This window comes from Siniperca chuatsi, linkage group LG12 (assembly GCF_020085105.1).
Source record: "Siniperca chuatsi isolate FFG_IHB_CAS linkage group LG12, ASM2008510v1, whole genome shotgun sequence".
NCBI classification, from domain to species: domain Eukaryota; kingdom Metazoa; phylum Chordata; class Actinopteri; order Centrarchiformes; family Sinipercidae; genus Siniperca; species Siniperca chuatsi.
Window position 1 is genome coordinate 23352151 of NC_058053.1, and position 72089 is coordinate 23424239.

At 40.5% G+C, this 72089-nt stretch overlaps 1 protein-coding gene across 1 annotated transcript; it reads right to left on the minus strand.

The window, feature by feature from the left end:
* Positions 1-13430: 13430 nt before the first annotated feature.
* On the minus strand, positions 13431-46854 carry LOC122885739 (rho GTPase-activating protein 20-like). The gene is given in 16 exon segments (XM_044217282.1): positions 13431-15916; positions 15919-16736; positions 18272-18383; positions 24250-24439; positions 25043-25152; positions 25825-25989; positions 26554-26744; positions 30380-30589; positions 31266-31332; positions 31877-31954; positions 32135-32219; positions 32558-32599; positions 33527-33676; positions 35146-35322; positions 43261-43346; positions 46525-46854. Coding segments are annotated over 16 exon segments (3453 nt in total). The 5' UTR covers positions 46618-46854; the 3' UTR covers positions 13431-15037.
* Between the last annotated feature and the right edge of the window lie 25235 nt (positions 46855-72089).

Genomic DNA, 72089 nt, shown 5'->3' on the forward strand with positions numbered 1-72089 from the left:
TTATGCCTGCATGTATGCTGCCCCGGTAATGACAATGACACCTGCTGCCGATTCACTGGTACTACTGACTAACAATGACAACGGCAATAAATAAAACTATCCCTTAAATATTAATAATAAAAGAACACTTTCTTTACATATAAACATATTTAAACAAACATATAGGAAACTCAGGAAATTACTCACACAGCGCTACTTTCAGTTTGTTAACATTAGTCAACATTTTCTATATGCAAAATCAGGATTATTGAAGAGTCAGAGACAGAGATTAACTATGTTGTTTCACTCTGCTGAGACAACGCAGGTCCTCCTGGGGAAACTCAAGATCCCAGGCCACATGGGATGTACTGGATTATCCATCAAACTTATTCTTGGTCTGCCCTCCAGTATCCTCCCAGCTGGATTTGCCTAGAATATCTTCAGAAGGAGGCATCCAAGAGGCATCCTTATCAGATTCTTGAACCGTTTCATGAGCAATATCATTCTTTTGGTCAATACCCAGAGCTCATGACCATAGGTGATGTTGTACATTATAAAACTCAAAGCAGCCACTGTTGCACAAGAGCTGTAGAGCCCCAATATTGCTTTCAGACGGTGTGTTGTATCACCTGAAAGTCATCTCTGAGTCACCTCTTGGAAAGCAGTACAAAACGCATACTTATATTATGGCTGTATCAACAGTTTTGTATATATACATGCTAGGGAACTGTAAAAAGGCCTGAGTGTAGTAAACAAGGAAGCTTATGTAAGGGAGTTGGAGGTCATGAATATAATGGCCACCCATGACCAGGTAATAAGAAGGAAAATACACACACGCTACTCTAACACCCAGCCACAGTTTCAACTATACCTCACATGCCTGCCAATTCTTCCTGAGGTCATGTTGTTGATTTACATTCCTTGGACTCATGCACACACAAACATGTTATTATAGTCAACAGAGCATATTGCAAATATAAAGCTTTGGAGTCGATCCATCCATTTATCTATCTAGTTCTACTTAGCTAAAATTCTCAAATCGTAGCCTTTATTTACCTCAACTACAAGGGGGGCATCCATTTGAAACATGCTTATATTATTCTTAATTTTCCGTTTTAAAAGTCTGCACCTGTTTTCATTTGTTGTTGATGCTGTTTGCTGTTAATGCAAACTCTTGCTCACCCTCAAGTGTTGACATCATGTGTTCAGTGGTTTCACTGTAAAAGAAATTAGGTTTGGGTCGTTGGGTTTATGGTGCAGTATATAACATTGTATGTGCGTGTGTGTGTGCGCAGGAACGTCAAAAGGTTTAGTTGGTAATAAGGGGCAATAAGTGAGACGGATGGTTTTTGTGGTGTAAATTACATACTGACTGAACAGGGCAGTGACTCACTGACTCTCTCTGTGTTATCCCTCTCGTTGTTTTTGAAATGTCCAAAAATTTGTTTCATCTATTTATGAGAGAAAAATGTACCTGGGGCACTCTTGTAGAAACTGAATCCTGCTATACACAAACATACACAAACATGCTTGCACACACTTGTAAGCATTCATTCAGGAGTATATAGAAACAGATTTCCCAACAAATCCACCCCAGAAGTTTAAAACTGTAGAACTGCCATTTGTTTACAGAACGATCTATGGATGGTAAAACGCCTTATGCAGTACCTTTCAAAAGAGGAAATAGTCTGCAGTCTGTTGCATCATAACCAAAGTGGTCACATGATTCAAATGGAAAGATGGCCATTACATGCAGTGATCTATAAATAGGAACAAAACACTTTCTTCCTTCAACATGAATAACTTTGACCTGCCACCAAACATGACTCACAAATGTGTCAATCATCAGAGAGGACATGAGGTGTACTGTGTTGATGGGGGAGGACTATGTGCTTTTGAAGCCTTGATGTTGGGCAGGGGGGTCCAACATCAGTGGTTCTTGATGTCTTCAGTTTTACTCATAGGTCATGGCAGCACCTCACCTGCCATTTCCTCCCCCTCTCACGTTTCATTCCATGTTTCACTGTCTGTCGCAAACCGTAAACAAAGTGCATCCTAAATCTGGTTCTTTACTTTCCAGACTTTTCAAAGTTTTCAAGTTTTTTACAGTTTCACAGTTACAAATTGTGTGACTTGCTAAAATCTCTCAATGTCCTGTTGCTGTGTCATATTCCAGATGAGAGAAGCTCTGAGTTGATAAAAATTCAGATACACCCATTAATGTAGTCTTCAGTAGTTAGCAACATCATCCAGCAAGGCGCTTTGTTGACCAATCAGATACATGCTACTTTCTAACATGAATGCAGTGTTTCTATTGTTTAACTCACAATCTTTGCAATGAAAGATAAAATTACCATGATAACTTTGCTGATTTGTAAAATCCTGTCTCACAGTATTATAAACCGCTGTGCAGTGTTTTGGCATCTGATAAGCCTTTTGAGTCATAGAGCTGTTACTCAAACTGGACCTCCTGGATCATATTTCATCACGTCACCGGTACCTCAAACAACACACCCCTACCTTCATAGCCCTTTGCATTGTTTTAATGCAGGGCTGTTTTCAGTCTGGACACCCACTAACGGGCTGTCAGGCTACATACGGGCTTCCCTAACCATCAGATTGGTGCAGCACATTGGGCTAAAAAAAAAAATCTCCTCTTTGTGTTTCCAGGGAAAATAAATAAATTCAGATTATGATTTACAGGTATAATGTGTAATTAATATTCTCCCAAAAGATGCTAGAATGAAAAATATCAAAGCTAAGAGAGCAAAGGACAGTGCTATTGAGTGAAGATTTGATTTTTGGTGTCTGAGCGTATAGTCTGTATTTAAAATTTTTTTAATTCATTTTGTATGTAAAGATGCAAATATTACTTTTATTGTCACCTAATGTATCTATTGTTCAACTACCATTGTTGAGGAAGTCATATTGACAAATTTCATGTTAAAATGTAAATTTCTCGATTGATTTAAATGTATATGAATTTAGGATATTGCATTCAAAAATATTGTAAATATTCTGGCGTTCTCCTGTTGCCAATGGAAAAAAAGCATTTTCAAAGCATTTTGGCATTTATTTCATGAGGAACATTGATGAGATCGTTGGTGGCGATAACAAAGGGGTAGATGAAAGTTTGGCCTAATCCGTTTCTTTTAATGCCAGCAAAGGTCAGACTCATGTGCCCTCCCACCCACCTTCACCAGTACAGTACATACATGAAAGGGACACAAATACAAAAGCATACACACCAGCATGTGGAAAACAGCAGGGAAGCCATCCTGGGGCCTCCCCTTGTTGCAGATACTAAAGTGTAAATGTGGGTGCGTCCCTGTGTGTGCATGTCAGCGTATTTGCCTGTTAATATAATGATTTGATAGTTGTTGGAGGCAGAGATCTACTAAACCTATGTGCTTAAATGTTTGTTTGTCAGTGTGTCATTGTTTCTGTGGTTGAGAAATGTGCGTATTATCGGTGCGTGCATGGGTGTATGAGTGTTTGAGTGTGTAAGCTGCACAGAGAGGATGGGGAATAATTGTTCAAAAGGGAGCTGTAGGCAGGAATCCAATAGAGACTCCAGCCTTTGTAGATGAGAGGAAAAGTCTGCAGGGTCATTTCCAGCCACAGCGTCCATCTAATGTTGGAAGCTTTTATCCAGGGTGCCTCACAGCAGCATGTGTGTGTGCAGTTTAAGCATTGGCCAGCTCTGAGGGGAACAAACACCAAACTTTGGTGATAGTTGTTTCATACTTGGGCTTTACCCACAGCATTTTCAAGTCAAATTTGATGCAGTCGACCTAAGTAGTTATCAGCAGTAGAGTAACGTGCACAAACAAGGGTGAAAAAAGACAAACACTGGCTAACCGTTATTATCATCAACCGGTAAACCCACTTTGTACTTCACACTTATTTTAATTTTATACTTATACCCACTTGGTACTTAATTGATTTTCTGACCTGTATTATAGTGTAATATATTTTTTGCTTAGTACTTCTATTCCTGTGTGCACTGACCTGATAGTGAGCAGTTGTAACAAAAGAGTTTCCCCTCAGGGATCAATAAAGTATTTCTGATTCTGATTCTGATTCTAACGCTGACTGCATGAAATGGTAAGCTGCAGCTACCCCAGAAAGTGTGCAGTATTTGTTCAGCCACTTATTTGGAGAGTTTTAATTGGTTCTCTTATTGAAATGTGCATTCATTGCCCGTTGCCTCCGGCTTTCTGGACTCTTAATGAAGTGTTTCATCAGTTTTGGCAGAGCAATTAAGTCACGCAAAATGTCAGCTAATCAGCATCAGTTGACTGATAATCACCAGTCACATTCAAACAAGTCACCTATGGAGGGTGTGCACTGACGTCACTTTTTACATCACTACCGTCAGCACCACTGAGTAACCAAGCAAACTGAAAATGCACATCCTTTTGCCAATTTAGCCTTGCTTTTCATGTTTTTTGCCCATGTGAATGCACAGTGAAGTTCACACACAACTATGTATTTAATGGAGGAAACATGGAGTACACACACAGAAATGTGCATAGATGGACATACACATGCACAGGAATACACATTTTCCTGTATTCAAACAGACAGAAAACATAACACAAAGGGCACGTATATATATACTGTAAGCATGCACACAAATACACATGCTCACTCACAAACACACAGTCTTTCTTCTTAACTGTCTCTCTAACAGGTGTCTCTGTGCATCACATTTCCTTCAGTCCTCTGTCTTAACACATAAACCTTCTCTCCTGTTATGTAACTGAACTTTGTTGGAGGTCTTAAATACTTCTGAGTTGGGCCTGCAATTTGTGGTATTTAGAAAATTACTCTTGAAAAAAAAGTAAAAATGTCAAACAAAAAACTGACGAACTGTTTTTCTTCAAATGGCTCTGTACCGCTAGAGTCCCATAAACCACCACATAATCATATTTTGTGGGTTCCAGCTTGGAAGAAACAATGCTATGATACACTTGGATCTTTTATAGTAGCTACTTTCATCACATGGGATAGGATTGTAAAACAGGATGCAAGTTGGCACGGACATATTCCTCTGTCAATGCCATTATTTTGGGATATTTTGCACATACAAACTTAATTGACATCAGATGCAGGGTCCTGTGGGGCATAAAGGGGGAGTTTACTCAAGCCTGCTTTTCATTGAAACGCAAGTGAAAAACAGTTTGTGGGAATATATCACCAGGGTTCCTGTGCAGGGAGTTACATGCTTTTCGGAGTGGGTCAACAGTATAGCATAGGGAGGAAAACACAACTAATTGCTGTTTTGACTGAAATTCAAGTGGGATAGATCGAATCAGGTGTGACCTCATTGCACAGAGAACTGCAAGCTGGCAGAGGACTCTCACAGAGAAGCTGCCCTACAACTCCCTTATCATCAAAAAAACAAAAAACAAAAGCTAAGTTTTCTGTTGCAAGGAGAGCAGCTGAAGTTTAAGAGTGTGAACTGCACCTGTAAAGCCAGCAACAAGCCTTCAGACAGAAAAGGGCTAACAAGAAAACAAACATGAAGAAATACTCCACCAGTTGAGTATCAAACGCTGCCTAGAGCTTTGAAAGGGGGCTACTAAAAGTTTGAAGCTTGCTTCTTTGTGGAGCACAGCAGCTGTAGTCAGGTTTGTCTCAACATCCATCTATCCATCCATCCTGTAACGGCTGCAGAAAACCCACGCAGACATGGGGACAACATACTCCGAACAGAAAGGCCCCAGCAAGGCCCCAGTTGGCTGGCTGGTGGATTCGGACCCAGGACTTTCTTACTGTGAAGCTGCAATGGTTATATTGAAATCCAAAGGTGACCCAGTTTCCCAGTGAAAAAATGCCCTGTAGCAACTTCCCAAATCCCTCCTGTAGCATAATCTGCTTCTCTGTTGTCTGTCTGTATGCTCAGTATGTTCCAAACACTCATTGTCTAAATATGATATGGCAACTTTGCTGCTAACACAAACAGCTAACCATGAAGTAATTTAACAAGTCTGTCCATTTTGTTTTGCTTTGGAATTCTTTGTTACTGTTGTGAATCTGACTACAGCGGCTGGCCTCTGCAAAGGAGCAAGCTACAAACTTTTCAGAGCCAACTTTAGAATGTACACACGGTGACAGTTTGATACTCAAAACAGGATTTCGGTGTAGAAAAGAAGTAGAAAAGAGCTCAAAGTAGGCTGCTCTAGATCCCGCTGCTAGAGGTGCATTGTGGATCATTGTGATCAAGGTTCAGCTGCTGACCTACTCTACAAACTCAGCACATAATAAGACATGAGAATGTTTGTATCTCGCAGTTTATCAAGAGCACATGGTATTCATGTACAGCGCAGTTGTCTTTGGTTTGAGTTGCCCCAGCGGGAGCTGAACCCCTCACCCTGGTGTCATTTGTTCTGCTTTGTGCTGGACCAGCACAGAATGGGAACCAGAGTAGAAACCAGGCTGATACAGCTGTATGTGATCCCACAGCGGCTGCAGATGTGAATTGTCTCTGTGGCTTAGCGTGAAGTTGAAAGATTCAGAAGCTGATTGGCTCCACACACAGCTCAATACTGGATGTGGACAGGCTGTGCATACTTGCCATTTGGTTGATGTAAATGTCCTCAGATATGATTTTATTTTATTATAGACTTGCTTTTATGTTGTAATTTATCTCTATTGGAGTCATAAATCACGTATGAAGTGCTTTCTAGAGTTTACTTCTTTTATTTGAATTTATGACCATAATGCTTGTTTTTAGTTTGATAGTTTGGGGCTCTTTTGAAGCCTTTATCAAGCGTGTAAGGGCAAGGTAAAAAAAAAGTTTGCTGATGAAATATATATATATATATGTACACAATATTAACCTATGACATTACGAAAACCCAGTGACTGAGGGTGCTGGGTAATGTCCATTACAAGACATGTATGTGTAAAGACTATGAATTAAATATTTTCTGCATATTACATGAAACATATCACATCAACACCAACACCTTTTGTCTCATTATTTCTAAACTACTTCATATATATTTTGTCTTTGTCTGTATTTTTTATAAACTAAATTGTCCTTTGGGGATTATTTGTTGTACATAAAAAAAGACAGTTCCCCTCTCTGCTTACATCATCTTCCAGGTCCCAGAAGACACAATGAGAGTCTACTCTAACATTAGTGACTGTCAGCAGAAAACATTTCAGAAGACGTCTTAAAATTTCTGGTACAGTTTGTTCCTTTGAAAGAATTCCTGTTATTATCTGATGGCGGCTGTATCAATCCTGTTTTACAGCTGGTTGTTATATGATGCTATGTGATAGAACTATTCAATTAAAGACGAAAAAAGAAAGAAGAAAATAAAGTGTATCAAGGTGTCACTATATACACTAGTGGAACAACATCACACCGTCTCCGGGTGTGAACCGCACCACCGAGCCTTCATGTCAAAACCAACAATAAATTTCTTTTCTATAGACGGACATTTGCAGCCTGTATATGCAACTGATTATCAATTATAAATATACACAGATACAGTAATGCTAATCTTAACCCATAATGATATTATCCTTCATTTTATTGCATTGTTGTACTGTTCAGAAACTGCTTAGCCCAGCCCGGATGCGACTGCACCTCTCACACCCCCTGACAGTCGGCCAGCATTCAACATGTATCTGTTGCAGAGTGTCACCTCTCTGGACATGGAGCTCTCTGGAGCTCTGCCCTCCTGCAGCCGCAAACACACCAGCAGCTTCTTCTCTGCTGCAGCTTTTGTTCCTTTCGCTGACTTTTTCATGTGAATCTTTTATTCTGTAACTGAAGCAACTTGAAATGTAGCGGAGTACAATACTTGCGATAAAAAATATTTAAGTACAAGTAAAATTACTGATTTTTAAAATTATTTTAAATATATATTTGTGTGATTATTAAGCTGTTTCTTTCCACTGAAAAACAAAGACTGTTAAGACTTATTACTGATGCCTCGTTGACTGCTGTGTGTTGGGTTGTATTTAGGATCTGTAAATTCTCTCAGTCCGTATCACGTCCACTAATCAGAAGTAATGTATTACAGAAAATGAAAGTTGATCCAAGATATTTAACATCCTTACTCAAAACTTTTGGCTCCAAGTTAAATCAGATGCACTTGTATCAACATACATGAAACAGAAAGCTCAGGCTATCTTACTAGACTCCCTGCATTCTTTACAATCATAATAAGTTCCAGTTCCTGTCTATTTTAATCCTTCGAAGTGGTGGCATTAACATGTTTATGAGTTATTGTCCTTTAAATAACCTGTCTGCTCACACCATGAGACAAACTTCCCCACCACAGCCCTGTACTCTGTGGTGGGGAACTTTGTCTCATGGTGTGAGCAGAACCATCTGCAGCTCAGTGCAACAAAGTCTAAGGAGCTGGTTGTAGACCTACGAAGGGCCAAGGCACCAGTGACCCCGGTTTCCATCCAGGGGGTCAGTGTGGACATAGCAGAGGATTACAAGTACCTGGGAGTACACATGGACTATAAACTGGACTGGGCTAAGAACACTCAAGCTCTGTACAGGAAGGGCCAGAGCCGCCTCTGTTTTCTGAGGAGGCTGAGGTCCTTCAACATCTGCCGGACAATGCTGAAGATGTTTCATGAGTCTGTGGTGGCCAGTGCTATCCTGTATGCTGTTGCATGCTGGGGCAGCAGGCTGAGGGTAGCGGACGCTAACAGGCTCAACAAACTGATCCGTAAGGCCAGTGCCATTGTGGGGGTGGAGCTGGACTCTCTGTTGGTGGTGTCAGAGAGGAGGATGCTGGCCAAACTACATGCTATCTTGGACAGTGTCTCCCACCCTCTCCATGACGTGCTGGTCAAACAAAGGAGTACCTTCAGCGGAAGACTCATCCCCTCAAAAAGCACCACAGAGCGCCACAGGAAGTCATTCCTGCCTGTGGCCATCAAACTCTTTAACTCCTCCCTCTAAGTGATAGTCTGTATGACCCTAGGTCACTAAACTGGACATTGATCATTAACATCACTGCAATACTTGAACTAATGCAATATTCTGTGTTTAATACTCCGCTGCAATATACTCTTTTCAGTTTAAAATTCCCTATTTATTGATATTTATTCATACCTCTATTACTGCTGTGCAATATCCACCGTCTCATTATAATCTTAATAGCTACACTTAACTTGACGGTTCATGCACTATTACTTATTACTTATATTATTACATTGTATTATTATACCGTACATACTTATCATCAACCGGTAAACCCACTTTGTACTTTACACTTATTTTAATTTTATACTTATACCCACTTGGTACTTAATTTATCTGACCCGTATTATAGTGTATTATATTTTTTGCTTAGTACTTCTATTCCTGTGTGCATTGACGTGATAGTGAGCTGCTGTAACAAAAAAAAAAGTATTTCTGATTCTGATTCTGAATGTTGACAGTGGGGTGTTGGCTCGTTGCATATTTCTCTCAGATGATCATGGTGATGGTGATGATGACAATGGTGCAATACATGTATTATGTGTCTTTAATTGTTTATTTTTTAATTGTTGATAATTTCCTTAGTATTATTTTTGCTATTTATATTTGCCTATCTCACACCAAACATTTCCTACAGTACGCAACTGATAGCATCATGACAAATTAATTCATGTTTATATTAAGGCAATTGGCAATCAAAAGTGTAACATTTGTTGCTACTTAGCACAAACTGACCAGAATATATCTAGAGAAGGTTGATAAGGATAATCAGTAATACAGATAGCTTTACCAGCTGCTGAGATTTCAAGGCTCACTTTCTGAAGCCTCACCTTCCCCATCTATATTCATTTTGCTGTGATAAAGGTTGATGCTAGGAGCAAGAAACCAAGATCCATAAACATTTCAGTTGCAAAAGCTAAAGCCGCCCATTCTCAAGCAAAAACAGGAAATGACAGAGTTATTTTTCTAGTATATACAGAGGGGATACATTACATCATCATTACTAGATTTTTCTGCTCCAATATGCTGCCTCACTCTTTTCTCTGGTGAAATATTGTTTGCGTCACTTAGAGGGCCATGTAACTCAAGGGAGACAGGAGGTGTTGGGGTGTCTCTGAGTTGTCTAGGAAGTGACAAATATTGCTAGTGGTAGACTGCTCCCCAGCTATTTAACAACTCTTTAAAACATATGAGAAAAGTTTAAGGAAAATAAAACTCCTGCCTGCAGCTGATGTAAGACACACCCTTCCTGTCATTCTCCATTGAATCCATCCAGTCGGATGGAGCACACACACCACAACACAGTCTTGTAACTTGTGAACTGTATGTTTAGGGTGTTAAACCTCCCATTATGCAACAAAGTTGTGTTTGGTTTACATCACCTAAACTGCTGAGCAACCTGTCTTCCTGAGGAGCCACATCAGTACACAATATGTATATCTTAATGTCATGTACTGGTGGAAAATGTGAGGAGAATAAGATACACCAGTGTGCAAATCTGAAGGCCTTTGATGATTACATCTATATTTCTGCTGGTTTTGACATCCCAGAATGTGTTACCTAAATATATGAGTCAACAATGACTGCTGATGTTCTGTTTCTTGTTGAACTGTGTGCTAATGGCTTTCAGAAAAGATGATAAATTCAGGTTAGAGAAACAATTACAAAGCCACAGTTGATTCTTGTGTTAGTACATTTTTTATCTCAAAGTTTCCTTGCAGTAAATATCTATATCAGGTTTGCACTCATAACTCAAAGGGCTTAAACAAACCTCTCTGCAATGCTTCAGACGGCAGTCAGAGGGGAACCGCACAGGGTTCATCCAAGAATTCCTCCATAAATTATTTCATGAACCTCAACAAGAATTGTGTAATCATCTAATTTCTTCAGCCTCACCAGCTGATGTTGTACAACCAACCATTGTTTAAACAAAGAATCATTTTTTAAATGTTAATCTTTTTATAATTATTAAATTCTAGTAGATATCTTGTTATGTTTTCCAAACATAACAAAGGCTGAATGTTTTTTAAAAACTTTAAAGTGGCTATGATCTATATGTCTATAACAATGTATGAAATTACATGTCAAAACAATGTGACATTGTGAAAGGCGTCGCTCATAGTGATGAACTTACAGAGAATTAACACCCAAATGTTCATCTCCTCTCAGCTTTATAGTGAGTTTAAGCTTATTGTTAAGCTGTTTGGCCTGCAACTTTGCTGCTTTGGGTCACTGTCACTGCTCTCTTTTGACTGCTGTTTTCCCACGAAAAACCTCTTGCTCAGCACCAAACAGCAGACAGACACAGTTAGCGACTAGCTGGTGAACCCAGTGGAGCATTTAGCAGCTAAAGAGCCTGATATTTTCCTCAGGAGTTGGTACAGACCAAAAACCGAGTTAGTCAGTTTATACTGACATATGCCAGGTGGACACACGCGACTCCAAATGAATGATAATATTGCTCGGTAACTGCTAGATGTGTAAATACGCAGCTGTTTGCTAACAAGTTCGCCACATCAACTGATAATAGGTCAAATTTTCTTTACAACCTCTGGTTTAAGAAAATGGTTGGCACAAGCAGGCAAATAATATGTACAAACTGTGTGTATACATATAAAAATGTTTTTTGGTGAGATGAAACTTACAAATTGTATACTTTTGGTATACAAATTGTACTTTCTGAGCAGCCAAGAAGAGAATCTGAGGGTTAGTCATTCCAGACTTATGATTTAAAAGAAAATGTTATTTTAATTAATTCTATTATTTTATGGACAGGATTAATAGTAGCAATATGTTTTGTATTTACATTTTTGTATTGAAATAGTCCCTGTTTTAAGTGACTACTTCTTTTTTGAATTGTCATATTATACATGTTTGCCTCTTTCATGGTGCTTCATGCCAGGTCTCCCTTGAAAAACTAAGCATAACATTACTTCCAGCAGAGCACTGAAGTCACAATTGTATGAACTGATTGGCTGCTTCATTCATGCTTCACCATCATTGGCTCATTGATCAGCTGTTTGGTTACTGTAGCTGACTAGTAACATCCAGTCATACTTATGCATGCATACATCGCAACCATTATAACCAGATTCTTCTCGCTATAGTCAAAGTTTTGACAGGAAACATGGGAGAGTGTGCAGTTTTTGGATGTAAACCGGACCCTGGAGCTTCCTTCAACTATCTACTAACGTTATGTAATAACAATGTGAACACACTGTAACATGTAGCAGATATTATTGTATGTTTCACAACCCCTAATGGAAACAGAGCGCCATTAAGTCCCGCCCACACCAGAGGAGAAAACAATTCATCGCTCTCCATTGATTGTATTGCGTGAAGGTGTCTCCTTGTCACTTCAGTCTGATTGTAAACAACAGAAAAATGCCTAAAAGCTGCTGTGTGGTGGGATGCACTACCAACAGGGTAAAGAACCCAGAACTACGTTTTTATAAGATGCCGAACCGAAAAACTGAGTTTTTAAGAAAACAAAAGTGGACACAGACAATAAGACATGAGACACTCAGTTAGGTGTGCAGCAAGCATTTGGTCAAATATCCAAATGTCTAACTATATTACTGTAAGTAAAGCTATAGCATTTTGACAGTATGCAACTTGTGTTATAGTGAAATGTGGATAAACCAGAAAGATATGCAGTATTGTGTTTTGAAGTGCCTTAGCTAACTGCAGTAGCATTTCTCCAAAAAAAGCAAGGTAAGGAGACGGGACACTGAGATAGACCGACAATATTGAGCTTGTCAATATACCTTTTCCTCTCTGGCAGACATAGGGTGCTAAAATAATCCTTTGTCATGCTGAAATCTAATGTTTTTAGCTAGCTACAGGCACTTTGTTAGTTTCAGCCCTTGGTTGCATATTGTGACGCTGACTGTTTTCCCCTTCGGTGTTTTTCGGAGTATGAGCGTTGCGCTCTGTCTCTATGCTGTCCCACCCACTGCCAGTTGCAAGCTAACAAGCTAACAAACAACATAAACAAATAAAAGATGCTAACTGCACTAACAATTCTGATATGGCTGCTACGCGCCAAGTGCATAGCAGACTCGTCATCTGAGTCAGACTGAGGCACAAACATGCACTCCAGCCATCTTGACGCGCGCAGCTCGCTCACCATGGATCGATGTCTCACATCCATGCTCTCACCGGCACCGGTCGACCTGACTTGCAACGTGGTGGGCGGTGCATTCATAGATTCAGAATTCCTCAAAGAGGGTGAAAAAGTAGATGTGTTAAACAAAATATTAATCATAGCAGAGTATTTTTACATACTTGAAATCGTGCCCTCCCCCAAAGAGTAGTCTTTCCCACCAAATCTAAATGTATAACCATTTGCTATAAATGTTCAATTCCTTGACATAAGTGTCTCTGCCTGAACTATATTCTTAATCTCTTCTCCCACCCTGCAGAAATACTACTTTCATGCTTCGAGTAGTCACACTAAAGAACAAATTCAGTTTGATCTGCAAAGTAGTTTAACAAGAGCAACATTTATTAAAATCAATGATATTTTGTTCTCGTGAGCATTGGACATCAGATGTACACAATATACAAATGGTGCGTTTTGTAGCAAATATACTTTCTTAAGAGACAGCAGCAGCAGAATTGGCATGTACAAAAATACACATTTGATTTTCTCACACAACACAACATACCAAAGTAACAAGATAATATATTTATATATAATAATATACTTATGTATCATAAATATGCAGAACTATACACGTTGAACACAATTCACTGTAATGGAGATAATAATTATAATATTAATAATATAGGATAAAGTACTTTTTGAGACCATTTAAAATGGAAACACTTAACATGACAATGGCCTTATTCCAGTGTGTGAATTCCTGCTGAAAAGCTATGTTAAGTTCATAATAACACTGTGTTAATACTCGTGAAAACCGCTCTTACATTGTGCTAAGAATATATTATCTATAAGTTTTGTTTTATTTTTCAGTAAATGAATGCACAGTGAAATAAGGTCATTCATGGTCAAGTGTCACCTAAGAAATCAGCACTGCAGTGGCGACAGCATTGGAACAATAAGAAGTCATAGCAGTCATCATGACCATATTGTTGTCATTACTGCTACAGAGAACAGGATTAACAAACTTTTGTTGTGCCAACATTTGTATCCCCTAAAAAATGTGTGACCTTGGTACAAGAAAACTGAGATGAGTATGATGAGATACAGTAAATTCTCAATTTTCATGCAGATTTAGTCACATCTTTAATAAGAAATTATATATGTTTTGCTGTTAAAAACAGACTACAAAAATGTGACATGGCCTTGATTTCCCACCAGTCTTTATAGATTTTCAGCTGGCTTTGGAAGTGGTAAAAATATATTTTCATTTTACAAGCTTCCAGAGAATGAAAAAAAGGCTTCTTTGTCCTTTCCTTTTCATTTCTGAAGAACTCATCTTCCTTCATTTTTTCTTCATGTGCTGAAAAAGCAATGACACATTCCAAAGGCAAAACAAGGACACACTGCCAGAGAAAAATATTTCTCAGAGGAACCAGATTTTGGCACAAGAGCTGTAACGCTGACCTGTTTTGACAGCAGCTTTAATGATTGTTTAGGGATCCAGATGTCCAATTAAACCAACTGTTTCCTCTCTATAATGAGTTCACGGAATCAGGCATCACTACTTAATAAATAATTTTTTGAGGATCCCAACTGCAGTGCTACAAAGCAACATCACTGTCAGCGCGCTTTTGTAAAATATTGTGGATTATAACCAACAACTTCAAATATATCAGTTTACTGTTTGCCAGACATCAATTTCCTGGTGGGCAAGGAATCAAAATTCATTTTAACATTTTACTACCACAAGGAGGTGAAATGCGGAACCAGGAAGTGCATCTGTACCTTTTACAAACTTAAAACCTTGGCTGTGCCATTACAGTAAACTGCAAAACGTTTTTTATTGGGATGACTACTGCTGCCAGAAGGAAAAAGGAGTTTATGGAGGAGCATTATCACGTCAACAACAAAGACAGTTGTATACAAGTGAACATATCAGATATAACCAGTCTCTCATACACAGTTTGTCTGTACAAAGTTCTTATTTACACGTATGACTCTTCTGCAAAAAAAAGCTGGTCAAAGTCATCCACTCGTGGGTCACTGCACCGCCTGCTCTGCCATTCCCTCTTCCCATGCACAATAGCCAGTGCCACCTCCTGACTCCTTCGCAGGCAAGCATCTGCATCCTCCTGATCCTGAGAGGAAAAGTAGTCCCTTACAGCCCGGGTAGCAGAGGGAGACAGGCAGAAGCGTGGCTCGGCATGGTTGGGCTCCACCTCTGACACTCTCAGGCCGCCATCTTGGGACTGACCTTTAGAAGTGCAAGGTCTGTCCCGGGTGAGGCTGAAGGAGGAGTTAGAGTTTGCAGTGACCTTGGCGGGGTCAGATGCTCGGCGGGGATGGGGAAGGGTCCTCCTCTCTTTGGGTCCCTCCATGGCTGGAGTTAGCGAGTGGGACTTTTGCCTCTGGAGGACCAGAGTGGTGGCGCTCTGTCCATAGAAAACACCCTGTGGGGGCTGCACGCACTCATTTCTAGCCAGCCTCTGTGTGACCTCACTTCCTGTGTGTGGTTTGGGGTTGTTAGGGGAGACTTGAGGTCTGTAGGTAGAGGTCTGGTCGTGGAGCTGCCTCAACTCTCTGACCGTCAGAGGTTTCTCTGTCCCCCTGTAGAAAGGAGAGCGGCTGCGCTGCAGCTGCAGCAGAGCCTGGTGATAGGACGGAGGGCTGCTGGATCTCCGTTGGCAGTTTCGGTTCGTCACCACGGCCTCCTGGGCACTGACGGAGTAGCCATTACCGATTGGGTGGGTTTTCCCGCTTTCCATAGGCAAGTCCTCTGTGTGTCCATTATCAGGCTGCCTTAGTGAAAGGCAGCGGTCCTTCTTGAGCCACATGTTAGGGTGGAGACCATGAGGGTGGGGGGGGGTTTGGCAGGTCCGAGGGGCTGGTTGGGCTGTGGCCAGTGAGGTGGGACTTCCCTCTGAGGAGGGGAGCCCTTGGATGACAGCAGGGGCCTTCCAGGAAAGAGAGGGGAAAGAGGAGCAGGCTCAGCCAATGGAATCGCCCCATTGGTGGCATAGTCAGTAGAGTACTGTGAGAAGGCAGAGTCTAAAGAGCTGAGGGAGGAGCCTGTGGGTGAGGTTGCTGGTGACGACAGACTGGAACAGCTGGCATCCAGTCGCAACGGGGACGGAGGGGCATGCTTCATCTTCCTCCGTCCACCATTCTGGACTTTGGCTCCTCCCTTCTCACATCCATCCTCTTCCTCTTCCTTCAGCTGCAGCGCACTCAGCCCCTGCTCCAGAAAGACCTTGTCCTCCTCCCCCTCCCCTTCCATGGCAGCATCATAGCTCGCCTTCCTTACTGGTAGGCAGTGGTTATCGGCGTGAACCGTCACTGTGCCCGAGGGTGGTGTGCTTGCCAGGGTCAAGGCGGGCTCTGAACTCCTCCTCAGCCTCCTGGGACCCTGTGACGGGCCGTTGGCCTGGCGGGTGCGGAGCTGTCGAACTGCAGGGCTGAACCTCCTGGGTCTGGCCAGCGGGGGGAGCTGCAGTAGGAGGTCGGTCTCGGGGTCGGGATCAGGGTCACAATCACTGAGGGTGATGACAGAGTCACGGCTGCAGCTGTCCGGCTTGTCCTTGTCACGAAGGGGCAGCTGTTCCTGGTAAGGAGACTCAGGGTCGTCGTTGAGCTCATTCTCCAGACTGTCATAGGATGAGTCGTTCATCTGGAAGGATGACACATCTGGGAAGAGAAAGATGGAAAGGAAAGAAGAGAGGGTGATAGATAAGAAGGAAGATTAAGCAATAAAATAAAGAGGAGAGAAAGAATATTATTATGAGACTTGGACTAAATAAGTGGTAACACTGTGGAATCGTCAAATTGAATCCAAAAATACACAGAGGAACACAATAATTTAGCAAACTACACAAAGACTACTTGCCAGTCTAATGGTACCATTACATTTTCCTCAGATTATAGAGCTTTTGCAGACATCCCCTTTCATGCAAGTATCCTGCAATTTAGGGCATGTCCACCTACTAGCTACCAAAATTAGCAATCCAAGTTGAGGCAGATGAAACTTGGATTCCTACAAAACTTTATTTACACAACAACCTTCACAAACAAATGCAATAAAAAATGTAAATACATCTCCCACATTCTGTCGCTCTCTCCTGGTAGAAACTTCATCCACTAAGCTAAAAAAAAAAATGTGAGCAGTCTAAGAGAAACTAAGAATCTTGACCCCTGAACTAAATGAACAAAGCCACAGTTCACTGCTGGAGACGAGGAGAACAGGGGACTAAGCGCCGTCCTGCTGTGTGCTCCTTGACCTCTGGTAGTTATTTATAGCGTGAGGAAGAAGGTTAGTGATATTTATGAATGTGAAGATTCAATGCTGTGTTAATCAGCACCTGTGACCCTGGCAATCACTGAAATTACTGCAGGTCGATCTGCTGACCCCAATCAACAAGCCCAAAAGAGCCTAGGCTATTTAATTAGACATACACACACGGTGAGCTAGTCAGTCTCACCATCTTGTTATAATATTTTGAGGTGTAACACAATGAAGCATTGTCAGTTAACAAGCACTTTTAGAAAACAAGAAATTAAGGAGCTGTTGTTTAGCCACACACACATTTCGTTAAGACTTTGACCTTGATCCTGACCCTCATTAAGAAGTATGTACAATCCCCAATGTTGAAAAAGTTTTGCTTCATTTCTGCTTCTCCTTTACTTCTTAACCAGACATTTCCAACATAGGTCAGTGACAAGTAAAACATTTTTTTTATCTCACCAAAATCGATACGTTCAATTTCTAGTTGCAGTTTTGTCCTTTTTGTGTACAATCTGACATATCCAAAGAGACATGACATTGTAGGACTTTCAAGTTGAATGTAAAATACTCAAAATACTGTCAAATATTCAGATTTTTACATGTTTCTTTGTTGTCGTTGTTTGCTGTTATGTTACTGACTCAACCCTTCATCTCCACATGTATATATAACAGATATAACATATAACTGAATTAGAAATGGGACTATTGGGATCATGAGTTTATATAAAAGATGGGATGGAGACTGTGCATGTCATTTCAGTGGTGAAAGAATAGAAGTGGGAATTCTGGGGAGAAGCCCAGTCCATAGACTTGGCCTCCATCATTAAAACAATTGTATCAAACTCTATTCATCTTTCATTCATTTTCTATTCATATCCTCTTCTCCCCCTCTCCTCTCCTCTTATTATTCCCCTCTATTCTGCTGACTCTCAGTTTTTACCTGATCCGTGGTCACTGCTGCTCTTCTGGCTGAAGCTTCTGAACAGCGAGCTGACGTCTTCTCCCAGGACGCTGCTGCAGTTCTCTATGAGGAATCGAACGAGCTCACACACCTGCAGGGAGAAACACCACCTGGTTATAGCATGAACAGTCTGACTTGTGTTTGCTTCTCTGCAGCTGCTGACCATTCATTTTCATTGTTATACAGTTGGATGAAAGTGTAATTCTATTACTGTTTATGCAGAGCTTCATTTGCTGAAGCAGTTCCTCAAGGAACCAGCCAAAGTTCGACAATAATTCAGCAAACATGCAGTTTCCAAGTGTCTATGTCGGCACAACATACTGAGTAAACTCACAAATTTGCTAAGTGGAAGGCATACACACACACATAAAAATAAAAATCAATATATTAACACTGCCTAGTGAACATTTTGACATTGATTAGATGTGGATATGACGGCGTGCTGAAACACTGAAAATAAAACTAGTGTGTAGTTGCTTGTACTGTAGCTACTGCCTGCTTTATTTTGTGAATTCATGACCTAAATAACTTTGTGATATCAGTTCCAAACAACTTTACAAAGTTGTGTTTTGTTTTGTGTCCCATATTATCATTCTGAGAAAAGTTTGTGTTTGTTTGTTTGCGCTGATGTCGACCTTCCAACTACAAGAGTATTTGCATTCCACATCGACCAAGAAAACATCAAACTCCTTCTTCCCAGTCCTGGATAATGTCCTGATAATAATATCTGACCTCATGTATTGGCTTTAATTATCACTTGCTCAAATGCTTGTTGAATGACCAAGACAGACAAATCCAGTGTTTTTGACAGTAGCATTTCTGAAAGCACTTTTTATGTCTTCTAAAATAATGCATATCAGTATATTCGGAATTAGACATTTTGCAAATGGCTTCCAATATAAGCTGTCTGCTGTTTTCTTAAAACTTCGAAACATGCCGACAATGTCTGTGCTTTTTGGGAATTATCAGCCCAGTTGGAATCTGTCCTCAAACAAATCACATTACTTGGCTAAAACCACCGCCTTTTAAACTAAACAGACAAAATTGACTAAACATATGACATCCTAAGACACAAATAGTCGGCTAACACCAGGTCCACTCAGAAACGTTGGAGTCATAATCCCCCCAACTTGTGGAAAGTTTTCCACTAAAATCTGTCCGTTGTGTTTATAAATGAGTTGTTTATTCTGTCATTGCTCTGCCTCTGCGACACTATGGAAAACACAGCAGAGAAAAACACTTTAGGGCCTCCTTATTTGTTTGTTTGTTGGGCCAGATGTTGTCTGTTCATACGTCTGTATGGTGTCAATATGCGTAATGTGACTCTGTGTTCAGAAGAAGAGTCTGTCTGGCTAAACAGTGCACAAGCAGGCTACGCTGTTAAGTATTTTCTGCTTGTTATTAAGTTATCTTTTCCTGTTTTCTTTCAGGATACTGACAATTATTTCTACAAAATTCTTTGAACAAGTTGATTTATATTAAAACCAGGCTGAAATTATTTCAGTGTTATTTTCTTCATGTGTGAAGAAAAAAAGACTTTCAGGGCCTCATAATAGACCAAAATTTGCATTAAAAATGAAAAAAAAATTGCAGTGTACTAAAACTACCACTGATGGTCCATTTGTCTTATTTGTACAGGTCTGTGTACAGTATTAAACGTGTAATGTTAATGTTATCATTTGATAGGCCTATATTTTACCAGAATACCAGCAAGTTTTCATCTACAGTCACAATTAAAACAAACGCACAGTGACAGAACAGCACTAAACAAACTAGACAAACAGGACACATAATACAAAATTACACACCACACACACACCAGGTCAGCAACAAGTGTATGTTAGACAAATTAAAAGCAGGGATATTTGACATTCACAGAGAATGCTGACCGCCCAAATGTAGTGCGACGAAAGGGTAGAGTACAGTCTCTTGCAGAAGATATGCTTGAGGGTTTTATAGAGTTCTCTGAACGAACGTAAACTAACAAAAGTTGTTCACATTTTACCTGACAGATGATGGGAGATGAGAGCTGTATTTTCAGTTATATAACTTAATGAGTTCCACAGTAGTTTCATTCTAGCAATCAGGCACAGTTAATCCCTCACAATTGTTACCAAAGAGCAAATGCAACATTGACCTTCTGGTTTTATCTTTTCTGTGTGTACACTACCTCTCTTCAAATACCACATGTACTAATGACTGCTATATGAAAGCCCTGAGGCCACACTTTACAGGGATTATGGGTAACTCTAAGCTCTGCTATCCATAACCTGCAGTGACAGTTAGCAGACACTTACGCAACAAGCAAATATGAATCCACAAATGTACAAATGTCTCATCTGTCAGTGAACTTTCCTCACTGCCTCCAACATGGCTGACACGACTAAAGTCTGCAGGTAGATTACCCATAGCTGCTGAGTCATGGTATCTGTACATCTTACTACATCATTGTCACTATCCGCCTTCACCAATGAAAAAAACACAGAGGCATTTCAGTAATTTGCTTCAGGAAGGGTGAAACTACCCAATCATCTTCAAGAGAATAAACCTGTTTTTGATTACAGGTCAGATATCTTTACCTTTAGACACTGTTGCTACTCTGTGACACCTGTCTGTTATCAGTGGACAATGGCATTCCACTGTCTCATTCCTGAAGAACAGCACACCATCTGATAGGCCTTCTAATTGGCAATTGGTAAGTATGTGTTTATTAATAGAAAACACCATGCAATAAATGGTGGAAATAATCAATCTGACAATTGTGCACCAAATGTGTCCTTCACAGATTTAGTGATTTACGGGTCAAACGTCGACATGTCTCAGTCTGAAACAGAGACATGTAGATATTTTAATGACCACATTTCTACGTGAAGTGGGTCCTAACTACAAACTGAATCATACTCATTAAAATATGTTGAGGGCATCCTGAAACAGTACACCTGAAGCAGCCCAATCTGATCCAAATCCATAAATACAGAGAAATGTGTCTGTCTGAATTAAGGCGTGAAATGCCACTCTCAGGTTACTATATGTCCACCCAACCACTACATGTGAGCTCTTGTGACACATCCAGCAGAAATGTATTGTCAAGCTATGTAAAAATCCAGGACTTTCAGCAAAGAAAGTCAGAGCACTCCAATAATAGGCCTATAAAAATGAGCACTCCTTCTTGTTTTGTTGATGATACAGTTTTTTACACAAAACATATAAAATAAGTTGAAAAATATACTAAACAAAATTTTTTCTAAATCTGTATTTAGATATTGTTTTGAAATGTCTGATCAAAATAAGATAAGATGTTCATTGCACAACTAATAATATATCTCGCTGAAATTCAAGCCTTTTTACCTCTTCCTTTCCTTTTTCTCTCTATTGTTTTCACTTTCATTCTTTCTCCTCCTCTTCTCTCTTTAGTTTTCCTTTCTACTTCCCTCTAACCATTCACTCTTTTCTTACCTGCTACTCTCTCTTTCATTTAGTCTTCCTGCCCCCCACTCATTCAGCATTCCTCTCTGTCACTCACAGAGGGCTGCTACGTGATACAGAGCACAGTTTGAAAGCGCCTGTGGGCGTCCAGGAGACTTTCACCTTACATCTATCAACAGTCCATTCAGAACTGCTTCTTCTTCTTTAACTCAATAGGATGTTATCTTAAACTCTCTCACAACCATTCAGAAAAACAGGAAAAAAATATTTGTCTGCAGTATGAACACAGGTTGAAAATGGACTTTCTACAATGACACAGTACACAATACTGCTGCAGCATATATACTATCTGCACATGTGCGTGGGTGTGTGCATACATTAAGAAATGTCACAGCTGTGTGTTAGTGGATCATTTCTGAATATTTTCTGACAGAAAAGTATATCCAGCTTCCTGTGTATCACTCATCTGCTTTTTTCCTCTATTGGATACTGTTATGTAGTAAAAGTCACTGTAATTAAAAAACAAAACAATGCAGAAGAAAAGTAAGTTTCAAGAACCAAGCTCAAGAGAAAAACAATGTTGATTTTAATGATTTGTCTCTCTGTCTCCATCTTAAGTAATACACAGACTAAAGCTGTATTTACCTCAGACACTCCTTAACAGCTACGTTCAGCCAAAAACCTAAATTATATGCTGCATGAAAGAGGCAGGGACACAGAGACTAAACTAAATTGGCTAAAACTGAACAGTCACGTGTTTGTCACGCTATTTGGCCCCTGGCTCTGACTGCAAGGAGGGAAATGTCGAAATCTTACTTTGTTATTTTTTAAAGTTTTTTTTCCCAGAAAAAGGGGCTGCCTGTGTTCAGGCTGCACACACAAACGAGCAGTGTGCGAGAGCGGGAAAGTGTTATCAGGGGAGTATTTGTGAAAGAGATATTTAGGTATTTGCGGCTGTTGAGGGTATTTGTGCTGACAAGTGTGTGTGTATGTGTGTGTCTGTGTGTGAGAAAGAGAGGGGTCTTTCAGCGACACAATTTTCCGCTAAAACACACACTTGGCCTCAGGATTCTGTAGGAAATTCTTTGCATGTTTTCTCAATGAACCTCAACCACCTCAAGCATACACACACACACACACACACGTTTTAAAAGATAAGCAAACCAGCCACCAACAGAGATTGTGTGTAACTCAATTACTGTAACTTTCAAAATAGACCACAAATCAAAAAGCTCTGTATGCTTTATGTATAAGACTTAGTGACTACATGATGGGCTCTGGTGGGCAAGGGGGCTTCCTCTGTGGGCTCTGGCTACAGCCACTGCTGGGGAATTAAGTAATTTCAGGTTAGCCTGGCAGGCCAAGATATGAGGTAGAAAGAGTGAGCAATGTTGCTTCGCAGTTGAGTTAACTTTAGATTCACAAAAATGCCATTAAGAGAAATTTACTACAAACTGTTGCTATTTTATCTCCAGTTACAATTGTTTCTGATTTGCTGGCAGGTGCCACTCAAATATCAGGACATCTCAAATATATTTCAGGTCAACATGTCAGCAGAAAAACTTATCACAAAAATTCATGTAAAAAAACAAACAAATAGTCTCAAAAGCTGAGTAAATAAAACCAAAGCCATCTGCATGGCTAGATACCTCCAGAGGTACATGAAAACATATGTTGGGTTGTTTTTTTTTTTGGGAGAACTAACCCTTTAATGGCGACATAATTCTCTAAGTGGTAAACTACATACCTATATTTTCCTGGGTGCTTGGGAGTAAGTCAGAATGAAACTGTGAAGCTTTCCTCTTTCCTGTTAAGTCTTGCTCTAAGCTCGGGGATTTCAGGCTCTGCAGAGGGTAAGAATGCTGTGATTTTAGCTTATGAGTGATTGTCAGTGATGACATGTGAACGTGACTGAGCGTGTGTTTGTTGTGTGTGTGTGTGTGTGTGTGTGTGTGTGTGTGTGTGTGTGTGTGACACTGGTTTAGTGTGTGTGTTACAGCTGTGTGTTAGTGGGTCAGCTTCTGCTCGGAGGTCAACACTCACATCTGCAGGGAAACTTCAGTCAGCTGACAAATGGTTTTCAGGCTGCCAGAGATTGTGTGTGCATGTGAACACGTATGTGCGCACACACAGCGTACTTGTGCCAGTAAAATCTCTGTTTCTTACCTCGTCTTTCAGGTCGCATGTGTTTCATACATCACAGCAGCATGTACACACTCATGCTGAAACAGCTTGTTTCTCTTACTCCACTGAAATGTTACACACTGTTTCAGCAAGGCCCTCTAACACACACACACACACACGTTTGTTTCACTATCATGTTTGTCTGTATGTTCAATACGAAGCTGGAGCCAGCAGTCGTTTAGCTTAGCTTAGCATAAAGACTAGAAAAAGAGGGAAACAGCTAACCTGGTTCTGTCCAAAGGTAACTAAATCTAAATTAAATATAATCATCTGCCTGATCTAAGACTTAATAATTAGCTCCGTTAGCCATAACACTCCGTATCGTGTGTCTGAGTGTTCCTCCTCACCTTTTTGGTGCCCTCCCCCTCCATCTCGGGGGTGCTTGGTGTTGGAGCCCAAAGCATGCTGGGAGCGATGCAGACGGACAGGTTGAAGGCGTTCATCTGGTTGTCATGGGCGTTGCCTTGGATACAGTGCAGCACGGCGATCACATGGCGCAGGAGAAGCAGGTTCTCACTGGGAAGGAGGTGGAGCAACCTGAGAGAGAATGATTGAGAGATAGAAGAAGGGAAGGGCAGAAAGATATCATGTGAACTAAATGACAACAGCAAACAAATAAATAAATAAATCCTAGAACACTTTCCCTGGTCCTTATTCTCATAGTGTGTGTGTGTGTGTGTGTGTGTGTGTGTGTGTGTTGTCATGTTGTTTGCTGATCTCAGGCTCCACAGGAATTTCTGCACAAACATTTTCATTGTTGCTTTCATGTTTTATTTTCCTAAGCAAAAGGAATTTAGTTTGTTGCTTCTTGAACTGAAGCGATGCCCTCTCACTGTCTTCCTTTCTCTCTCTAGATATAAACAGTGTGTAATTAACGGAAAAACCAACAAAGTGTCACGGTAAGGCCACCACAAGCCTCCAGAACACTAATTTATTCAGGTCTTTACTTTAATTTGTCACCCATCTGTATAACGAACGCCTGTATAACTTGCTGTGTCTGTGTGTGAGCTTGTGAGAGAGAGACAGGCAGCAACTTATTGGATTATTACTTTGTAAATTAGCAGCATTTTGACATTAAATATGTATATATGTATGAATACGTAATATATGTATTTTAGGATTTGAAGAGAGAGTTCCTACCTCTGGACAGCTTGCGTCCTCTCCTCCCCTCCCTCCCCTTCCATCACATCCATCCACTGGTCATACAGATCCACATGCAGCATGCTGCCCGGGATATTTCGCAGGAAGTCCTGTATGCAAAAATGAAAAGAGATCTTGAGCTCATTTATCAAGATCTGAGTTAATCAAGTCTATAAAATGCAAAACTAATGCCAACATACAACATACAATTCGCAACATACAAAGTAATCCCTTGAAATTGCTCACAAACCCCTCACATCTTGTATTTGAGAAGCTGTATCTGGCAAATGTTTTGTATCTGCACTTTAATAAAAATGAAACTCCTACACATTGCCTCACAACTGGTTCATTTCATCCTTAATTCATGCAACATTTTGATCTAAAGAACTTCCATCTATAAGCAACTCCTTACAGAAGTTCTAATATATTTACATAGATATTAAATAAATAATTGAGTGAGGCTCAATCCTTGTCCATTGTGCAGAAAACAAGTAAAGCACAACAAAGTAGGGAGATGAATCAGCTCTGTATAAAACCCCAAACCACCTCAGCTGCTCCCTGGATGCCCGACGCTGTGGTGGCTGTTTGGCCTGGATGCTGAACAATGCAGCACCTTGTGTGTGTGACTGGCAGCCTGCCTGGCTGTGCAGAGACAGATTATCCTGTCTGGACTTATGTGACTTTGGACGCACATCAGTCGCTCCTGCTTTCTGTTGTCTGGTTTGAAGTCAGTCAGACAGGGCAGAGCTGTGTGTGGTTGAGTGTGTGTGTGTGTGTGTTACCTTGAGGACAGCAGCAATGACGAACACAGACTGGTGTGTGATCTCCGGGTCCTCAGTACCGCTGTCCAGTCTGTCCCGAAGCTCCCGGCAGGCTTTGGCACCAGCTGACCGCCTGAAGATGCCCCTTGTGTACGGCCCCTCCAGGTACAGGAACACCAACATGTCCTGGAGGGAACAGGGAGATGGAAGGTTACCTACATAAAATCTCTTTAAATGATCTTTTTATCAATATTTTGAAAGGAACAGAAAAATGTGCAGGTTTTAATCGCTGACAGAACTAACCAGTGATGTTTTAAACCAAATTAAATGAAAGAGACAGAGATTAAGTGAATTTAGCTGTCTCAGTCCCTGCTGTTTGTTTGGTTTGTTTCCAGTTCGGCCTTTCTAAAAGGGTTCTTTGGAGCACCATATCATCAGAGATGAAACATTTTTGCTGAGGGTAGAATCTGGATTGCTTATTCAATAGACTGGGGTTTAACTTCTCTAGTAATTCCAGCATGTCCATTATTTCTTTAATTTATAATGTACAACTTAAACCATTTATCTAAGACATACAGTATACAGTAAGTAATGATGGCGCTGTATCAGACAAAAGCTCAAAAAAATGTGTTGCCTAAAAATTAATCTACTTCCCCATACCACTACATCTCCCTTTCCCCAAGTACACTGTAAACCCCAAATCATCCCGTGACCGCTCCTGCTGCTCTACGTGACCTCCACTCGGCTCACCATGACAGGTTTGGGCAGGCCATGGTCTGGAGAGCAGACGGAGCTCAGGGGTCGTCCGAACAGCCGTCCCTGAGTGGGGGAGAGCAAGGTCGGGGACAGGGGCAGGCCGTCCAGCTGTGTGTTGGAGCCTCTCCAGAAAGGCCAGTTGATCAGAGACCTCTTTCTCTTAAAAGACTTCTGCTGACCAGGCTCTGTGGGGAGAAAGAAGAGGTGAGCTGTGGTTTCAGTTAGAATCAAACTGCTGTTCGCTGAGTAATGCATGTTGAAGTCACTGGTGTGCACTCAGGAATAGTGTTCACGTCCAGCAATGCTCAATGATTCACCAAACTGCAAATCTGCAGCCTGTGTAATGATTTTGTAATATTTATTTTTTATGTACTGGTTAGATTTCCCAACAAAGTAGGTTCTGAATTGTTTAGCAGTTAGCCTAAAAGATGTTGGACATTTTCAGCATGCACATGAATGCTTGGTCTGTCCACTAAATGTCAGTTTAATAATCACACCCTAAAAAAGTTTAGGTGAGATTAGAGAGAAAGTAAAAGACACAGAGGAATATTGTTAAAAAGAAAGACACCAGTAAGACAGTGACAGAAGTGTTTGAGAGAAACATCTGTAGGCATACCCTCATGCTCGAGAGCACCATTTAATTTAAGTGTGTGTGTGTGTGTGTGTGTGTGTGTGTGTGTGTGTGTGTGTGTGTGTGTGTAGCTGTCTGTGTTTATCCATATGTGTGCTTTTGTGTGTGAAAACATATATGCATGTATGGGGCTCTGTGTGTTCTTTTTTGAGTGTTTACTCAGTGGTGCCAAGTCACAATGTCTACCTGTGTTGTTTGTGTTTAAGTGTCTGTCAGCAGGTATGTCTTCACTGCGTCTACATGTTCTACTTGACATAACAGCTCAGCATGTTTCTGCAGTTATGAAACTGCATACTGTGTGTGCATTGGTAAAATTTTATTGTAGCAACTTTGATTTGCCAACAATCTTTTAAATGATAACATTTACACTACTATTCCTGCATGTTAATGAAAATGTGCAGCAGACATTTATCGTTTAACCTAATCTCTATGCAAACTGACTTTGACTGAGTGAAACCAAACAGGAGAAACGTGGTTCAAACCTGCGTTGCCTTCAGTGGACACCGAAAATAAGCGACTAACTTTAAAGACACACCTGCAGGGTGACATTCTAGTTCTAGTCCGAATACCTGTTATGGAGTAGTGCTGAAAATGATTAGTCAATTAATAATTCAATCAATTTTGATAATTGATTAATCATTAAGGTAATCAACATCTGCTGGTTTCAGTGTCTGAAATGTGATGATTTTTCTCTGTTTAAATCATTGCAAAAAAAATATCTTTGGGTTTTGGACTGTTGATTGGACAAAACAAGCAATGTGAAAATCTAACCTTGGGCTCTGGGAACTGACATGGGCAATTAATCGATTAAAACATAATCTTGATTATTATCAGAAAATTATTAAAAAGATGAATTGATTGTGAAAATAATCATTAATTGCAGCACTATTCTGGATTGCAACTACTCTAAAATATCTGTCTGAACTACTGGCAAACTAGCAAAAACTGCAAACACTGCTGTAAATCTTTTAAAGGGCCATTGTGGTAAAATTTTATTGTAGCAACTTTGATTTGCCAACAATCTTTTAAATGATAACATTTACACTACTAGACGATTGTGATTTGTATCCGAGGGTGGGACTTTTCTGACAAATGAAAGATTCTTTCAGTGGGTGGAGGACACAGCAGCCCAAAAGGGGTCACAAAATATGTGGACTACCTCACATAGAATTCAATATTTAACAATCTGCCGTGGCGTTATGCCCATACACACTCTGGAACAAAGTTCAGCAGTAACAGAATTACTAGCCTGCTCTGGCACTTCTCAGCAGGCCTCGCCATCATCAAAAAAACATGACCTCACTGTAAATCAGGCGTTACATCATTACAGCTTTCTAATTAGGCAACAGCTTTAGAGAGGGGGAATGAGGAAACAGAGACAGACTACTTGTCGACTGGTTGTGCAATGTCTGTCATCCTACTATAATCTTCTGCTAGCGTGTTATAAAAGAGGTGCTAGATGCAGTGTTTCTCTCCAAAAATCATGGCTTTTTGGCTCGTGATGAACAGTGGCACAGCAGTGACTGTAAATCAAATCGATCTCTGGAGCACATGCAGTATGTTGTAATGGACAAGTCTTGGAGCGATTTAGAAAATGTTGGGGGAAAAAAATCAACATCACCAAAGTTTTATTTTACATGTGCAAATTTGTTTCTAACATTCAAGACAGAATTGCCTGCAGGATTGTTTGAGATAAATACCTGAAAAGAGAGGCTTCTGCCACAGCGACCACTCGCTAATAAACACACACTTTCGTTAGCTTTCGGGTTGGATGTGAGCAATTAGGCCTCTATGGTGGCGGGGCTAGTATGGAACCATCATGTAAGATACTGTTATCCTTGAGGCAAAGGAATCTGAGGCGAAGCTTGTGGTTGGCAAACTGAAGCCTCCTTGACTCGAAAACACACACTTTTTCTCCTCAACTTGTTTTCCACCAAATCTCATCCCCTCCTTTTTCCATCCTGGTCTCTGTATCCCCATAACCCGTCCTTGTTCCTGTCCACCATCCTCTTGTTTTTCTTTTTCCTCCTCCTCATTTTTCTGTCCCTCTTACTTCTGACATCCCCTTTTCAGTCTCTCCCTCTGTAAATTCTTCTCTCTATCTGTTACAGTCTGTTGTTTCTTTTTCCTTCACCTCCACTGACCTCCAAACTTACTCAATAGCTGTGTCATCTCTTTTCTCTTTCCATATTCCTATTCTCATACGCATCTGTCCCTTCTGGGGTTTCTTCCTCTTTGTCTGTCTGATGTTTTTCTTATTTTGACACTGCATCTCTCCTAACCCCTGCTGTAACCCCTTGTCCGCTAAAATCTCCTTTCCCACCCTTCTCGTTGACTCCTTTTCTTCTTGTTCACCTCCTGATTCATCCTCAGAACTAACAACAGGACTGTATGTCTATGAGTGTGAAGAATGAGCACAAACAAAGTCAAATGGATTATGTAAGTGAAACAAATTCTGAGGAAGTACTTTCTGTTCTGCATTAATACTTCTGTATCCTCAAATTTCTTCTCGTGGTTTCACAGAATTAGATTTATGGATTTATTTATTTATTGACACTGACCAGCCATCTACTTGGAAACCATCATGTTGATGAAAAAACTCATATTTTTCACAACACATACTTAAACTGCTCTTACTTCATGAATCACTCTCAGAGCATAAAGGTTCATGGGCAGATGGCCACTGTTGACTGTGGTTATATGCCTGTTGCCTTGTTGCAGTGCAATGTTTTTATTCACACAAGACCAAAACAAACAGCATGATGGCTCCACAAGGCCAGATTTTTATGTTAGATTTTTATGAAGAATGAAAAAAGCCAAATGCCATGTTTTCTTTATAAAATTCTAGTGTCTCCACTCACTCAAATGATATCAATATTCATCAGTGTTGTTTTGGCTCTCTCTCCCTTTGATTAAGTCAGATTCCTTTGGTAGCACCAAAGGAATCAGTCCACTGATAGTAAACTTGAGCATGCTGTAGAATTTCTTGGTTTTGAGGTTCAAAGTGCTTTCAAACTGTTACCTCACAGAGTTATTTGAAGTCACCCCCATACAAAGTTGCCTTTAATTCTGAAGTATACTTTCTTGTGTTCTGAAAAAATGTCTCCCAAAATGTCATCATGTGATCTCATGACCTCATTATGGGCTGACCCCCAGAATGGGAACTACAGTCCTGACCAGCTGTCTTACCTATAAGCGGAGCGTGTCCTGGGGCAATCTTGCTGGGTTTGAGGATAAACTGGCACTGGGTATCTGGGGGGAGACACTGGTCCAGCAGCAGCACCCCTGGACAGTCTGTGGGACTTGTTGGATCCCTGCCTGCTCCTCCTCCCAGTCCTCCACCACTGCTCCCACCATCCCGAATGTGGCTCATCTTAATGCTGAAGGGAAACTCGTGGCCTGAATGAGAGGTCAGGGTCCAGAGGTTAGAGGTCATGGGTCTGGTATGTGCAGTCTGTGCATGTGATGTAGAGCCAAAGCAAAAAAGCTGATAAAAATTTGTGCAAAACTAGTGCCATGCGGGAATGAATCAGCAGTACAGAGTTGGGATGTTGGGAATTCAGTGTGAACTACAGAACAAAAGATTATGGTAACGGAAATACCACGGTGACAAAAAACTAACTGCTCTGAAATGCTCCCAGATGTTTTTGGTGTACTGCTAATGCTTGTACAGTAGAGCCCTTTGCTGTGGGTATTCTCTGCATTAGTACTGCCTGGTTTTCCAAAATATTCATTGTGGAAGGGATGGGGCAGGAGGTTTTTTTGTTTAACTTTAATGAATTTATGAAAGATGTCATTGTAAGCATACGTGCAGATTTTTAAGAATCACCAGTACCACACTCTTACTTTCACACATGTACACTTTGGGAAGTCTCAGTATGACTAGAGTCTTATCATAAATCTTATCCCACACCATTGGGGGTGAAGTACCTTTCTTAAGAGCGCCTTGAAAGGGAAAAAAAGGCAAAGCTTAAGGGAAATGACTATTTTTCTTTCTTTTTAAATGCCACGTTTTTTCTGATGGTGTTTTAAGAGGAAGGTTTTACATAATGATGTCCCTGACAGGTGGGCTCACCGATGAGAGGGTACGGAGGGTCGTCCTTACTGGAGCTCACCCACAACCCGTGGTCTTTAACGCAGCCCTAGACAGAGGAAAAGAGAATCAGGTTTAAACAAGGTACCTTCATGAATGCACATCTGTGTTGACAAGAAACCTCTACAAATGCTGTTACAGTAGAGATTGGTTTGAGACCTACAGCAACAGCTGTGCAAACCAGCTCCACTTTAGCCAACCAATTTTGGCACTGTTTTACAAAATGACTTATGTAAATGCTAATTTCTATTTAAAAAATACTAAACTTGATAGATTTTTTAAAGATAAGATTACAAAACTAATATTACAAAACGTTCTTAAACATTACAAATCTTGGGATAAAGACTAAAATCTTACTTTGTATACATGCTTCACACTCTGGTAACACTTTGTTTGGACAATCTAATATTGATACTATCAGCCATCGTATGTAGCTGGTTAAGTAAGTTTTTTTCTAATGTCCAGACTGGATAGCTACAAGAGAGGCTACTTTTAACATCACGGATTCGGCTGAAACTTTTTTTAACATCACATCAAATTATATTCACTGAATATCGAGCTGAGTATCAACAGTGGTCTTTGGTTATACTCACTGATATGCCAAACTGCAGCAGAGCCATGCGGATGACATCAGTGGTGCTGTCAGTGTTGCTGACCGCAAGTGTCTTGGCCTGGTGGAAACATTTTGGAAACATTAGGGAAATATCTAGTTGTTTGTGTGTTACACAAATGGTAGCACTGCTAGTGATGTCATTAATTACTCACTTAAGGACAGATTAGGCGATCAAACATTATTCATTTTTGTGCTGACAGAAGCAATAGAAATCACAGAGGGAAGAAGAGAATCTTACATATGCACAATTTCCAATATCCTTTGCAAATATCTTCAGAGGAATGGTCTTGGGGTCATCTTTCTCTTTTCCCTCAATTATCCGACTGTGTGTAGGGAAAAAAACAAAGGAATATAAGAACTTGAATATAAGTTAATTTCGTATGGCCAGCACTGTGATATGGGAGACTAACATTTTGAGTTAATGCCAGCATGTATAATATCAAGTAATTCATCTTGTGTATGTATTAGTTGTAAAGAATTAGCTAGACTGTATTCATCAGAGTGGTTCAAAATCTCATAACTTCTGTCAGGCCAGGTGATTTCTATTTAGTGTGATTACTCTCATTCATGTTGAGCTTGTTTCTATTTAATCACTTCAGTTCCATCTAAATTAAAATTACCATTGCAGACAAAGTAGCAGGGGGTATAACGAAACATTTACCTTTTGATGAGAGCCAACCACTTGTCCTTGTGCTCCTCAGAGCTAAAGAGGAGTAAAGAGAGTGATAAAACATAATCAGAGGAAATCATGTTATCATGTTAGTCAGTTTTGCACTGTTGGCTAAAACCGCAGACTTCAGCCTGAGATGTGATGTAATAAATGTGTGTCAATGAGTGCAAATGTCTGCATGCCATCGAGGAAGGTGCACATATACATCACAGCATTTATGAATGTATTTGTTTGTGTGTTGCATGTTCGTGCCTGTTGTGCGTGTGTGGTTATCTACTCTAGTCTTACTGCGGTTAGACTGAGCAGCTTTATGACTGGGAACTGCCTTCGCGCTTAAGGGTTTAGGGAATTTGTGGCTGCGTGTTCAGTTTTTAATTCCCTTCTACACTGAGCATTTGCACCTTAGGACATAGAGTCCTGTTTCAAAAGTATACTGGAGTGACTCAGAGAGGCATTTTAGAAATATGTTTTGTGTGCTTAGCATGAATAACTGTCAAGCTGATGTACTGAATGAAGTTATATAAGAGGAAATTAAGTTATACTGAATTGCTCCTGATTGTTCAAATTAAGATAATCTTGAAAAATAAAACTACAGTTCACCTTTTAGACATTCCTCTTCTTGAATGTGAACAACATGCTTATGTTTCATGTGTGTGTGAGTGTGTGTGTGTACTTGTACTTGCTATATAGTGAGGACTGAAACATGTTTTCTACCTACAGAGTGAGGACATTTTTGGAAAGTGAGGACATTTTGGCTGGTCCTCACAACTTCAAAGGACTGTTTGAAGGTTAAGGCTTGGTTTTAAGGGTTAGGTTAGAATTAGGTTATGGTTAAGGTTAGGGTAAGGGGCTAGCGAATGCATTATGTCAATGATGGTCCTCACAAAGATAGAAGTACAAGGATGTGTGTGTGTGTGTGTGTGTGTGTGTGTGTGTGTGTGTGTGTGAGAATGTGTGTACCTGAAGGTGGCCACACAGTTGCAGGTGGGCCAGCCCATGACGAAGCACTTCTCTGGGTTGGTGCTTCCCTCACACACCTCCTCCATGCAGCTGGCCGTCCACATCTCACACACTCGGACTTGGGCCTTCACCTTGAAATGAGTGGAAGACCTGCAGAAGACACATTGTGCTAAATTAAACTAGGCTATGGCTCCAACTAACAATTATTTCCATTATCAATTAATCTGTCTTAAAATTCTAAGAAAATAGTGAAATATGCCATCACAATTTCCAATTGGCCAACATGATATTCAAATAGTCTGTTTTGTCTGACCTACAGTCCTAAACTCAAAGATATTCAATTTACAATTATTAAAAACAGAAAAAGCAGTTAAATATTCACATTTGAGAAAATTAAACCAGTTATATTTTGGATTTTTGGCTTCATAAATGATTAAAATGATTAATCCGTTCTCAAAATTGTTGTAGAATCTGTCGATCAGATAATCAATTAAGCAAATTTAGGAGAAAAGGTTCCTTTGGAAAAGACTGCATAAAAACCTGAAAGGGGTTCCACAAGGAACAAACTGGGATCCCCTACTGTTGCAATCTAACTTTTAATTTTCTTCATGGAACATTTTTCCACAAACCTCTAACATATGGCAGTCCTTCAAGAAATGCTTTATATAGATTAGAAATATAAAACGATTTTGCTATTTCCAGCATTTTAAGACAGGCACGCTCAGTAGAAGTGGATTTATCCATCACTACATCTGTGATTATAGAGGGAAAAACTCCAAATGCACACATGTGGCATGCACACATACTCTCCCTGCTATTACACAGATATAAAGGCACACAAATGCACATACACATCAATTAACTTCTTCTCCCTCTCTCTGTCTCAAACACACACATACCGACACACATTCCTCTAACTCACCCTGTGTTCAGCCACAATGTAATAGCCAATTATAGCGTATACTCTCTGTGCTGGAAGGGTCAGTGCCGCCCACTGGCACATGACTCCCCAGAACAGACCACAGAGCTCCTGCTGTGTCTACATTGAGGGGTGTATGAGTACAGTAAGTACATAGAGCAGAAGTCTGTTTCCGTCTCTGCATCTCTATATGTTTAAATGTGTGCATTAGTGCATGTATGTGTGTGTTTGTGGACTTCAAAAACATAAATGTGCTCTTTAAGTTCTATTTTTGAACGTGTGTGTTGCAGTGTGTGCAGTTTGTGGGTGAGGAGCCACATACTGTAGGCCCAAGGCAGGCCAGTGTGGCTTTGATCTGAGCCAGGCTTCATATGGATTTAATTGGCCGGGAAATAATTATATACTGGGGAGAAAATGAGGGAGGGAGAAGTGAAAGAAGCAGGGGAGTAAGAGAAGGAGAAATGAGGGAAAGATAGAAGAAGGATGTAACTCCATCCTCTACAGATTGTTTTTTCTTATCAGTGTTAGAGAAATAACTAGGAACAGATGAAATTTTGTTTCTTTGTTTCTCAAATTTGTTCTCTATTTTTTCCTGTTTATGTCTCCCTGTCTCCATTTTCCGTCTCACTCACACAACCACATAAACATACACTCCTTCATTCTCTCTGTCATTTCACAAGACGCACAGAAGGAAACTTACTTGGCCTTGGCGACGAGCAGTGTGTCGGTGAAGAGAAAGAGGTGTCTCTCCTGGGTCTGCAGGCCCGTCTTCAGCTGCGTTTGGGTGTGACCCAGGAATAGGCGACCTGGACACTCAGCCAGGAAGGCCTGGACCAGGGGACACGACTCTGGGCTGACTGGCGTCAGGCAGCTTTCCCTGGAGGACAAAACCAAGACAAACAAACAACACAGAGACAAAGAATGAAATACATTATTGATCCCCAAGGGAGAAATTTGTGCTCTGGATGTGTTTAGATGCATGCCCCTGAACAACAGGTTTTGAACCCCAGCATTGGATGTGGTTGGGCTCAAATTCAAGTCAAGTCAATTTTATCTATATCTTTACAATCTGTATTCACAGGCAGCCAGGGGAGAGAGGTCCCAGGACGGTCAATGGTCAAATTATCTTCACCTCCCTCAACAACTACTGCAAAACTGCCATTGAGCAAGGCACTGAGGCCACTAAGTGTTACAATGCAGCTGCTTAGTGCCCATCAGAAGAAGACTGTGCAGCCCCTTAAAGTGAATGTGCAGAACTGTGTGGAAATGGAACAAGCCTAAGTGTCCTCATTGCCGATAAACTCAGCACATGTGAAATTTCATTGTAACACTTTTTGCACATTTACACATTTAGGCTAGGGAGCTGCCCAGTACAACTCTCCTCCTGTTGGCTATTGAGTAACTGGAGATTACGTGCTCCAGGACACTTAAGACACTGAGGGCCTTTCTCACTCACTTTTCAAGCCTATCAAAGGAGTCAAACTAGCAAACCTTTTAGTCTTTTAATCTCTGAACTGCCTACCACCAATAATCCCATTTATCTGATAGATATTTGATGAACCTCATGAAACCTCAAGAATCAAATATGAGAGCACAATCAAGTTTGAAAGCGCATTAGCTCCATGGGATGTATTTTTAACAGAACCCCTTTCACTTTGATTACCACTGGGAAGGTGGCAACATTTCAGTAAACACTGAATAATCTAATAATTTAGAGGCTGCAGGCCAAAACTTAGAAGCTGAATCTAACAAAGTTGACAGTGTTTTTACTGTGCTGTATTAGCACTGGGGAATTTTCCAAACTCATCCAGAGTGTGGAATAACAATGCAGCAGCAAACATGTAACTAAAAAACATGAGGCCCATGTTGTGGTGAACCAAATTTGGAAAAGGCTTAAACATCCAAACAGCTTGTGCAGCTTAGTTAAAATCCAAAAGTGCAATATTTACCTCATTATTTCCTGCATTTACTTCACTGATTCCTCACAGTTGCAACCACACATATAATCAAGCATTGTCAGTAAAATAAATATTGGACTTTTGGACGTGCAGTGCAATTGTTTGGCTACAAATGTATTACTAATTGCATGTTTTGGAGCTGCACAAAGATGGCCCTGTTAACTTAAACAGTCACAAAAAGAGCTGAGATGGAGTTCCTGCCAGCAACTTCTAGTGGTACATGTAAGGTTTTACTTGTTTTTATATATTTTCTTGTCTGTTTCTTTTGTTTCCTCTTTTTTCTCCTTTCAATAAAGCACTTTGTAACTACTGTTTTGAAAAGTTCTATAAAAAAATACTTGCTTGCTAGTGACAGAAATATCCTTTTGAATTTTGTTTAAATTACAGTTGTCTACCTTGTATCAGTTTCCATGAGGTCAATATGTGCCACTGATGGACAGATGAAAACAGAGGGGAATTTTTGGAGGAAGAGGAAATAGTTTGAGAGCTCCATCCTTTCCTGTTTACCCTTCACTACCAGATAAAAGACCTCAATCTCTACTTATACACATACATACACATTTTCTATCTCTGTCTCTGCCTTTCTGTGTCTCTTTCATGTACACAAACATGCACACACACTGTCTGCTCTCTCACGCATGTACACACCCACTTCTTAACATAGTTTCTACTTTTCATTCCTTCTCTTACACATGAACATCCGAGATACCCACGAGGACACACACAATTATGTTGGTAACCCCTTCAACAAAGCACCCAGTAGTAGTCCAAGTCTTGTTGGGAAGACAGAGAAGCTTGGATTCTCTCATACGCCAAAATCCTTCCAGTTACATTGCATAAGTGATTGGTTACGCAATTAATTAAAGAAGAACAGACGACTGGACAGACACTGGAGCGCTTCCCTTTTTGTCTGTCTTTGTGTGTCATCCAAAAATAAATCCAAAGGGGGCTGAGTGAATTCAATTAAAAGCTATGAATGTAGCCAATTAAGCATTGATGCTCAGTGGGACACGTCGCCCTTCAAGACCAGGAGTTGAAAACTCATTGAAACTGTAAAAAAAAAAAAAGGTTAAAGAATGGGATAAGAGGGAAAACAAATCAAAACAATCAGCTATTGTTCCTGGAAAAAAGAAAATACTTTCCATGTGGTATGCTGTGAAATGATTTTACCCCCCTTTGAATACATTTACATAACTCATGCACCATTCCACTGCTATAAATTAAGCATTTCTTTCTGTGTTTGTCAGGGAGATGCTCTCTTAATGACATGTCACATGCCAATGCAAGGAGGACAGCACAGGGATAAAAGACCACTGCAAAGGGACGTCAGAAGGGTTTTTGGGTACCTTGATTAAGTTGCACTGGGATTAACACCATTACAGAGCAAACGTCTCAAAAATTCCCATTTAGTTTACACATCCACATCCTGCTCTGTTCTTATTGTCCATGCAGATCCGGGAAATGCTCCTGTCAGAAGAGCCAACACTCACACACACTAAAACAAATGGACAAACCTTCCTGTAAAGCCACTTTCACATCTCGCTGCCCCAAAAAAGACAACATCGTCCGTATTCACCACACGACCCTCCCTCCTGAATGTAAGATTGACAGCTGAGCCTACCATCCTTTGAATCTGATGGATGAGCAGCTAATGGCTCCATTGTACATCATGTGATGTTGATAAATTGAGCGCTCAGCCTGCCCGCGCATTCATGGCCACCTTTGTTGAGGCATGGCACAGAGGGGACAACTGTTGACTTTTTGGAACACAATAAGGGGCCAAAGTGCAATGAACCACACAACACAGCATACTAATGTCCCAGCATGAATAATTAAGCAGCAATAGACAAGATTTGTACATAAAGGTTGATACATCTTATTAGCCCAAATCACAAAGAAGGGCTTTGAAGTATATTTGATTTATATAGCTCAAAATTACAAATTTGTCCAAGAGGGCTCTCTATCCTTAAACCCTCAATTAGGAGTAGAATCACATCATAGACAGAATTAGAAAATAATTACAATATAAAACCAAGAACTACAAAGTTGTAGAGCTACAGACTAACTAAATGAGTCCTTAATGACTCAGTGAATCAGATGTGTGGAGGCTGGGATGGGAAAAACAAGTAAAGTCTTAGTTATGTGCATGTGAGCTAGTCTGTTTGGGTGTCACCCATTGAACTTGTACGTGTGTTTCTGTAAAAGGAGGATTGCATCAGCAGTAGTTTGACCTCTTTGTCTCAGATAGAGGCTGTCCAGACAAGCAGCAACTGACAGCTCAGTGTGTGTGTGTGTGTGTGAGAGAGAGAAAAGGAGAGAGTGAGTGACTATTAACATGCAGATTGAAGAAGACGTCATTTTACAACAACAAACAAACACACACCAGTCTGTACCATCTCCTAAATCCACAGTGGCGAGTTTGTTCATCACCGCAACAAAACTGCAGACGTGACAATAAAGACATTACACAAGGGATACGTTTCTGAAGTACACTCCAATTATAACTAACTAAATATTTTTGTATTTATATATGTTCTCTTGGAAAATAAAACATACTTCTTCATACATGGATAGCTAAGTTAACCTGATTTCATTGCTGAAGCTAGTTTATTTCTATTTGGAGCATTTTACAGAACATCGACTCCTTGAGCTAAAAAAAAAGCAGGCTTATTCGTGTTCACTGAAAAGGCGCTTGCTGCTACTGGAAATGAGGTGGAGAGTGGAGTTTGTGGGCTGGAAAATCACAACAACGAGCTAAAAAAGGCTAAAGACCTGAGGGGAACTGCAGAGTCGGCTGGTAATTCTCTAGGAGTTCATCACTACGAGCATTACATTTCAAATTACACGCATACTTTAATTCATTGTTACACAGAATTTAGGTAGTAGCTTAGATAAGTGGACAGTAAACATGGGCAGCCACTAGACACTAAGACTAAAAAGGCAGACGAGTGCTACCTCGAGAAACTCAAACTTCTTTCACGGAAAACCAAAAAAATGATGTCATCGTCCTGCCCACGCTGTGTGGTTGATAGGAGACCAATGGAAGTGCAGAAACACTGAAGCGAGAAACATCAAGCAGGCTACCAGATTTTTAAAATTAAACTGACTGCTTCACATCTTTTTCACCCTCTGTCTCTTTCCTGTTTCCACCTGACTCCCCTCATCCAGAACTGACTCTGGCTGCACCAGATCATTTCCATAATGTCATCCCTGGCTGAATGCACTCTATATAGCCAGATACAGGAACGTACACACACAGAGGATGAGGTCAGAATACTGAAACTCTTTCCTTTTTTTCAGTGAAAAGGAAGTTACCAGAGGCCATCAGCCATGATATCCTTAGCAGAGCTCATTATTAAAACCAGGAAATGTCTTTTGCATGATGTGTGAGTGAGTGTGTGTCCTTGTATATGTCATTTTGAGAACCAAATGTCCTCAAACAACGAGAAAAATCAAACAAAAATCACCCAAACTTAGAAAATGCTCTTTTTCTAAGAGCTTAATACAGGTTAGATTTGGGTTTCAGGTTGAGATTAGAACTTGAATTAGAAGTAAATATAGTAATATCCCAACAACTATATTAATACAAACATGTCTGTCTGCTAGGGTGTAGAGGTTGTTGTAGTGTGTGTGCATTAAAAAGTGAATGAAATGTATGTATGTGCTTTGGATCTCTATCTGTATGCACGTGTAGAGTCAGGTGGTTTTGGATTTGTGTGTGTGTGGGGGGGACTTTGTGGTGAGAGTGTGAGGTCAGGGATGTAAGCCAATCATATGTTTTTATGCTTTATGGTTCCTCCCTGCAGTATAGATTTCATTGCCTGAGGGGGAGGGGACTTATACTCCAGTTTGAACCCATAATACCCTGTACTGTAAGCCTGGAGGCCGAAGGATGAGGTTATTCTTCTGGATGAGGTGTATGTGTGTGTATGTATACATATGTGTGTGGAGGTGATGTAAGTGGCCTGAGAGCCTTTCAGCACCTGATGGGAAAGGCATAACAGAGGGAGCAAGAGAAGGAGTCAGAGAATCAAAGATAAAGGAAAGGAAAAAAGTATGAGCTGTGATATACATGAAACTCCCTCTTGAAAAATGGAAACCATCAGTGATATGTTTCTGTGCATTTTTTCAGGTCATCAAACAAGAGCTTAAATAGGCATATTGAGCTTGAACTCAAGTATATCAAATGATTGAAAGTTGAAAGTGGAGGAAAAAGAAAGGGGGAAAGAGCGAAAAGAAGGGAGGCAGTGAAAAACATCAGAAACTATCAAAAGCATTTTCCTTTGAAAGTCTTGCTAACACAGGGCTAATACAGGGCTAGCGACAACCTTTTTTTTGTATATAGTGCAAACATATACAATACATGTTGTATGTTGTTTTTCCACAAGGAAACCCGTAATAGTTCATTTTAAATAAAAATCAGTCCTGCTTACATTTTGTAATATTTACTCTTGCTAATACTCAACTATTCTTACTCATTTAATCATCAGAATCAGAACTTTGATTTTGATGATAAATTGATTGCTAACTTAGATTGGTAATAATCAGAAAGAAAAAACAGGACATCCTACTGTACCAAAGAAAACATCCTGTTACATAACTGAGATATTACTCTGGTCACATAAATATATCAACTAAGATCACGTGTTATATATAGAAGAAAATAAAATTCTTATTACTGTGAGTAACAAGTTCCATATGGTCGAGGTGAAAGAACCAATGTGACTTTGTGGCTGTCACACTTTCAATATGGATCCACTAGGCCAACCAGTTGATCTGCAAGTCATCGTTATTCTCCGAGAAGAGATCTTTATCACGAGGCTTTCTCTCAGATTGCCTTAAATAGATTCGGGTGAAACTAAAGTCCTCCTGACGGGTCAAGGAGAGCAGAACTGCAGGCTACTCTGTAGCCATTTGTGCTTTGTAATTTTAGATTGTGCTCAAAATTGAAAAAGCTACTCAGTTACTTGTACAGTAACTGATACACATAATGTTATTTACCTTCCTCCCTTTGTAATAACGCCTGAGCCAGGGATTTACTAGGCTAAAGAGCACAGTGGTGATGTAATAATGAGTAAGCCAATGCCAAATATTGTTGGAAGAACTGATGTATCCATTAAAACTGTATTAATAGGACTTTAAGGTGTTATAGTTTTTATACAACAGTTACCAAAGCATGGAGATGGTATAAATTCATGACAAAAAAACAACAAGAAACATCAATGACTATAGTAATCCTTCCTGTACCTGTTGAAAGAAATAATCGCTTCTGTGTCCTTTCACCTTTACCTGACCATTGTAATTTCACATCTCTCCCCTGGTAGCACCCCCTGCGCACACATATCCAGACATTAATGAACACCTCAAACACTCACTGACATGGGAGGTGTTGACCCCAGGTGACCCCACTGGCCCCTACACCTCCTGATGAGAGGTCAAAGGTTAAGGATGACAGCTGAGAGTGTCAAGGCTTGGCTCCATGCCTCCTGAGACTTTTAAGATACACACACACACACACACACACACTGGTCAGACTAAGTGACTTTCAGTCAATAGTTTGCCTGTCTCGCCCTTTCTCTATGCCTACAAACTGAATATGTGAGTTGTCTTTCTCACTTTATTCAGCACGCACACACACACACACTGCCCCAAGAGCACTGACCCATTTAACAGTGTGGAGTGTTTCACTCAGTATTGGTCTAAATGGTCGAGTTTCACAGTTCAGTGTGCTGCAGCCCAGCCTGTTATCCCTCTGCAAACACTAAAAACTGCCACTAGCTCGCACACACATCATAAACATGTCAGACAGTCACATCACATCAAGTTTCATCCTCAGGCATTTGCTTATTGGAGAAATTCTGAAGGCATACAAACCTATATTTTAAAGCCTAAAAGTGCTTTGCATTTTTAGGCTTTTCAGTCTGCATCCATAAGGGATCCTGATGCACTTCCTTTTGGCAATTCTTGATTTAACTTCAAGCTGTTTCTCTGTGACAATGTCATTGAAAGGTTGAAAATTGTCCGTGAAATTCCCTCAATTGTTTTTTTTTCTCTCTAAAATCCCTAAAAAGCTGGCACTGGCAAGGATATATGAGACAAGGATTCTAGTAAATAAATACTTCCCCCCAGGGGTTTGTAATGGCTTATTTCCGACCCTGTTAAAGGAGGAGGAAGGGATTTGTGCAATACGAGGGTGATGAGAAGCCTGATAGCTCTGGAAGAAGCAAGCATTTAAACCCAATCTAAGCCATGCTTGAGTCAGGAAGGCCAACCTCTTGGCTCTGATGTTTGAGATAAATTTAAGGCAATGTGGGAGAACTATCTGAATCTTTAACTATCTGAAAATATCTCATCTGTAAAGTCAGTTTTAAACTTTTTTAATTTTGAAATCTGTATTTGTCATTGTAAAAATGAATACGTTGTTAGTAAATGGATATTGATCCAGAAGTTAAGTGCTAATAAAAATACCAAACAAGTGTCATAATGCAGGAGGATATACACCAGCAAGAGGGATTTTTCACAACCTATAAAACATTAATAAAGCCATTAGTCACAACTATTTCAACCCTTTAACGTGGGCCTTATTAGTGAGAGGTACCGAAGGTTTATACAAAACCAAGAAGAAACTGGAAGAAATAGTAAACTTTGTTTGAGCAAATGATACAACTACAAATTGCTCAGAAACCAGTAAAACTCGTACAGCGGGGTTAAGCTCTCTTCCAGTGGTGCTCTCTGCAGTAGCTACATCTGTAACACCATCCACTAAGAGAAATCAGTGCTCCATTAGGCCAACAATGATGTCAGCACCACAGCAGCTCTTTTTTATAAAAGCAGGCTGTATGTGTGTGTGCTCATACCTGGATGTGCTTCTCGATCTGGTAAGTGCTTTACTGATGACCAGCGAGGGAGCTGACTGTCGTCTCTGGGCCAGGGTCTTCATCTTCTGCACAGTTAGAGAAAGAGAGAGAGAGAGAGAGAGGTTTGGTCAATGCAGCAAGTGAGTGTAGGTGATGGTTTTCACCATTCTTCCCATGACGAATAACATGTAATGTTTATGGAGGGAGAGACAAAATGGTTGCAAAAGCACAAAGTCAGCACTGTTGGAAATACAGACAAAGTGTGTGTGTGTGTGTGTGAGAGAGAGAGAGAAGAAAAGGAGAAGTGACAGCAGTAAAGAGGGAAAAGAGGAAGTGAGCTAAATGGATAAAGAAAAATTACAGAGGGACATAGAGGGAGATTGAAGTAGAGAAATATGTCGTCTAGCAGTTGCACAATGTTTATGATCCTCATATATTCTCACTGTTACAAGTTAAATTGTAAGCTCCTTCACAGAAGTATGACAGGCATCCGTATAGCCACCGCAGCTATTTCAATTAAACCTAATCTATTTACAACATACCAAAACCATGTGAGCCCTAAACATGCTGCCCCCCGCCCCCAAATAAACATACACTACAGCCATTCAATCTGGAAAAGGTTTGAAAAACAGTCAAAAGTAGCAACAGAAATTAAATAAGACTTTGCTTCCTAAACTCATTGTGCAGTGACTTATGGGTAACATTCCTCTCCTCTAGAACTGTTGAAGGAAGCATTTGACTCATGTTAGTCATACAGGCCAAAGTTACTACAGCCCAGCATAAAATGTAACATGATGTGCATCATGGGACACTACTGAGTGCTTGGAGAAAAGAAAGATGCATCAACATGCTGTTTTTAAAATGCATAATACACAGCGACAAACCTGGCCTGAAATGAACTGCTGTCCAGGCTGACAAAAGGCCCAAAGTAAAAAAACAAACAAAAAAAACCCATTTCCTATGTTGGAACACCGCTGGGATTTTTTTTTTAGATTTGTCACATGCAATGAAATTGCCCTGACAACTTTTTCATTACCTTTTGGGTCAGTTTAATTGGGTTTATGGTTTGTGGAAAATATTATGGTTTCCATTAGTTTCATGTAAGAAACTGACCCAGTTGAGTCTGCAAAGTCTGCAATTTTCCACACAAATTCAATAAGTAATGGACTTCTGTTTTTCAGACACATTAGTACACATTTTCTGTAAAATCAGGCTTGAAGGCGACTAACATTCGTAAGGTAACATGCTTGTTCTTCCTGCAGGTGTGAGGGGATTGACAGGACGCTTGAAGCACTGCCATGAAAACACTCCACTTGGTATAACAAACAACAATGAGAAAAAACAAGCCCTGATGTCTCAAATTATGCTGAATGTCTGCAGAAAGCAAACAGGAAGCATGAACTGTAAACACTAACTTAAAACACCAGTGTTATCGTTTCAGCTAACATACATGTTATGCATATGCATGTCAAGTACAACTCAAGATGAACTCTCAACATTCTGACACAAACCTCTCAACACGAACAACTCCTGAGTGAAGGGAGGCATATGGAGACTTTACATTCATGCAGATTTTCTCAGTCAGTGATGATAATGCAAAGCCCCCGTTTCTCTGCTATGTCTGACGGTTCATCTCACAACTTACCAAAGCTGAACACAGCGCAGAACTTCCCAAACCAGGCCAAAGTGCAGCAACTGATCATAAAAAAAAGGCCTACAGCAAAATTTGTAAATATTTTAGACAAAATTTTACAAACATCAAGCCCATGGCTGGGAAGTGTTGAAATACTGAGGAAAACATGACGCAAAAAAGGGATGTAATGGGCTGAAGAAATCGGAGGATAACACCATAGCAGCACTTGGAACTATTGTACTTGTTGTACAGTAACTGCAAACAATCATGCATTGATTTTTATGTTAATCTGTAGACGAATTTACACAGTGAATCTGGGTTGAATAGGTTACTTTGTCATTCTAACGCCACATAACCCTACACAAACTCTGCTCAGCCTTCTTTTTACAGATAGCAAGACAATGAAGGACATTTCAAGACACATATCTGGGTATCACAGATGTTGTTTGAGTTGGTTATGTTGGAGGTCATGACATGTATATATATATATTTCAAACTCTTGCCACCAAATTGCTGCATTTTGCTGCATTTTGGCAGATCTATTCTCACATCCTCCCTGCTGAAAGATGCAGTTACACCTCTTTAAACACGCGTTGGATGGGGGCGCTGTTTACTACAAGTTAACTGTCCAGCTGCTGGAGAATCACCTCTTCTATCTGTCACACCGTCACAAAAAACTGGCGTTAGAAAACGACAATAAATAACTGTAACATTGTGGACTGCAGTTCCAGGAAAGTCAGAGATTAGGAATCAAATTCAGAATGATGTATTTTAAGTAATGATGATTAACTTAAGAGAAGCCAGAACTGATGGCTCCGCAGTGCAGGAATCATTCCTCTGTGTTTGCGTGGTGACTCCTGTCTGTCTGATTAACAAATAATCACTATCAGCATATTATCCTGTTCTGTTATTTGGTTCCTTCTCGACTCCTCAGCTCAGTCAGATACAGCTTCAGTCAGGATAATACAAACGAACTGGAGACCAGTAAACTCTAGTGGTAAGAGAGGGATTTGGGCGTTTTTCTTGGTTAAAAAGTTGTTTAATCAAGTCAGAATTTGTTTGGGGTTTTTTTTTTTTAAACTGTACTCTTCAACTTGCACAACGTTTGTGCGCCATGTATCCAAAGGAGTTTTCAGAAGCGAAATTCATAAAAGGCTGATAAAAACATACCTAAAGGAGATGTTTAAATAACTGCTTGTTTAAAATACAACCACGGCAGAGTGACAGCTCACATCACCATCAGTCGTTATCCAGTACAAAACCTCGACTTGAAGCAACTGCAGATTTGCAAGAATATTAAAAAAAAGAACTCAGGTAACCCCAAAAACAAATGATATGAAATAATGCAATCAAAGCAAAAAAAAAAAAACCTTATATTTTAAAAAGGAACATATCATCTCTATTCTTTCTTTAAAATCACTCTTGAAAATAGACACACCATACTGAGAGTTCTTGCAGGGATATTATAGCACCATGATACTGATACCGTAAATACCAGTTTCAGAGTGGAACTGGAATATACTAATGTATTCTTAATGAGCGCAACTCAGCGCGCAAAAACTCTTCCAAACAGTGCCCACAGTCAACTCTTCATCAGCACCAAAAGCCCTGCAGAGAAGCGTCACTGGTACCTTTTTGTTGTCGGGAAGCGCCTTGCTCTCTACCGTCAGAGAGTCGGACCTGTTCTGTCCCATGGTCCCCTGCTGCGGTGACATGGTTTCCATCAAGACTGTATAGGTCCACGGGGCCGAGCGCACAGACAGTATATTCCCATGATACGAGTGTAAGTCCAAAGTTTATCCGGCGGAGAGCATAGCACGAGCACGAAGAGAATCCATGATGGAGAGGAGTTCATCCGGAGGAAGAGGAGGTGAAACCTGTGCACTGCGCTCCTCTCTGTGTGTACGGGTCTGAGCGCTGCTTGCTCTGAGTGCTGAGGCTCCGGTCGGCATCAACTGACTCTAATGTTGTAAAGTTAGCGGGGATGAAACACATGACTTCCGCTCTTGCTTTTCGAAATAAAATACTGGCTACTTCCTGGAGCTCCATACTGCAAGTGAACCTTAAAGGTCCCAGGTTCACTGCATGTCAATTGGTTTTGGTAATTTTTTTAGTTGCAAATTTGTGAGGGAATTTGCACCACTAAAGAGCAATATCTCAAGCGAATCGTGCATTATTAACTCATTTTGTTGCTATGTCTTATAGAGGGACCCTGTTTCAAAGTCTAGTTTTAAGAGGTCTGTTTTAGTTTATATTGTCCTTGCGTGATGCATATTCCAAGAAAAGCTGCATTCAATGTAATTGCCACAAACTTATTATTTCACTTTAGGAGTACTGGTTGCTCTGAATTCAGTGAGGACTTGGAGGTGAGTACACATGCACAGAAGGTGGAAGGTGGGGGGTTCGTGGGGACCAGGTTTATCTGGAACATAAAAATGACCGTGATTTAGCCTTTGCATTACAATCAGTTTTATTGGCCAAGAAAGTTTGCATGAAGGTACTCATCTTGGAAATGTGCTTCAGTGGGTCCAATAACCACCAACTTTATGAGAGCAGCAGGATATTACAAATGACACAGGGAATCAATCTCCTTATGATTGTATCAAGAACTGAGAAACACAAGTAGCCTGAAACTTCCAGGTAGAGGCCGTGGAGCTAAACAATTCGGTATGTGAATTACAAGAACAAGAAAATAACTATTACGAGAAAATCTAGCTCTTCTGCTTGTGACTGTTTTATAATGTAACATAGAGTATAATGTTTGTTACGTGTGGAAGTCTGTTATGTTAAGCTCATTTCTAAACACAACTAGAGTTTGTAATTTTCTCTTTTCTGGTCTTTTATCTGGTTTGTGTGTGTCGCTTCACTTTTGTCTCTAAATGTTGTCATTCAAAATGTTTTTACAAACAACTGAGTTTGTTGTTTTTATATTACAACAGAAAGGGGCTTAAGTTACATGTTGTGTTCTATAGTTGGATGCTCCAGTTAAATCTTTTTTATATCTTTCTGTTGATTCAGTGACACATGATCATTACCTGTGAAAATGAACTGTCTTTATGAGAATCTATTTTACACATTTACACATCACTAATTAACTAGTCTTAGTTTTTCTTAGTCTAAGACTTACACTGAGTATTAGATGTTGGATGATCTGTGCACTCGGGTCACTCATCAATTTTCACTTTCTTTTATTTTGAAGACAGAACTCACTTCTGGTTGTATCCTAATCTGCATGCCTTGGCACAGCTCCTGTACCTGAAAGCATGCTTGGTTTAACTCTTGAGCTTGTCTGTGTACCTATAAGTATGTGTTTTTATTTGAAAAACCCATCATGTGTTTTCCTTGTCTGGCAGTCAGTGCCATATAGAAGCTGACTGTTCTTGTACTACAGGAAAGCGGCTTGCAGAGAGTCCAGGCCAGGTGTAAGAATGTACTCCCAGGGCCAAGAATAACATGACTGATGAGGAGGAATGTCCACAGTATTTTTTCTCTACATAGGCATGACGCATGACACATTTGCCTTATAGCTACAGCTACAGTGCCTCACTAGGATAACTTCCCAAGTAGGTGGGAGGGCTTACTTTTAAAAGTCTGAAGGCAAGAAGAGCACACACCTCCATCAAAGCTGAAGTTAAACGGATTTGTTGACCATGCAAACTGAGTTTTAGCATTTTGGATTAAATCTGTGTCCACTGGTTTCACAGTTAGGACTTAAATATGATATAGATACCTGAAAGTGGATAACCATTAAAAATCAATGGTTCTTTGGAAATCCATTTATAATAAGCTTTTGTAATTTGTTTTGCTGTTTGTCTGCCACTGAAAAAAAAAATCTTAAGCCTATTGTAGGCCATTGTCTCCTCTGCACAAACACAAAGGTATGCAACAATTGTTCCATCTTATCTATCCCCTGAAAAGTGGCATGCATAGGTTGATAAGAACATTGATAGTGCTTGGCCATCCCCTTTGATCATGTCACAAGCTGTATGAAACAACAGCCGGGGCATACTGTCAGCTTCTGTCTGGAGAACAGCTTCAACTCTTGATGCACAGACAACTACATTCCTTCTCTCTGCAACTAAATCATTCTTTCATCAAGGGCCCTGTGTGGCCAAGTCATATTTGTTCTTGAACTTTTATTGCACTTAATGTTCCCTAGTTTTAGGGGTTAAATGACTGCTTTTGTCTCCTGCTGTTTGTCAAGAGTAGCCAGTCTGGAGGGATCCAAAGCAAAAGCGAGACTAAATTGAGGGTGTGTCAGAAATGTGGTTGGAAACGCCACTGGTTGACCACGACTGCCACTGCACTGCACTGTTTTGTTTCTACCTCCTCTTTGTTCCACTCTGTCACTGGAAGACGCCGGGTTGCCACAATAAAAAGTGTTGAGTGGTTTTTCTTTCGGTATCCATGGCAAAAGCAACACATCTCTCTGTGATAAGTTAAAAACACACATTTTATTCAGTCCAGAAGCCCCAAAGTGGGTCACACACCTCGCTCTCAGTCTGCAGCCAAACACTCCAAGATTCTCCTCATGCCTGAGCCGAGCTTGGCAGAGTGACTTCAGGTCTGGGAGAAATGAAGCCTAATCTGTCCTAGTGATTCTCCCCTCAAATGAAAGACAGAGAATCAATATGTGTCCTCGTGAAAATCATCTTACATTTCCTTTGATGTGTGTCTGAAAGGGAATGTCTCCGTCACGCCCGGAGAGTCAGGCTATTGAAAACCTGAAGCCGAGGAGAGAATCGACTTGGACGGCAAACAGTCGATTCCAGAGAGAGAAAATAAGCTGGAGAGAGTCCAGACCTCTGACAGGAGCTGCACATGAATGCTTTACTCTTGTCTGTGTAGGGTTGGGGTGTTAGGGTTGCACTTTGCACTGTAAACACATGCACGAGTGCACCTTCACAAACACACACACACACACACTATACATAGCTGAATATCTATTTAAAGAGCACTCCGTCCCTCCCTCCTTTGAAAACAGACACATATACGGAGAAGTTGAGGAGAGGCCACAAGGACATGATGGGCAGCTTTAGAAGCTCTAGTGGATTGATGGATAGCTGGATTGATGGATTGATGGATTGAGGGAGGGGTGGATGTGTGATGGATGATGCTTCGGGCAGACAGGGAGTTGCTGTGACCCAAAACAGCATACACCACCCCAGGAAGGATGCCTCCTCCACCACTGCCGCCGCTGCCACTGCTGCTACTTTAAGAAACCAGACTTCCACGTTGCCTGCCAAAAATAAAGACCCACTGTTTCCTTTTTTTCCTGAACAGCATAATCCAGAGGTTTCTGGGCGATAAAAAATGTTTGAGGTATGGCTCTACAAATTCTGGAAAAATTACATTTTTCTATTCATTTTGTCATGTAAGACTGTAGTTTCTGGTCACTCCCGGTGTTTTTAAAAAGGAATATACAGCTTTAGAATACCCGAAAAACTCTACTAGTGCACATCAGGTAGTGTAAGTGTTTGTTGCATCTTCTCTGTCCTGGGTCTCTGCTCTATCTGTATTTCCAAAAAACAAAAAAACAAAAACAAATGCCAATATCTCTTTCGCCTAACTATTTTTCAGTGCCTTCCAAACAACCCACATGAGCATTTTCTGCTCTGGCCCTGCAATTACCAGTGTTGAACAAGTCACTTGAAAAATGTAATCAGTAACTCGTTACATATTACTTACTGAAAAAGTTGTTACATACTTTACTAACAATTAGCTACATTGCTTGTTTCATTACTCAGCTCCATCAAATGTGCCTTTCAAGTCAAAAACATGTCACATATTCTTTCTTTAGCACGAGTTGAGATAGAAAATGAAACATTAATGTTCCACATTAATGTAGCCTCAGTGGTTAAACGCAGCAGCACTGTAGAAGTTCTCACCTCACAGTGAAGCTGCAGGTTCACACACCCACCAACTCTGAACAAAACCAGATGATTTTAGCCAGCTAAAAAGACTACTAGATTCTCCTGTTTTGGTAGAGGCTAGTCAGGAACATGTTAACATTAGTGTTTGAACAATAGACTAATGCTGTCATTTTTGTAATGAGGACAGTCTTGAAGAACCATATCATACCATATCATACCATAACTCTTCCCCTAGTTTTATTAAGGAGTTACGTGGTTAAGAAATTCTTCTGACTTTAGAGTTAAATCCCAAAAACATCATTGCACAAAGCTAGTGTGCTAGCTAGGCAAGGCCATTTTATTTGTATAGCACCTTTCAACAAGGCAGTTTTTTCTTGTTTGCTAACATTTAGAGTTTAATGTTGCATCAGTGAGGAGCCCTTTCAAAAAATCTGAAAGAAGGCTTGTTCTCATTTCCACTGTTGTCGTCTTCACATGCTGAGTCCATGTTCAAACCATGTTTACTCTTTAAGGATTTACGGATCCAGCCTTTAAAGCCTCTGAGAATAACATCAGGGTTAGTTATACAGAATGAGAAGGCGGAAATTTTAGCATCACTCTCCTCCACAGTCAGTGTGTCTCTGTCTCTTTCAGTTTGTCTAAACATTGTGGCGCAGAGAGGCCGAGGCGGATCAGGCCGAGGAGACGTGTGGAGGAGACAGACGGACGCAGCCTGGGCGAACCAGACTGAGACAAAGCCTGCGGTGAGAGGGAGTGACTCAGGTGGAGGAGAGGGAGGGAAGACATCTAAACAACATTGTGTTGGAGATGGAAATTGTGGGTTAGCTGGCCACTGCCTCTACCAGACCTGGCTCGAGTGGTATGACGTTTTCAGGGCTTGTTCTAAGCTATTCAAAGTACTTAACAGCCGGGTTTTCGTCACATCAAGGCCATTGCAAACCAGATAATGTCCTGAAAGTCATAAGATGTTTATTAACCTTCTGCTTGTTTTCTTTGTTTTGAGCCAAATTGGGAAAGTTTCATTTGGTTTTCTATTTGGTTGATTCAGGTTCTAACTTCTAAATTACAACCAGAGCTTGATAATTACAGTCTTGTGATTTAAAAGCAGCTCTTTTATTGGACAGTTTATGTTATCTGTCAAAGTTATTTCCAGTTTCTGTAACTGTTAACTGACCTATTTGTCTTTTCTTCAGAAGTGTTTCTTGGAAAAAGAGCTGAATGTGCAACTGTCTAATTTGCATTGCCAAAAATGTTTTGGAGGAAGTATCATTGCTGCCAGGATTGCTTTTACTGACAATGTTTTTCAGAAAATCCAGAAAGTGTGATTTTTTAATTTTTTTTTTAACTTCATCCTATGGTATCTGATTATGGTGATTCACTGTTTTTTGCTTAGATCTTATGTGTCCACAAACGCAGAAATCTCAGAGACAGATATCTCAAATCCTTCACAGATAAAACCAAAACTATGTCCATGGCTAGATATCACAAGAGGTAAGTAAAATATGTGACCCTTTAAGGTGCCACTTGGCCAGCATTTTCTGATACCACTGTGTTGTCCTAAACCCTTCTCATCTGAGACAGACAAACAGTAAGACACACAGACACAAACAGACAGGCGATCATTCAGTCAGTCAGACGGGGAGATATGGAGACAGAAATCAGAGAAACAGATGGTCTGAGCCTTGCTGATGGCCTGTTACATCTGCTCTCCTGTTGGGCACACACACACACACACACACACACACATACACACACACACACACACACACACACACACACACACACACACACACACACACACAAACCCCTCCTCCACCTTCCAGACCCTCTGACCATGCTAATCTGATTAGCACAGTCTCCCTACAAAGTGAGGATGCTATTAACACACTGCAATGTGCATGTTTGTGCTTTATCGTGTTTGTTGTTGAGACTGTATTATCCTCACTGTATGTCAAAGTGTCATTTATGCAGCTGTATGTAGTTTAGCTGTATGATTTAGTGTTGTTGTGTACATTACATTACATACTTGCAAAAATGTACACAACACACAAATCTAACTTTTTTATTTTAATTGTATTAAAAATGTTTATACGTTTTTGTAGTCTGTCTTTTTATGCTATTTGTTTTATTGTTTTATATCATTATTATATTATATTATTATAGTATTTGTTATACTATTATTTTATGTATAAAGCACATTGTTGTACCACATATACAACATATAATACAAACAACAACAAAAATAATTCAAAACATTGTCAGGGTTTGAGGGTCTGAGTTTGGTTATTTCCTGTTTTATTTTGAAATATTATCCTTGCCTCACGTGTCTGGTAATTTTACTTCCTGTCTTTGTTTGCGTTTCTCCAGTCTGGATTGTTAGCCCCGCCCTAATTAGTTTCACCTGTTATCCTGCCCTCACCTGTGTATATAGTCTCTGTGTTTCCTTTGTTCTTTATCAGTTTGTCCCTGTTGCTGTGTTGGCGCTGTCTTGTCTGCCTTTTGGCCTTACATCTGCCTGCCTGCCCGCCTGCCCATTACCTGTTTGTTGCCTGCCTGCCTGCAAGCCTGGGGGCCTGCCAGCCTACCTGTCTGCCTCTCTACCGGTCTGCCTACCTGTATCTGCCTGTAAGCTCTTAATAAACCACTCAAGTCATCGTTCTGCCTCCTCTGTCTGCGTTTGGGTCCTTTCCCTGTTCCTTGCTTGCCAACGCTGTGACAAGTGTGTGTGTGTGTGTGTGTGTGTGTGTGTGTGTGTGTGTGTGTGTCAGTGTGTGGACAAAACATGACAAAAGTCATTGGGAGGATGCAGCGGGACAGGTTAAGTTATTTCCTCGGGGCTGACAGGACCATCATTTTGTTTCAGTTGAGGCGTCGTGCTGGTGTCCGCAGCAGGTTCAACCAAATAGGGTTTTCATGTGAGAGCAGCAGGGGTCCTGTGTGAGCATGGGCGTTTGGATCAACCAATAAAACAGCAAATTACTTATTACTGGGACTTTTTGAGCATGTGGGCATACAGTGTTAGTGATATGGCCAAAGGCTCCAATAACACCCATGAGAATGAATTTTTAAATTTCAACAAAAATGAAGCAGATATTTACATACTTAATCTACAAGAGGAAAAAGTATTGGACTCTCCTAATTTATTTTTCCTTGCCTCACCACATTTCCCCCGCAAACACTAAATGTTAAAAAAAAAAAAAAAAAAAAAGTTTATTTGGTCCCATTCTAAATACCTCAAGGCCAATGGTGTGAGTAATACTCTGTAAAGCAAGCTATTCAAGATATGCAAATGAGTGAGTTCTTACCTGAAACTACCTGTAATGTTGCAGTAAACCCCGCCTATCTGGTGCACCCAGCAGGTTGAAACAAATATGGTGAGTAGTATGAAGAAATTTGTATCTCTGCAAATGATGTATGTACATATTGGATGATGCTGCAGTGCTCTATTTATGTCTAGTGTCAATGTTCAATGCAAGAACAACTGTCATTTTATAAAGTGAGGTGCCAGATGCGCTGTACAACAATGTTTTTTTTTTCAAAAAACATAATCACACACTTTACTAAAAAAATAATAAATTAATCATGCCTTAATCTTATTGTAGATGGACATAGTTGAAATGAATTGACATTCAGAAACTTTGTCACTGAAGCTCATCTGAGGTTTTGCAAAATTGTAACAATTAATGAAAAATCAATTGTCTCTCTGGCTAGAAGATTAAAAGAACACTTAATTACACCTTCTCACCTTACACCTTCTCTTACAGCTGTCTGTTTCTGAAGCATATACTGGAACTACAGGCTTAGAAACCTGCAGGCTGACCCCATGACCCCATAAGCTAAACAATGACCTTTCCAAACAAAGGTCATCTTCTAATTATCTTTTCACAAGCAGGAATCAGTCACGTTTGACCTCCATAAATGTTTGTGCAACCCTTCAACAGCACTGTGCACTTATATTCTTCCATAAACAATGCAAAAAAAAAAAAGAGAAACGTGGTTGTTTTGTCCAAACTTAACAAAAAATTAACAAGAATGCCATACAGATTGTAGTATTACACCAAAATTTGATTCCTGTTTCAGCCATTAGAAAGTGCAAACGTGGTTTTGATAAGCAGTTGTTTGCAAAGTGTAGCTATTGCGAGCAAGTTTAAGGTTTCAAGAGATGGTTCCTAAAGATCTTCTGCTGGTTGACGTTCTTTCCTAAATCTTTGCTTGACAAAATATTTGCATTCACTGATACACAGTGTAACTATGTGTATGGAGTTGCCTCAGAATTGTTGATGTAATCACAGTGGATCATATTCCTGCCAGGAAATGTTTGCATACACTCTAATGTAATTGTTTGATGTTTTGAGACTTCTTCATCCAAACAGCAGTCATGTCAGCATCCAAAAGCTTATTCTATGTATGTTCAGGGAAAACTTTGGGGGAACAATCCCTTTGGGCAATGTCTAAGACGGGTCCATAAAAAGGTTGTCCCTAAATCATCTGAGCAACATTCCTTCCCAAAGTAAATGTGGTCATGTTTGATCTTTTTACTGCACAGAGACCAAAAATTAGTTACTGAAAGGAAAATGATCACAATTTACAACTAAAGAGAGCAGAGAAGATGCCAGTGAAATTGAAATAGATTTCCAAGTACAAAGCCGTCATGTTTTCCACAAATGACAGCCCTGAAATGTCATTGACAGTGTGAAGCGATGATTGCTCTCAAACAGATTGCCTGCCTGATGTTACACTAAAACCTTTGACTGGTGATGGGTTGCCAATGAAACACAGAACAACTTTTTGGGCAGCTCTGCTGGACAACAGTGTGCTGGGCGCTACCTCGATTTTCTTTTCTTTTTTTTTTTCTTTTTCTTTTTTTTTACTAGAAACATCTTACAGGTAGTGTTGAAATGATAAGTTAGTTAATAAATTATCATTTATCAATCACAAATGCTGAACATTTGCTAGTTCTGTTTGGAATCATTGAAAATTGAATATCTTTGGATTGTAGACTGTGGGTCAAACAAAACAAGCTATTTGAAGATGTTACCTTGGGCTCTGGACACTTCTGATTTGCAATAATTATTTATCACTTCTTACTGGCTAGGGTTGTTGTAGGAAAGTAGCACAAACATTGACTTGTGCATCATCACTTTAATGGTGTTATAACAGAATTATTACTGCTTACAGATACTGTTGGTAAAATATTAATACTATAGTCATTCATCAAACTGCTCTCCTGCTAACAGCCCAGACAAGGAAATAATGTTACTAACCAGACAAAGCCATTTGATATATGCTCATATCCGGTCCATCAATTAAGCCCTCTGAGGGGGCTTTAAACCCCTGACCTCATCAGACCTGGCAACAACGTGTCTGACAGCTTGACAAGGTGGAGCGAAGAATTAGACTGGTTCCTTCAGTATCATAGTGGTCCTCTCTAGTCAAGTTTAAATGTTCATCTTGCAAAGAAATGTTGAGTGAATGAACTTACTTTTAATTATAACACAATGTTCTTATGATTTTTTTGCCTTTGTCTGTGATGCTTGTCACTGCACTGAATTTACCAGAGATCACTTGTCACTCCCACATTGTGGACAACACTGCAGTCTCCTACCTCTGTTGATGCAGAAAAACTGTAGGTAGCCCTCTTTACGGTACCTGTTCAGCCACGGTGGCTGTCACTGTTCATGTTAATCAGTACCTGATGTGCTTGAACAATTGAAATCTAGTAGTCCCCTTAGATGTTAAGGGAACAGTTGGCTATAGTACCTCGAGACAGAACCAAACAAGCTGCATTAAATACTATGCTGCACATAGATTGAACCAACTTTCTGATGATCTCAAATTCACCCAAACTTTAGCAACTTTAAAATCTAAAATGTCTTACTCTTTTTAAATGTCATTCCGTTGTTCTTTACATAAAAAGTCTTATGTGTAGCCATTTAAATTGCTGCTGTGTTTGACAGGTTATACGTGAATAAACTTCGAAAATAAAGAATGAAAGGTAAAACATGTCAATTCTTATGCGGCAGGACAGAACTAAAAAAGAGAGACTTGGGGATTCATGACAGCACTTGCTCTCTCACGCTCTACTGGAGAAGTCAGACAGGCAGCCAAGAAAGAAAAGCTAATCATGAGCGTTTAAAGGAGGGGATAAGTGTGTTTATGTACACTTCAGTCAGCAGCCTCAACTGTTTATCACTCATGTCATGTGCGTGTGTGTGTGGGTACTTGCTATATAGTGAGGACTGAAACACTTTTTTTTTTTTTTTACCTACAGAGTGAGGACAATTTGGCTGGGCTGTTTTAAGGGTTAGGATTAGGCATGTAGTTGTGATAGTGTAGGTTAGGGTAAGGGGCAAGGAAAGGCATTATTTCAATGAAGGTCCTCACAATGATACAAAGGTGGGTGTGTGTGTGTGCGCACAAGAGAGTGTGGGTCTGATTGTAAAGTCCATCTGCCAGTGTTTGTGTGGATATGTGCAGTGTGTGTGTGAGAGAGAGCACATCATTCACAGCATCGGCAGAGCCCTGTGTGTGAGGTGCTATCACTACCAGCCGTCTCTTACCGGCCCACCGAAGGTTAAAGGTCAAGAGGTCAAAGCCTGCATTCCACCATAGGTCAGGATATGAGGCCATGAGGAAAAACAAAAAATACTTCTTTTTTTTGTATTCCTCCCCTGGATGATGAACATCACAAACAGTCAATAATGAAGAGGTCAAAGGTCAGTGGCCAACACCAGAAGACTGTGGACATGAATGTGAATCAGGGCTCACATGAGTGCTAAGACATAATGTATAACAGAGAAGGTAAACCACAGTGAGAGGGCATATTTTGATTAGGTTTCATGAGCATTTTGGTTATTTTCATTGTGAAATAACACATGAATATCATATTGGCAAATACCAATGACAATGAATGGGGATGGAGGTTGTGCGGCAGCTTGTACTGGAGAAAAGCTGATCCGACATTGTGGGAGCGGCTTCTTAAAGTTGTAATTTGACGGGATCCTGTTCCACTGCGGCTTCATTAACCCAGCAAGAACAGGGAAGGCATGGTCTGGATTTTATTAAAAGGCAAGGATGCATATGTGTGTGTGTGTGTGTGTGTGTGTGTGTGTGTGTGTGTGTGTGTGTGTGTGTGTGTGTGTGTGTGTGTCTTAATGAGACTAGATGGCATGTCTTGGCTATACAGTGCCAGAAATAAACCAGGATCTGGACCAGAAATTGCAATGTAGAACTTTTTTTACATTTTCTAGCCACAATTAAGCCACCTTAATTTAAGAACACACACACAAACCATGGACACATGTCTACACACAATGACACAAACTCAATAATCACATGCTAACTTACACAAACTCACAATCGCAAAAATGTGTTAGTTACACTCAGAAACACACACCCAGCTCTCGCCCTCTCTGCATCCAGGAAACACCTTTTCCTATTTTTAAACACGCCGTAGAACCGCTGAGGAGCCGTGGGTTTTTGCTCATGTGCCCTGTCAAAACAAAGCAGCAGAGAAACGTGCAGCAGCGGCCGAGAGCCAACTCTAGATAACAGGTTATTTTGGAACTTCAGGTGTTACATGGAGGTGAACTTTCTTTGTCTCTGAGACCTCAGCCTCTCTCCCTCCGTTTCACCTGTTGCTGCTTTTAAAGGGGATGCAGGAACTCATGTGATTGGTCATTACTGAAGCTCACCCCGACTCCACCTGCTGATTCTGTATTCCTCCCACTAATAATATATTCAGCCTCTTTTCCACGTTGCGCCCAGCTGTGCCTGGTTTGCACCAACCCCTGTGGTCACCAAAATTGCAAATATTTGCTGTCACGCCCATTTGTGCGCCTGGAGATTTTGCTGGCGTTTGCACCCTTTTTCCGAAGTTCAGAAGTTACTTTTGTCTGCAACTACATACTCTAAACCTGAGCTTGAGTTTTGTGGGTGGGTGCTATTTTCTTTTTCTGTTCAACCATGATATCTATCACTGGTTATGCTAACTACCCACAGTTCCTCTGCTTTTGATTGTTTGAAAAAAAAAAACTGAGATGTAAAATGCATCACTTCCAGGCAGCGAGTGTTTAGAACAGAAAAGGGAAAAACTTTCATTATTGTGTTATATCAGTCAGTCATAAAGAGAAGGTATTTGACAATTATTGTTATGAAAAGATGGTGTGTATATATATATATATGTGTGTGTGTGTGTGTGTTGGTCTTGTTTTTAATCACATATAAAAGCTTTTTAATGTTTTTTTATTTACTGTAATGAATCAGTGTGTCTGGAGCTCAACGCTCAAGACAGGGGAGATGGTTGTGGATTACAGGAAGAACCCAGCCCCACCAGCCCCCATCACCCTGTGTGACTCGCCAGTTGACACTGTGGAGTCCTTCCGCTTCCTGGGAAACATCACCACCCAGGACCTCAAGTGGGAGCTGAACATCAGCTCCCTCACCAAGAAAGCCCAGCAGAGGATATACTTCCTGCGGCAGCTGAAGAAATTCAACCTGCCAAAGACAAAGATGGTGCACTTCTACACCGCCATCACTGAGTCCATCCTCACCTCCTCCATTACCATCTGGTACGCTGCTGCCACTGCCAAGGACAAGGGCAGACTGCAGCGTATCATTCGCTCCGCCGAGAAGGTGATGGGCTGCGATCTACTTCCCTCCAGGACCCTGTGGTGTGCAGGAAAGATTATGGCTGACCCCTCCCACCCTGGACACAAACTGTTTCAGACACTCCCCTCCAGCACGAGGCCGTGGTCCATCAGGACCAAAACCTCACGGCACAAAAATAGTTTCTTTCCGTCTGCAGCTGGCCTCATCAACAAGGACGCGGACCCCCACTGACTTTCATGGCAATAAAGCTGATTCTGATTCTTCTGATTATGATTTGGAATTTTGGGGGGGAATTCAATCCCTTTCTTATGGACATACTTGAATTTCAGTCAACATGTGCATCAGGAGCACCTGCTTTTGGTTTCCAAATCCAGGCAGCGTTTCCTCCTTTGTTTTGCATTTTCAACACAGCTGACCTTTGCTGCTAGGAAATCATAACAACTTGTCCCTCTGACAGTAAACTTAAGATCATTTTCATAATCAAATTGAACAGAAATTGAAAGTAGTTGAACAACTGAAAGTAGTGTGTCATACAACGTGTGTGTGTGTGTGTGTGTGTGTGTGTGTGTGTGTGTGTGTGTGTGTGTGTGTGTGTGTGTGTGTGTGAGACTCTTTGAGGAAGAGAGAGAGAGAAAGAGACAGTTTGTGTATGATTCTTTGAAGATGGTCACATTGAGGAGACTAATGGACACTTCTGTTTATTTCTTGGCAGTGTGCCATAAAGGGTCAAGGGGACACACACTTACACACACACACACATACTCAGAGGCAAATGTAAGCATTCACATAAGTCATTAAAGCCTGTGTTGCCATAGCAGAGCTCCAGCTACTGTGAAGGCGAAATAGTGGCATCGTATAACGGGCCCTAGACTAAAAATAGCTCTGATGAACTGAGCAGCTTGTTGTTCTGTTTTCATCCCCTCTCTCTGTCTTTCTGAATTTTTCCCTCCCTCCCTCTTTCACACCAAACAGCCCTTCATCTCCCAACCAACAGATAGAGCCACTATCTTCTCTCACGTCTCCACATCTGAAAACCTTATCTGCTGAAAAGTGCTCTGCAAGATAAACTTCATTAATTCCTCCAAATTGCATAAATGGAGCAGTATGTGATTTGTGATGCAGTGACACAGCAATAGGTTTTGTGGTATTTTGATATTGAGATTGAAATGATGAGCATACAGACATTTTTTTCTCATGAGCGTATTTTGTTAATTTCAACCTATCTCACAGATGCATATTTAAGTAATATTAAAAAATGTATGACATTTTAACAAATCCCATACAATTTAGCTTGTTTTCAGAGAGACCAGCTTCAACAGAAATGAAAGAGAAAGACAGAGAAAACCTCTAACAAAAGGGTGATTGCAAAGTGGAGAGACAAAAGTTTAATGGAGAAAAACAGGGGTTGGAGACTTGTCAATTTAGTGGGTAGTATTGACTGGTTTTAATACAGTCTATAATCTGGTTTAAAATCTGGAGATGAGTCATATTTGCCCCCAGAGACTACAGTTGATATACCCTGCAGCCACCAACATGATACTGGCTGCACTGAAGCTGTGAGGTGGTGTGGAAGGGTTAAGCTGGATAAATGTGGAAGAGAGTGAAAAAGACTAGGCATGGTCCACACACCTTCCCCTGAACAAACAAATATGGAAAACATTCATCTATTTATTCCCTTTTGTCCTTTCTGCAGCCACATTGCATCGCATGTCTTTGCAAAAGCCATGAGTGTTCTTTAAAGCCTTCCTGTCAGCAGAACAATTAACCACAATATTTATCTGCAGAAGCAGGCTCTAACCATCAAGCACAACTCAGCAATCAGCAGCCACTGTTCTCTGTGTGTGAGAAGAAAACGTTATCTGCCTGATTGAAACATAGACAATGTCTGCTGGACAAGATTCAACTGGCACAAGAAAGGTTGGTGGTAGCCACTTGGTTTCCTCAAACCAACATGAGACTGCCATGAAACAGGAAGCTGTATGTGATATCAGAAAACATGCAATGTTCATCTTCACACTGTCATGTGTTGATGTTTTAAGCTCTTGAGCAATTGTACATGCATGATGACATGTTTGTCCTATAACGAACCCTTTCACATTTGAACAGATTCTCACAAACAAGAGGAGAAAGCAAGCTAATTAGAGCAGCAGTCCAACAAAAACATCTAGTGAGAGAGCTAATATATCACCTTAATAAACACAGGAACAACAATACACTTATCATTTGCTTTTTGGGCTGGAAAGTGCGATCTAAAAGCCAAAGATTTCAGCATACTGGCACAACCAGTATTGATTTAACAGAAAAAACAGCTTCACAGAATGGGTCTTCAAGATTTGTAAAATACTGATCACTACACATCAGCTGCAGCTGCTTTACCTCCACATATTGCCACTATAACACAGATTTTTGTCTTGTAAATATTACACATCTGTCCAATTTAACCAACCCTTCTCTGTTATAAAAAAAACACTTTCCCTGCTGCATCCCACCACAATTTCCTGCAAGCAGTAAAATATATCATCCACAGTTCCCCTTATTTTTACCTCCTTTTTTTCTCTGTTGTAACCCATCCCTGATATTTCCTAAATCCAATCACACAAAGCCTTATTGATGAATCACCCTCTCCAATGGGTCAGAGATCTTTTTCTTTCTTGTTTTTTTTCTGTTTTTGTCACCCCATCCACATCTCCCTCCGGTACATCGTTTCCATCTATGTGTCTGTAGTAGACACTTTTCTGCTTCCCATGGAGAAAACTCTGTTGGTGTATTTTTTTTGTAATATCCACTGCAACCAGCAATGCTATCAGGTTTCACACACTATGTTCATAATGTATATGCGTATGGACTTCAAACAACATGGCTGAAAATAAGCCTGTGTATGTTTTTACACTAAGTCACCCACAGAAACCCCTAATAATAACCCAAGCTAATGACCAAATTACTTCATGGATGACTTAGGTGTGCACACCACTTCTCCACACACACACATATACACATTTACTCACACACTACAACAACAAAGCAAAAGCCCAATCTAGTCTTCCATCTCCTCTAACACTCCGGAAACTATCTGGACGAGCTCATGAGCTGCAGAGCTCCCAGGCTCGCTCTCTCTTAGAAGATCAACTGCTGATGGGACAACAGTTGTGTTTGGTGGTGTTGCTATAGAAACACAGTCATTGACAAGTTGTTTAGCCACACGTACACACTCCTTAGTCACTACCGCGTCCTTAGCATCTCTGAAATCTTTACAGTTGTTGCGGGGCAGATAGCCACATGAAACATATCACGGGCTCTAAGAAGAGAGGTTTTTAGTTAGTGTTTAGTTTGAGTGTCATTTATGTTTGTTTGTTACACAAACAATGTGTACTTTTGTGGTAGACTGGTAGCAAAGTAATACTTGGCTGATGCAGAGTAACAACGCAAGGGCTTCTTGTTAAAATAGTCATGTATGTTGCTCAATCATGCAAGCACTCAAGATGAAGGTCTCTCATTTGCATTAAATTCCTTGTGCTGCTTTGGATGACAAGATGTTTTATTAAGTTAATTAATAAAGCTAATTAATCCCCAGCCCCTTGAAACACCAACATTTATCACCAGTTCCTTTCTTTTATAATGTAAAGAATGTCCACACCACAGGCACTACATCCCAAAGCGCATTTCATCAAACATGTCAGTTGGTGAAACAGACACATTGACTTACCAATGCAGAAAACGTTCCTCCAACATACATATATAGATTACTGGTTGCTATGTTGGTAGCCATGAAGCTAATGGGCCATCTGTGTCTACCTACATCATTTGTAATTTTCTATTGTTTGAGGGGGGAAAATGTATTTGCTACACACTGCTGTATCAAAGCAATGATACAGTACCCTGTAGTTATTGCTCAGATTGTGCTCAGACTTCAGTTATAATGCATGGTAGTGCCCTGACCAGTAAAACCACAGTCTGCGGTACTTCTACCAGCCGTGACAGCGTATGGCTGGTATTGTTTTCACCTTGTGAGTCTGTGTGTGTCATCATGGCAAAATGTGGACTTGGAGACACCTATTGTAGTAGGAACTACCACAGAAGTGGTTTTGAGCCAGGAATTTGTGTCTGTCTGTTTGTCTGTCTGTGAACAGATTTTGTCATGCAATAGCATCACAACCATGCAAGATGCATTCACAAAACTTTACAGGTGTGTGGTTTAGATCAAAATGAAGGCCGGGTTTGAAGATGGGTGTGGTCCGAGTAAGGTTGCCGGAAGTAGGAAGTAGGGAAGGCCATTGCCCCCCCCACTTTACCCCACATTCGTTTAAATCACGGATCACTGTATCCCAGTTTCAATCATTCCAGTCTACTCTAAGACATTAGGTAAAAAATTCACCTTATGAGTGTGTGTGTGTGTGTCATCATGGCCAGCCACTGAACCTGTGTGATATGAGATCAGTATCCAGTAAGTAAAGGTGCAGTCAGTCTATTTTGGTCATGTTGTTCTCAGTCTATTCATAGACACAGCAGCAGAGGGAGCTCCCTGTCTCACTGTAGTTGTTAAAAAAAGTTATTGGAGGGGCGGCCAAGACCTGCCAGATGCCATCTCATCAAAAACTTTATCCCCTTTTCTACTTGTATCCTGCCCTTCCTTCCTATCTAGCATGTCCTTTCTCCTCCTGTCCTTTCCTCTCTTTCGGCCTCTCTACCCTGATGCCCATTTTCTTTCACCTCCTCTCCTCCTCCCGCTCTCTAACTTAGGAATGCAGGGTCAGTGGGACATAATCCCTCCTCTTACAGCTGGCCTAATACCTCCTGCCGCCACCCTGACTTCTCAGACTTCACAACCTGCCGTGTCATGACCACCGTCTGAAGCCGAGGAGACGTAATGCAGCCTGACACTGAATCCCTTGCTCTTGCTTTCTTTCAAGATGATGATGACATGTAGGGAGCCTTCACCGAGCCAAAATGGCCACCCATGAGTGGAGAAGCTGAGACAAATTCTAGTAAAAATTACTAGCTGATCAGGAAGCAGATGAGTCCTTGGATCTGAAATGGATCCTAAATTGTATAAAATCAGTGGGTTCCTCTTTGATCACAGTGGGGAAATTTACACCAAACTAAGAGCGTGAACACCAGAGCTGCAAGTTTTTTGGGGAATGTAAAGTCTCAACTCTTGCCAAAGCAAGTCTTTGTCAGGTCCCAAATCAAACATGACAAGTCCAACACAAGTCAAGTAAAGTAAATTGAGAGAAGTCCAAGTCGAGCCTCAAGTCCTTAAGGGCTAGTCTAAGTTAAGACCAAAAGTCTCAGGTCAAGTGTCAAGTCCTTAAGGGCAGGTCCATGTCAAGTCTCAAGTCTCTATAAGCAAATTGAAAGTCAGCTGCCAAGTCTTTCATGTCTCTGAATGCCGGCCATTAAAATGATACAGCATTTAAACTTTTCTTTTGAAAGCTGCACTAATAGTGTAGTTTTACATAACTGAGACCAAAGAGATTGAAGTCCTTTAAATGTGAAGTCCTAATAATAACACACAGTATGCAAGCTGTATGGCTGTGCAAGGCCTGCCTGATGCTGTTTTATTTATTATAGTTTGGATTTTAACAAGTCAAAACGTGACTCTTGAATGTTTTTGCTCTCAATTCTCAAGTCTTTAGGAAGTCAAGTCTCCAGTAGGTCAAGTCTTACAGCAGCCAAGTACAAGTCAAGTCTCAAGTGTTCATTTTTTTGACTTGACTGGACTTGAGTCCAGGTCTCAGGTCTAAAGTCTGCAGCTCTGGTAAACACACTTCCACCCTGATACGTGCAACTCACATTACAGCACTGATGCTAAAAACACAAAGACCCTAGATCAAACGCATTCCCATCCCCCGCCATCTATTCCCAATTAGCGGGCCAAGCTTCTGCTCTTGCACATCTGAAGGTCTCCATATCCAAAGATGTGACTTGATATTTTACTTTTTCAATTTGTTAGGTCTCTAGAAGACTTTGGTGGGATTCCCCTTCAAACAAGGACACACTGAAGAGATAAAGTACCAAATCCCTGAAGGAATCTTTCACACACATACTGTACATGCATTAAATCAGCCATGTGAGAACAATCGCATATCTTCATATAGCATGATTGTTAACCCCCTGAACCCTCACACACACACACACACGGAGCTGAATATATACACAGGCAATATACATGTCTAAATACATATACAGTGCATCAGTATGGCCTCATTTGTTATGACTTCGGGGCAGTAATGATATACCTGGAACAGTCAGGAGATAACTTTAATGATACACTGAGTTTCATGGCTTCTGAACTTCAAACTCTCGATGTGTGTGTGCATGTTTGTGTGTGTACGTGTGTGTGCGCGCACATGTTGATGGCTGCATAGCTGATATAGCATCAGACCCAAGGCTCACAGTATCACTGCCCTCTGTTGAACACAAACAGACCGTCATTCCCCACACACACTGACCTCTGAGTCACACAACCTTCTTCATGGTTTTCCTCCTCTACCGGCTCAAATATGTCGATGTTTTGAAGTTTTGAAGTATTTTGGAAAATCTATTAAATCTCCCTCATAAAGGACCATGTGTTTGCAAGTTTGAGCTCCTTAACTACAAATCATGTAGTTTTTGCTTACATTTTTGAATGTATGCTGTTTTGTTTTGGATTTTTTTTATGTATTTTCTCTACAGGTTTAGGCAGCAATTGGTTGAATTATTTCTGGTCTGTGTTAAAAATCAATTAGCAATTAGTCATCTATCGCAATGAACATTACATCTGTGGTTTACTTTTGTCGCTGTTACATTATTGTTGCGTGCTAATGCTGTGTAAGGGTGGTTGATTTGAAAATTCTGCACTGCATTCCCTTAAAATAACATACGTTTGACAAAATGCAGACTGGATGTTCACTGTGATGATTTACACAACTCACACAAGTTTCTAGAGCATGCTAATTGGTTTTCATATTGCACTGGAACAAAACATGGTAACATTGTTTATAAAACAGTTAACAGTGGTGAACTACATGATTTGTAGTGTTTGGGCTTAAACATGATTTGGGCCTTTAAGCACTTACTCGACTTGCTAGCACCTCTACCATACATGCCTGTTTTTGGATTGCTGATGTCCAGAGTGTTTGGATCTCAGGTGCACTGATGTTCCTGTCAGAAAAGCGAGTCCATCACATGACAGCATCAACCAAAATCCCGTCTGATCATATAAAGATGACTTAAATGACCATATTGCCCCAAACTACGAGTACTTATATTTTGATCACTGGCAAGCACCAAAGTGGAAGAAAGATAATGTGTGTGTGGGGTTGTTTTAATAACAACACAGTTCGCTGTGGATAGTTGTTAAAATATTATGCTTCACTGAAGATCCCGTGAAATGGCTTTGAGATCAGACAACTGTTTTTGTTTCAGGTGTGAAGTGTTTACAGTAGGGACTTCCAGTAATTTTAGAAAGGAATAAATCACTGTTTAAAAATAAACGGCAGTCGACACCTTCAAGCCATGCCACTGCTGCTCCCACAGTTTATTTATCTATTTGTTCAACCTTTACTTATACAGGGTATATGTTGCCTGCATACATGCTCCTTTACAGTAATGTCCTGTTTAGCTTAAGGACAACTGTGGATGTTCATGTTTGATGAGAGGTTACCAAGGTTGCCTCACAATCTAAAATCACATTTTATAGGATTACATTTCTCTAACAAATAAAAAATAAAGATGAAGAAATTTTAATATATAAAACTAACTGAAAATGCATTTGGACACATTGTGTCACTGAAATGAAAAGAATGAAAAGGAAATAAACATTTCACAGTACCTTTTAGACAGTGCCACAAAGTAGAAGTAGAAAGAGAAGTAATGCTGTACCGCAAACATCTAGAAAACACCGTTATAGATTATACATTACTATAAGAATTATTTAGATATTTCTGCAAAACTAATTAGTAATTACCTAATTTTACATTTGAAAGCCCACATATATATATTTGTACAATCTGTTTACTAATACCAGTTATTTTAGCTTCAGGGTGGTGTTCTGTACAACAGCAGCCTCTCAGCCAGGTTTTTGAACAAAGAGCCGGCGGTCTCACTCCACACAAACCAGCATTCCTCTGAGTCTGTCCAGTCTGTGGGCCACCTCACATGATGCCACCTGACTACCTACTGTACACACTGACTCACATTTACACCTCTGTAATCCCATAAAACCAGATTTTATAAAGTGTGTGCACATAACACAGCCAGAGATGGACAGAATAACCTGCACAAAAAAAAGAAAAGACGTAGACTGTTTTTCACAGCGGAGAGAAAAAGATTGACAGAGGGCAAAAGAGAAAAAGAGAGACAGACACACACATTTCATGGCCTTGTTTAAACACTGCGCACATTACCCTTCTTAAATTTACAGTCTACTGTATATACTGTATGGCAATGAAATGAAGAGTAGGTCAAGCAGAGATTACCAGGTATCTAGCTGACCTACTGGTCATCCAATGAAGAGAAGGTCGAGTAAATCAGGTCAGATGACCTTGAGCAGTCATACAACTACAGTACATGGTTTTTGTAAGTTGATAAATATTTACATCAGTCTAAATACTTTAGAAAGCATGCAAGCCATCCATCTTTGAAGTATTCCATGTTTATGATTTATCAAGGGTAATGCTCAGTTATAAATAACATTTAAATGCGATGATAAAGAAGAAACATTTTTATAGCTAGTGTTTCTTTCTAAAGGGATTCAGATTGACAAATGCAGTACCGTTGGATGGCTGCCTAGCTGGTCTTAGAGAAGTAAAAGTATTGGTTAACTGCTGCCAGAACTGATCATAAACAGGCCTCTTCATAAGCAGCTGAACGTGAATCAGTATCTCTTCCACGCTTTCCAAAAACATGCTTCAAACTACATCAGGTATCACTTAATTTTGATAGTCCACTGTTGACTCAGCAATGAGCAGCTTCAGCTTCATATCAGATGACTGTCATGAAGTGTTTCAACAACCATATTTTCAGTTAACTATCAAATACTCAGCACAATTGTGACAATTTATAACAAGTACACCTGCTCAGTTTTCTATTGGCAGACCTTTCATAGACAGCTTCACATAAAGAGACACTCCTCTGTTTGTGTCCAAAACACTGTTTTTGCAGTACCCTCTGCCTTTTATGGTATGCCCCTGGGGACAAAATTACCAAACACAAAGTTAGAAGGTCTTGACACTTAGAAAAGTCTGTCCTTTACGGACTGTAGTAAACTCAGCCCATAAGTGTATTCATTTTATCACAGTAGCAAAATGTGTTTCCATAAAAGATTAAATATAAGGTAGTGTTTGTTTTTAATGCCTATCATTATAAGATGAGAATGATGTCTTTGGTGTACAAAGGCCTTTGTTATACATTTCAGATTTCAGGTTCAACTGCATCAAATCTGGATTTGAATTACCTTCCTCCAACACAGAAGAAGATGTGGATTAATCCTGAAGCGCAGATAAATCATGCAGCATTAAAATGAGTTTAGTGACACTCAAGACAGTATTTCTATGTCCACTGCTGAGGCCGTTTGAGCATCTGGTAACAAGGCTCAGACCCTCCTCGAACACCTCAGCTCTTTCCAATCACATACAAATCTCTTTTGGTCTGCTGGCTTTAACAGAGGCCCAGAGAAGTGGTTGTAATAATGGTTGAACTTATCCTTCTAAATACCACTGACATTACGTGTACTTTATTGTATTGTGGAGATTTTTATCACCATAAAAACACACATGGTTATGAAATAAAGCTTAAGCACACATTTTGAGCTGTTTTTCAACCTGTGGTCCACAGTATACTGTGTATATTTGTATTCCTCTTGTAAGGCATGATTTTTCTCACAAATGATTTATTAATGTTCTGTGACTGAGCCAGAAGTAGATAGTATTTCATTCCTCAGAAATTCAACAAGTGGGGAAACACATTCTGGTGTATTCTCTGACTTCCTACACAAAAAATTCATTACCCAGTCTGGCATACACTTCTCATAACTCCACAAAATTCCAGAAATTTGAATATAAGCTGAAATGCTAATTATCTACCACCCCACCACCCCAGCCCTCTCTCAACTTTATCAAAAGAGAGTAAATGAAAACTTACTTTGACATTGTGAAACTCCTCACAGCTCCCAGCCCTGCTCCTGGCAGTGCCCACTTGCTTGTCCTCCATCCCCACTACCATCTCCATGTCTGAAAACCTCTGTCCTCTTGCTGGCATTGTGCAGGACTGTGGGTGTGTCTGTCCGTGTGTTAGGACGTCAGATGTCTGTGCCAGCTCAGCTGATCAGTTCAGACTGATACTCTTCTCCTCCTCTTTCTCTAATTTTAGTGTCTTCCTGTGTATCTCCTCCTCCTCTTCTTCTTCTGGTCTTCCTTTCAGGTCTCAGGTTCAGAAACCCCCTCCACCACACTTGCAGCTATATTGATCCATTGAGACTAAGCAACAGGCTGAGCAGTTTCATTCATCCAGACACAAACTGTCCATTAACAAGCAAGAAAAGGCAGATTTTCTGAAATCAAATCTCGACTTACATACTCTCAGCCTCTCTGCTCCTGCCTGTCTGGCTGGAAAGGTGTTTGCTCCTGTCCAGTTGGTCATCCCCACCCCCTCCCATTCCCCAGTCATTCCATGCCCACACAACCCTGTCTGGTCCCATTGGCTAGTCAGGTGGAAGGGCAAACAGGAGGAGGGGCTGAGGCCAAAAGCAGGAGGAGGAGGTTGTAAGGGGGTTGACAGCGTCCTCCAAACTGTCACAGAGGGGGAAAGAGGAGGGAGAAAATTATCAATGGGTTTGTCTGTGATGGGTGATGTGTGTGTAATGGGAAGAAAAATGGGAATTTGTAGTGTGCTGGGACAAACTCTTGAAACAGTTTTTCCTCAGAATTTTTTTCTCTCTACAAGTAGAGTTGATTTTCAGCGCCTCCTCCTCTCTAGTATCCCTCTACTCCCAAGGCTGAGGGGTGAACAAGAGAGGGGGCGAGGCAGCAACAACAGCGGATCACCGTTAGCCTCTTCCTGGACTCTGAGACTTAACAGAACAATAGGGATCCGAGAGAGAGGGGGATCCTTGTAGCTGAAAAGATGTCACACACTGGAATGAAAGGAAAAAAACAAAAACAAGAGCAAGACCAAGCGGTAACAAGTGCTTTAAACCTGCATTCTTTCTAATGGCCAGCAGGGGGCAACTCCATTTGTTGCAAAAAGAAGTCCGATTGTATAGCAGTCTATGAGAAAATGACCTATTACCTCAGCAAACACTTTCCTATTGAGTTTATGGTCTCAATCGCTAGGTTCAAGACTTCTGCAATACAGCATGATGTTCATTTTGTTAATTATGGTCCCATTTAGAGTAAAATAGACTATACAGCAGGGTATGCTTTAGGGCGTGGCTACCTTGTGATTGACAAGTCGCTACCACAGCGACCTGTCAATCAGAATAGAGGCAATGCGTATCCACTGCACTTTGTACATTGAACTAGCCGTGAACTTGTTTTTGGGTGCTGTCCGTGTTTTCGTCTAAGAACTTTGACCCTTTCACAGTGTGTTTTCAGTTCATGAAAGTTAATTGTAACATTTTGGTAGCCTAAAAATGTCTTGTTCAGCGTTCTGTTGTACTAAAAGACACTCTAAGGAGTCAGCTGTTCATTTTTTCCAGTAAGTACATTTTGTTTTAAGCCTGTTTTTCGCTAGCCAAAATTTGCATCCCAATTAATATCACAGTTAACGTTAGTTACGGATGCACCTTGTTAACCAAACTAGCTAGCTCCACCCTCTGGTCCAAATATGGTCACTTCTGGCTCCAAAAAACCAAGATGGCCAACGTCATGGTGGCTACGTCCACTTCTTTTATACAGTCTATGAGTGAGACAGAGAAACAGAAAACCCAAATCAGCCAACAAGCCAGACAAACTGAGATCAGTGATCAGATAAACTGTGTTCGGTGTGTGTGTGTGTGTGTGTGTGTGTGTGTGTGTGTGTGTGTGTGTGTGTGTGTGTGTGTGTGTGTGTGTGTGTGTGTGTGTGTGTGTGACTCACCCAGTTCTCCTCCCGCAGACAGATACTGTACCACACTGGCGTTGTTCTACTCCACCCACTACTGCCCAAAGTGGCCTTTGCAATTCAAATGCACTGTGCTGATGTGAGAATAGGTGGCATTGTGTCGAGCAATGTAGCGTTATGTGGAGGGACACACACACACACACGTTTACTTATGTCACTTTTGGGGACATTACGTAGACTTACATTCATTTCCTGGAGACTTACCCTAACTCTAACCATAACCACCGACCCAAAAATCTGCTTTTTCAAGCCACCCCCAATTACAGGTTTAGTGTATAACATTCAGGGGGATCTATTGGTAGAAATTGATCATAATGTTCACTAGAATGTCTTCATTAAACTGAAAATATGAATCATTGTGTTTTTGTTACTCTAGAATAAGCCCTTTATATCTACAGAGGGAGCAGGTCCCCTTCCACGGAGGCTGCCATGTTGCACCGCCATGTTTCTGCAGTAGTAGTAGTAGTACAGAACGTACAAACCAAACACTGGCTCTAGATAGAGCTGTTCGCGTTTTTCGCGAGTTTTGCAGTCACTGTAGTTTCTTCTACACGCTTGGAAGGGGAGGGTGAGGCGAGCGGTATTCAAATGGTTGTAAACTGCAGTTTCACCGCTAGATGTCACTAAATCCTACA